Source organism: Lathyrus oleraceus, chromosome 7 (assembly GCF_024323335.1).
Source record: "Lathyrus oleraceus cultivar Zhongwan6 chromosome 7, CAAS_Psat_ZW6_1.0, whole genome shotgun sequence".
Lineage (NCBI taxonomy): Eukaryota > Viridiplantae > Streptophyta > Magnoliopsida > Fabales > Fabaceae > Lathyrus > Lathyrus oleraceus.
In genome coordinates, this window is record NC_066585.1 from 125,460,895 (window position 1) to 125,520,275 (window position 59,381).

At 35.4% G+C, this 59,381-nt stretch overlaps 4 protein-coding genes across 6 annotated transcripts; 2 read left to right on the forward strand and 2 right to left on the reverse strand.

Annotated features, from left to right (window-relative positions):
• The first annotated feature begins 5,837 nt into the window (after window positions 1-5,837).
• Window positions 5,838-9,107, forward strand: LOC127106914 (IQ domain-containing protein IQM2). The gene is made up of 8 exons (XM_051044203.1): window positions 5,838-5,951; window positions 6,345-6,835; window positions 6,936-7,116; window positions 7,215-7,303; window positions 7,391-7,478; window positions 7,571-7,810; window positions 7,899-8,000; window positions 8,090-9,107. The coding sequence occupies exons 2-8, from the start codon at window positions 6,363-6,365 to the stop codon at window positions 8,873-8,875; spliced, it is 1,959 nt and encodes a 652-aa protein (XP_050900160.1). The 5' UTR covers window positions 5,838-5,951; window positions 6,345-6,362; the 3' UTR covers window positions 8,876-9,107.
• A 9,177-nt stretch (window positions 9,108-18,284) lies between these two features.
• Window positions 18,285-20,614, forward strand: LOC127105310 (uncharacterized). 2 transcript variants are annotated; one of them, XM_051042480.1, is made up of 2 exons: window positions 18,285-18,431; window positions 18,782-20,614. In XM_051042480.1, the coding sequence occupies exon 2, from the start codon at window positions 18,814-18,816 to the stop codon at window positions 20,407-20,409; it is 1,596 nt and encodes a 531-aa protein (XP_050898437.1). In that variant the 5' UTR covers window positions 18,285-18,431; window positions 18,782-18,813; the 3' UTR covers window positions 20,410-20,614. The 2 variants fall into 2 exon arrangements, with proteins under 2 accessions (XP_050898437.1, XP_050898438.1); XM_051042481.1 differs by having other exon boundaries at window positions 18,793-20,614.
• A 3,659-nt stretch (window positions 20,615-24,273) lies between these two features.
• LOC127101642 (probable hexosyltransferase MUCI70) lies at window positions 24,274-29,154 on the reverse strand. Of its 2 annotated transcripts, none has more exons than XM_051039111.1 (8): window positions 28,720-29,154; window positions 28,388-28,503; window positions 28,111-28,290; window positions 27,382-27,450; window positions 27,092-27,291; window positions 26,546-26,961; window positions 24,949-25,133; window positions 24,274-24,748 (listed from the first exon to the last, which is right to left on the reverse strand). In XM_051039111.1, the coding sequence occupies exons 2-8, from the start codon at window positions 28,467-28,469 to the stop codon at window positions 24,378-24,380; spliced, it is 1,503 nt and encodes a 500-aa protein (XP_050895068.1). In that variant the 5' UTR covers window positions 28,470-28,503; window positions 28,720-29,154; the 3' UTR covers window positions 24,274-24,377. The 2 variants fall into 2 exon arrangements, with proteins under 2 accessions (XP_050895068.1, XP_050895067.1); XM_051039110.1 differs by having other exon boundaries at window positions 28,111-28,308.
• A 14,937-nt stretch (window positions 29,155-44,091) lies between these two features.
• Window positions 44,092-45,934, reverse strand: LOC127102390 (uncharacterized). The gene is made up of 5 exons (XM_051039761.1): window positions 45,250-45,934; window positions 45,002-45,170; window positions 44,798-44,867; window positions 44,630-44,720; window positions 44,092-44,309 (listed from the first exon to the last, which is right to left on the reverse strand). Exons 1-5 carry the CDS (start codon window positions 45,932-45,934, stop codon window positions 44,092-44,094), a joined length of 1,233 nt encoding a protein of 410 aa, XP_050895718.1.
• Between the last annotated feature and the right edge of the window lie 13,447 nt (window positions 45,935-59,381).

Genomic DNA, 59,381 nt, shown 5'->3' on the forward strand with positions numbered 1-59,381 from the left:
CACAAAAGATTGTATGAATTGCTTCAGATGGAAGAAAATAAAAGCATAAGTGACTTTTTTACAAGGGTGACTAGGTTAGTGAACCAAACCAATACGTGTGATGAAATTATGTCAACCAAGTCAATAATTTCAAATATTTTGAGATCTTTATATCCAAGATTTAACCACATTGTGGTGACCATAGAAGAATCCAAAGATTTGTCAAGTTTGAAAAAGATGAATTTTAAGGGACTGTTGAATCTCATGAACAAAGAATGGTGGAAAGGTCTGCAAGCAAGAAAAAAGTAGATGTGGCATTGCAGACACAATCATTCAAAGACGAGAAAGAAAAAGGAAAGTGGAATGGAAACAAAGGTAGAGATGGCTACAATAACTCAAATGGTATAAATTATCAAGAAGAAGACAGTTCATCGAATAAAAAACAATGTTCAAATTAAGGTGGTCGTAAAGGTGGTGGTACCAATAGAGGTAGAGAAGGAAGAAAGAAGTTTGACAAGAGTAACATCCAATGTTACAATTGTAAAAAATATGGCAACTTTGTTGAGAATGCTTTGCAAAGAAGAAGAATTAAGAAGATGATACAAAGCTTGCAAAGAAACTTTATGAGGACGTGTATCTGATGATAACAACAAAAGAATAAGAGAATTATAGAGGTCAATGGTATTTGGACTCAGGATGTTCATCACACATGAGTAGTAGAAAAGACTAGTTTGTAAACATCAGTCAATCCATAAAGAATAAAGTGAAATTTACAAATGATATCACTTTGGAAGCTAAAGGCATTGGTGATGTCTTGATCGTGAGGAAATATGGCAAGAAATTATTGATCTTAAATGCGTTATACATTCCAGGCATGAAGAGAAACCTATTTAGCATTGGCCAACTGATTGAAAAGGATTATAAAGTGTTGATAAATGACAAGATGATGAGAATGCACGACTCAAGTGGAAGATTAATCTTGAAGGCACCTATGTCTCAAAATAGGACCTTTAAGATTGATTAATGTGTTGAAGCATAAGTGCCTAGCAACTGCAACTAGTAGAGATGAGTGGTTATGGCATTACAGGCTTGGCCATCTCAAAGTTAGAGACATCATCATCTAAAGAAGAAAAAACATGGTTTTAGGTTTATCTGAAATTCAGATTCCTAGTTAAGTGTGTCAAGAGTGTGTGCAAGTCAAGCATCATAATAATAGTTTCAGCAAAGATGTTGGAAGAAAGTCTAGATCCTGTCTTGAAGTCATATACTTTGATTAATGTGACCCTATCCAAGTGGACTTAATTGGAGGTAACAAGTACTTTGTTACATTCATAGATGATTTTAGTAGAAAATTATGGGCGTAGTTGATTAGGAAGAAAAGTGATATGATTGATGTGTTTTCCAAATTCAAATCTAGGGTGGAAAGGCAAAGTGGCACAAGATCAAGGGATTAATAGTTGATGATGGATGAGAGTATGTGTCAAGTGATTTTGATACACCGTGTGAAAAAGAAGTAATTGTCCATGAGTTTGTTCCATCATATACACCTAAACTAAATGAGATTGTAGAAAGAAAGAACGAGACCATCTTGAACATGGTGAGAAGTTTGTTGAAAGGCAAGCATTTACCTAATGAACTATGGGGTGAGGCTATGTCCACTGCAATATACATTGTGAAAATATTCCCAACTAAGAGGTTAGGGGGAATCACCTATAGAATATTGGCTTAGTGTCAAGCCAAGCATGAGTCACTTGAAGGTATTTGGGTTTATTGCACATAGATGTGTGCCTGACCAATTAAGGAAGAAGCTTGATGACAAATCAAGCCAAATGATTATGATTGGTTATCACTCAATTGTTGGTTACATGTTGTTTTATCCCATAAATAGGAAAGTATTAATCAGTGAAGATGTGGTCATAGATGAGCTGAAGGAATGGGATTGGAGAAATAGTGCTAATAAGGATTCAGTGAGGGTCATGTATGAAGAACCACGTAAAGAAGCTGAAGTATAGACTCAAGCAGGTACCAACAAGCCTAAAAGAACTAGAAACACGACAACCAGACTTCAAGATTGTGTAATTACACTAGATGGTATTATCAGTGACGAAGGTGAGTTGGTACATTATGCATTTCATGCAGACATTGAGTCAATGAATATGACCGAGGCATTAAAGAATCCTAAATGGGTAAGTGCTATGATAGAGGAGTTAGATTCTATATAACTCAAAAAGACCCGGTCACTTGTTGATCTACCATATGGAAATAAGAAAATTAATGTGGAGTGAGTATATAAAGTGAAGCTAAGTCCTAAGGGTGAAATGATCAGGCACAATGCAAGACTTGTGGCCAAATGGTTTCATCAAAGGGAAGGTATTGATTTTGATGAAATATTTTGCATTAGTTGCTAGGATTAAAATAATTAGATTGGTGTTGCTTTAGCCAATATCAACAACTATTCCATGTTTTAGATGAATGTAAAGTCTTCATTTTTGAATGGCCCTTTAGATGAAGAATTGTGTGACACAACCAATTGGCTTTGAGAAAGAATGCAAAGAGAACTAAGTGTATGAACTGCATGAGGCATTTTATGGACTTAAACAAGATCTAAGAGCTTAAAATAAGAAGATAGATGGTTTCGTAAGAGAGATAGAATTCATGAAGTGTGTAAATGGGAATGGTGTGTATGTTATAAGGAGCCACAATAATTATCTGATAATTTTATGCCTCTATGTAGCTGACTTCTTGATCATACATAGCTGCAATAAAGAAATTAAAGACTTCATATTGGATCTGATGAAGGAATTTGAGATGACTATTTTTGGTAACATCTCATATTTTCTTGGAATTAAGTTTTACAAATGTAGTAGAGTGTTGTTGATGCATCAAAGAAGATATGCTAGTGAGATACTCAAGAGATTTGAGTCTGAGCATTAAAACTCTACATCAACACCAGCTAAACTAATATTGTAATTGACAAAACACTTAGATGAGAGTGACATTGACCCAACTCAATATAGAAGGATAATTGAATCCTTAAGGTACATTTGTCACACAAGGCCCTATCTTGCATATAATGTAAGTATGGTGAGTAGTTTCGTGCAAAATCCAAAACTGTCACACCTAGCAGCCATAAAGAGGATACTAAAGTATCTAAGAGGCAAATTAGATTATGGAATTTTTCTTCCATTAACAGATGAAAGAATGGAGTTCAAGCTTGTTGAATACACTTATTCTAGTTGGTGTGGTGATGTCGATGATAGAAAATCAACAACAAGTTATGTATATATGTTAGGTTATGGACCAGTAGCTTGGAGCTCAAGGAAGCAACATGTAGTGGCTTTATATTCATGTGAAGCAGAGTAAATTGCAACCTTATTATCTGTTTGTAGAGCCATATGGTTGGTGAACTTGATTAATAAAATTGAAGGGAAATCTTATGAAGCCATGACCATGAAGATTGAAAACATATCTTCCATAATTTTGGATGAGAATCTTATTGCATATGGACAGAGTAAACACATAGAGATAATGCCCCACTACCCTAGGGAGAAAGTAAACAATTGAAGGATATGCTTGGAGCATTGTAGAATTGGAGACCAAGTAGCAGACATCATGACTAAGGAAGTGCAAGTGGAACTGTTCAAGAAGCTTAAGAACATGATGAATGTATAAAGCTTAAGCATAATGTATTAGATGGTGTGTTAAATATAATTCACTGTGTTGGTGTTAGTCAAGTAATAGTTTGGTAGTGATAAAATTATATTTTAACATAATTGGTTTGGTTAGTTAGAGTATGAAAGTTAGTTAGAGTTTGTTAAGTCGATTAGTGTGAAAGCAACCTTACTTATATATCCTAGCATTGTAAGAAAATTAGAATAGTACAATATATCTCTTCTCTTTCTTCCTATTTTCATCTTTCAATTCTTAATATGGAAAGTGTTTGTGAGTGGATGAACAAAAGTTTGAGCAATCCAAGTGTGTGCTTCATTCAAGTGAAGAGTGGTTGTGTTCTTGCTTGAGAGTTTTATTCTAACATATATAACATTGTTATGCAACTTTTGAATTTTTTTTATAAAGGACTTATTGTCTCTGGTGTTATAAAGTAAAAAATATCAAACAAATATGATATAAAAACACGTTGATTATTCAAACATACTTTCTCATATTTACCATTATACTTTTATGGCTTCGATGTGAACAAATATTCTAGTGTGTAAGTGGGTGGGAAAAAACACGTATGTGTGAACTTGACAAATGTTTCTACGCTTGTGAGATTGAGGATGATTGTTTTACTGTAAAATATTTTGTCTTCATTCCCACAAGCGAGGAAATACCGACCAAGTTCACACATAAATGTTTTCCTCCTACCTACTCGCACACAATATTCGTTAGTGTCGATATTTCATCTTATGGGTCATTCAAGTAGTTTACACGCGTCTTTTTCTTCATATATACTCTCATTCGCTTAAATATAAAAAAGAAAGTTATTTCTAATAAATGCATGTCGGTATTGTAAGCTTGAAAGTTCCTTATAATGAACTGGGTGCTCCTTATAGGTACCTAAACACGCTTTAGACAAACAAGACAAACCTCGTTAATAGAAAATAATGGGATCATAACACAAAAATAATGTGCAATATTCTACTTGTGGCATATATGTTGGCCTAACCCATCAATGGGAATATCTAAAAAAAAATTAAACATATGTTACTCGTAAATAATCAAAAACTATTTTTTATCTTGTAATCATATCAAATTAACTTTCATATCCTAAACAATTTAACTTAAAAAAGGAGTCTGACAAAACATGTTGAATTTTAAAAGAGATTGTGTCACTACTGGTAAAATTATATTTAGATCAAAAATTAGAATCGTATGACTAAAATCTTTTAAAACTTTGTTAAAACCAGAGTACATATCACATATCTAAGTGTTTCTTTATATATGATTTTCTAACTTTTAAAATTTTAAAATTGGACCCTAAAAAAAATTAAGTGATTAGACTATCTCAAACTAAATCACCTAGGTTAAGGCTGGTGTTACGAATTTTGGACCAGATGTCACAAATTCAACCAAATGTAATTTAGTTTATTGATTTTCTTGGGGGGAAATTAAAAAGCTTGCTGGTTAAGCTACGTTATGATCACTTTGATTAAGGTAGCTAAAAGAACTGACCTATTATGCAATGTGAAATGCTTCATTTTGATAAAGTCAACAGCATTCTCACTTTGAATGGATTGAAGTTTACTTCAAGACTTTGTAATGAAAATGACCCTAACAATTACTATATACGTGTGTGAAAAGAAAATTAAATAGACAGTCAAAATCATCATATGAAATGTTTTCTTATTTAATATATACTCATAAATGGGTAAAATAAAAGTAGTATAATTAGAGTAATGTATATATACTAACTAACGAATCAATATGTACTAACCAACCATTCAAGCAACAAACAAGTTTTGGTGAACCATTATTTAATTTGGCCGGTTTGCTACTACAAATATAGATAAAAAGTTATGTGACAAAAAAAATTATGAATCAAATTTCACTTTTGGAAATGTACAGTACGATGTTGACTTTGTACAACACTGAAATCGTACCTCACCTTAGAGTTAAAATTCTTGAATCAAAATTATTTTACAAAAAAGAAAATAAATTCACGAAGTAAAAGTTTTAAAACAAATTATTAAAAAAGCGTTTAATTGTCGACTCCACGTGGTCGGAAAAAAAACTCTCTTTCTCTCTCTTCATCACACACACACTGTCCTTTTCACTTTCTCTCTCTTCATCCTGTTTTTGTATTTTCCCATATCACCATCTCTATATATATATTAACTCCATTATTCCCAACTAAACAATCTCATTACCATTCTTTACACATACAAAACTTTGCTACTTACTTCCATTTTCCATCATCATCATCACCATTATCATCTCCTTCACCACATCAATACTTCTTCATTCTAAAGGTATTCATCTTTTCTTATTTTCTTTCACTATCTTACTCTCTCATATCTATATATATATGAATCTGTTTCATGGTTTTTTCTTTCTATAAACCTATCAATGGAATCTTTTCTGGATCCTTACTGTTTTTAACTTCTTCATCACTTTCAGCACAATGCCTTCTCTTCTCAACTCTCACCGACACAATATTGTTTTCTAATTTCCAAAATATTTTATTTTAGCCAACTTATTTTTCCTGGATTTGTCTCATTCTCAATAATGTCCCACAAATAACTCATATTCAAAAATCAAACACTTGTATGCTGTTCGTTGTTTGACACGTAGTTCGAAGATTATGTTGTTTTAGACCTTTATTATTGCTGATGTATTATGTAAAATGCATTTGCAATTTTCAGGATTCGTTTTGTTGTGATATGGGAATATCCTTTTCATGTCCATTTAAGTACAATGATGTGGAAGATGACATTGATTCCATGCTTGTAAAATCCATTCACTTCGGCAATGATGAAATCAAGACTCCACTAAGATCGATAAGTTTCAAAACTGAAGATTTGGAACCTACCATTCTTAAGTCTCTAGGTTCTGGAAAGATGACAATTGAAACATCTGTAAGCTTCAAGAGAAATGATTTTGATAGCATTTTGTCGACCAACACTCTTTCGTTTGATACTGAGAGTAACAGCAACATGTTGAATGCTAAAAAGAGTAGCGAAATCGATGATTTGTCGATTAAGTTAGAACGTCAAGAAGTGGAAACAATTCAGTCTGCACTTTTGAATCCGAGCAGTCCTAAACATATTGCTGCACTTAAACTGCAGAAAGTTTACAAGAGCTTTCGCACCAGACGAAAGCTTGCAGATTGTGCGATTCTTGTTGAACAAAGCTGGTATTTAATATTTATATTATCGAAAACTTTGTTAGTGGTCTTTTTCCTTTACAAAAACTTTGTCCATTTTTCTGACTTGATGTTTTGATTTTGTTAATAGGTGGAAGCTTTTAGATTTCGCTGAACTCAAACGGAGCTCGATATCGTTCTTCGACATTGAGAAACATGAAACCGCGATTTCGCGTTGGTCTAGAGCTAGAACTAGAGCTGCCAAGGTTGGAAAAGGTTTGTCCAAAGATGAGAAAGCACAAAAACTTGCTCTGCAGCATTGGCTCGAAGCGGTTAGTCCAACACGATTTCACTCATTGATATGTTGTTCATTCGTCTGTTTATTATACTATTACTGACTGATATGTTTTTACTTTTTTCCGTGTAATAGATCGACCCGCGACATCGCTATGGACATAATCTACACTTTTATTATGATAAATGGCTTCAATGTCAAAGCAGAGAACCCTTCTTCTACTGGTAATTAATGTTCTTTGTAAAATAAATTATATAGATGTTAAATCACCAAAGTTTGAGATTAACTAAGATTCTTCTTTGAAATTGCAGGCTAGATATAGGAGAAGGAAGGGAAGTAAATCTCGAGAAGTGTCCTCGATTTAAACTTCAACTGCAGTGCATTAAGTATCTCGGTCCGGTAAGATTTCTCACTTTGATATGAACATGGAAAGTTCTAATTAGTTTTTGATATGAACTTCGAATGATTTTTTGAATTTTTCCTTCTTCCAGATGGAAAGGTTTGCTTATGAAGTTGTCGTCAAGGACGGAAAGTTCTACTACAAGCAATCAGGAGAGCTTCTTCACACTGCTGCAGAAGATTCACATGCAAAATGGATTTTTGTGTTAAGCACTTCTAAGTCACTTTATGTTGGCAAAAAGAATAAAGGTTCATTTCAGCATTCTAGTTTCTTGGCTGGAGGGGCTACATCTTCTGCTGGAAGATTGGTGATTGAAAATGGTGTATTGAAGGTATAAATCTGACAAAAAAGCACTTATTTTGATGGATCCATTTCATGTGTGCTTATTTATGAATGAACCTATTGTTTGTTTTCGACAGGCTGTTTGGCCTCATAGCGGTCATTACCGACCAACAGAAGAAAATTTTAAGGAGTTTATTTCGTTCCTTCAAGAGAACAATGTGAATCTTTCCGATGTCAAGGTATGAAATTTTTTTGAAAGTTTAGATCTGTTATTACGAGATGCGAAAGATTTCATTTTTGAGGAAATTTGTTTTTGCTTTATATGCAGATGGCTCCGGTTGACGAGGCTGACGAATTCGCTTCTTCTAGAAGCAGCTGTCATCTTAGAAACCACTCATCTGAAGAGGACTACACTGAGAAGATAAACAGCGTGGAGATCGAAGGAACCGTTGTCCGAGACTTGGTTTTGAAGAAGGATGATTTGATAGAAACCGGGAGCGAGCCTGCGGTGATTTCTTCGAGCGCAAGGCATTTCCAAATACTAGGAAGTAAACTGACCAGTCTTGAAATACCGAAAAGGAGTGGAGTGTTTGAAGGACAAGAAAACGAGAAAGAAACCTTGGTTCAAACTTATTCGAGCTTCGAAATGGAAGAATCTCTTACAAGTGGTCAAGAAACCGAAGAATCGCTTCTATCAGACCATTCGGATTCAACGAAAAACTTCGACGACGAGAATGACATAGAAATAATTCCAGAAGAGTCCATACTTAAGAGAATCAACTCCCATAAAGAAACAAAATCATATCAGCTAGGCAGGCAGTTATCTTGCAAATGGACAACCGGAGCTGGACCGCGGATCGGCTGCGTACGGGACTACCCTTCCGAGCTCCAGTTTCGAGCATTGGAACAAGTTAATCTGTCTCCAAGAAGCGGAACACGCACTAAATCGTCGTTCGCGCTTAGGAGCGCCACTAGTTTGAACTCAAATATTTCATGTCTTGGGGACACAACAACTGAGCCACTACTTGATGAAAATCGAAGTGTTTCGAAATCGGAATTCTCACCATTGACAAGAGGAACATCAGTGATACCAGTGCTTTCATATGACTTATGAGTGAATATGATTCATTACCTCCATTAATTTATTCTTTCTGTGTGAATAGGTAACAACTATTAATTTTTTGTTGTTATTCTTTTCATTATTGTTTCATAGGCATTCTTTTTGTTTGACTCATGTAAAATCTAGGATGAATATTGTAAAATTATTTTGAACAAGTTTACTGAACTCAAAAGATACCGCAGATTCATTGATTCAATTATACATAACTTTTATATATTGAAGGTTTATTTATACTTCAAAGCTATCCTAATGCAAGTTATTTTTTTCATGCTTCAACTGAAATTTAAGTCTAATCTACATTTCTTGAAATGTATTTGTTTTTGCCTTTGATAGAAACAAACAGATTTATGTTTAGATACACCCAACAAGAAGCATTTTGCCAAGGACAAAATTGTAATAACTCTCACGGTTAAAAAGTTAAGGTCTTTTGGATTAGTAAATTTGGGGTTGCAAATAGCATTTAACATAAAACAGAGATTGTCTAGAGCAGTGGACTTAAAACCCAGAAGCAGTATTCGGGCCAAAAAGCCCACTAGATGAGAAAACAAACATGGATTAGCGAGAGTCGGAACTAAATAAAAAACGTTAAACATTTATGGGCATTACTTTATCCACCATCTGGGGTGAGGGTGAACAAAATGGAAACTCAAATTTACCCTTCAATAGTCTGGAGATGCATCTCTGAACACACTTTAAATACACACAACGCTTCATAAGTTAGTCATTCACCTCATATTTGTCAAAAACATGGTACAGAGATAAATCTACGGAATCACCCATAAAAATTTACGAAGATGCATCTCTGGATTAATCCCTGAAAGTACTTTATACTTCACAAGTGAATCATCCACCTCAAATATGTCAAAAAATGGACCGAAATTCACCTCAAATATATCAAAAAATGGACCGGAGATGCATCTTCGTAATTGTTTAGGGGTGATTACGTATATGCATCTCCGGAATAACCCCTGAAAGCATCTGAGAGTTTTTTCCTAGATAACAAGTGTCCCAAATTAATATTTTTTATGCCATCTACAATAAGGATATATTAACATCATGCTAAGTATACTAATATAATTCAAACATGTCATATATAAATTCAAATACAAACATTAATCAAGTAGTCGAAAATGTTACCATGATACATAATTTGTTCAAAAAATACAACTGTTACCAAAATAAAAATAAAAATAAAGTACTGTGTATTTCTAAATCCCTTTGTTTCTCCTCTGCCGCCTCCTGTACCAGAAGGCATTTGTGCCTCGAGTAAGATGGTTTATAAGGCGGTCATACCAAGACTGCCAACACACTGTCTCATCTCTCGCAGTCATCGCAATACGCTGACAGACTGACCACAGGTCCTCTATGTTGTCATCCCTAGCCCGTTCATCTTCCAATATCTCATGATGAGCAGGTCTAGGTGATGTTCCCGCTGAATCTGGTGTCATATAAGGATGTGACACTCGATAGAACCATTAGATGTAACAATGTGCATAAGCGCATTATTCACCAATTGACACACTATGTGTCTCATCTAGCACCATATGACTATAGAAATCATCGAGTATGGCATCAAGATCTCTGCCACGGACTGTCGGAGGAGCAGATATAGAGGGAGGTCTTGGAATAATTTGAAGAAACCCGAATTGCCACATGACCTGCTCAGGCATATGTGGATACATCAGGCACGACCGACATGCCAACCATCCAGGGTAGAAGGCTATGTCATCCAAGGGACATGTCTGGCGGTGATCATCGTACGGGCAGAAGCATATGTCATATGCTAAAATATGGTCAATAAACACCTTAAATGACTTTATGGCCTGATTCCCTTTGTATGGGCAAAGGCACAAGCATGTGGCCGATTCTCAGTGTAGTCCATCTCATATTCCCATCTAGACATGCAAGGAAAGTGAGAGATGATACACGTCTAAAAATGGTTCCGATAAAATATTAATAACAAAGATAAAACAAGCGTTGTGAAAATATTAGTAACATTAAAGGTTGCAAATAAATTACTGTAAACGGAGTGCAACTTCCAGTCATCTATCTTATCTTCCAAAGACAAGTTTCACCTAGTTTAGAGTACAAATAAATCAAACAAGTGTCCCTCCAATTATACTCGTGGATACACTCTAAATCGATAAAGTATGTTAAGTGGACTACATCGGCGTAGGTTGCACTTTTATCCACAAATATTGTTGTGTCAACCACGTACAAGAAGTATGACATAAATGCATATTGTATGTTGAATAAAACCTACTCGTCATCACTTTCGGCCTCCACTATCACAACCAGGTGGTATTTGTACATGTTTGCCTGGTATGAAAATTTAGCATGAGCGTCTCTCGTGGCATCACGCTCCTATCTGGCCTCACTTGGGTCAGCTCCCAAATAGTTTACCATGAATCCAAGTGCCTCAAATTTATTGATTCGAGAATGTTTTAGTAATCTTCCCATAAACATAAGACATAGAAGGCATGAGACATCATCAAGGGTGATGGACATATCACCAAGAGGGATTTGGAAAGATGACGTCTACTTGTGTCATCTCTCCACAAAAGTCGCCTAACATGCCATGGTCAATAATCATGTATCCAATGGCGCATAAATTTTTTAGCTCAGAGTAACAAACTACATCTTGAAACCATGTGTTTGCATTATGCTTCATGTTCAAAATCTTCCTTGCATGGTTTATAGATTTTATCGTTTCACGCTCAAGTAAAAATAAATATATCAACATCAGTCGCAACTCAATTAGTATGAAACAAATGTGACGTAAAAGTAAATAAATATATATCTCCACTCTACACATGCCTAGCAGCATGTTCTTCATAGAGAGAAAGTAAGAAGGTGTCATAGAGGCCTCCTGGAAAACTATCAGCAGTAATAGATTCCTCTTGTTAGGCTTCGGGGGCTTTATAAGCTGGAGGGACAGTAGGAGACGCGTGCCCTCGGGAAGTCAAAGTCTAGGACATGTGACCATGTGAAGTCGACGCCTCCGCCTCAAACGAAACATCACTAACTCGTGGCTTTGAGTACACTTCCATATCCCTACGAACATACACGTGTTGGGTGATGCATAGAATCAAAGTTAAGTATTTTCTTATCATATCTATAGGGACTAGTGTGATATCACTATCGTTCAACAGTTAGTATAATTCAAAGTGAAATGATTGTAAAGATTTGTTTGAGGAATTTAAATAAATACAAAAGCGATTAATGATAATCAAAGTATCAGAGATATAAGCTTGTTGTGATTAAATTTAGTTAACCTAATGCGTATGTATCTTTCTGATCAGTTATATAGAGCCTGGCTATTAAACAATATTATCACGCATCTCTCACCAACATTGTTTATGTTTAAACCGTGTTAGGAATTCAACCATATTGTTTAATTGACGCTCTCTCAGTCTATTAATCAACATGCTAGCATTAAGGATCAATATTGTAATGATTGTCAGATCTAAATCTATCTCTAGAGTTTGCTTCTAACAGATGATTATCCTAAGTCGAGATTCAAACGGTATTTCTTAATAACAGTTGAAATCCTTAAGGTTAAACAATTGAAACAAAGATAATATCAATATTGATGAATAGCTGATTCATATATAACAATGATCAAAATAGATACATATAGTTATGGTTAATTACATCTAATCCCAACAAAATAGAGGTTTATCTACTCATTGTCATGGTTGAAGGAGAATTGCCATCCAAGGCGCAACGGAATTTAAAAGTTTCTCCATTTAGTGATCCTTACGAATGGGCATGATCAGTGATAGAATCGTTACCTCTTGTGGCGATTCAAACCTTTGGTGCAGATCTCTCGTAATGATCAAAACCTTGGATACAAATCCACGGAGCGATCACGAACGTTGAACGATGATAATGTCTCTACTCAGTCCACACGAACAGGTTCCTTCAATCTCAATGCTAGCTGGTACGAATGAAGGCTTTGAGTGAGAGAGAGAGGGAAACGAAATTCCAAGTCTTCACTTGAGTTTTAGTCTGAGTGACAATGCTTCTACCCAAGGGTTCTATTTATAGAACCACATGTGTGGGCTTCAAGCTAAAAAGCCCACTTAAGTGTATTTTGGCACATATCTTATAATATGCCCAAAATCACTTAAGTATTTGATACCTTACCATATTTCGTATTCCACTTAAGTACACTGTACCTTACGATGTTCCTTAGTTGCTCTATCTCTCATCAATCAGTCCTTGTGTGTGACCCTGTAGGTTTTCACGATGTTGGCAATTATATTAAATCATGCATTTAACATAATAAACAGTGAGCGGTATCTAGCAACACATCACTGCTACGCAAGACACGAAAATGTCATGTGATCTGACAAAACCTCCTGTGATAATAATTATGTGTATAATTACCCCTTTGCCCTTATGTCTATATTGAACACAAGGTATAGACCGTGTCATCCTTGTCCAATTCAATATTGGGCCCATAGACATTTATCCTGTTACGCAGGATGGGCAAACTCCATCTAGCTCACTCATGTCCCTCAGCATGCTTCGTGGAGTACCCATCAACTGTCTTTATGGTTATCCAGTTACGGACAATGTTGGATCAGCAATAAAGCACTCGATTCTACATCTAGGATCCATAGTGGTTTCAGGTCGAAGAGTGGTATACACCATTATCACCATGAGAATAACTTATGACACTTTGCATAACTTTCTATATAGTATTCTCATAGCGGGTCAATCCGGTATAAATATTACTCTTAATATTCATACATATGTTTAAGACTTGATAACTCTTTATCCATGATCCATGAGATGTGATCATCAGTCTACAAACATAATAGTCTTAATGCTTTAATGTTATCCCACTTCACAATAAAGCTCGACTACAGATACTTTAAGAATAGTGTCATTATGTTTAATGTGATCTCATGATTAAGTCATACTTGATACATTAAACAGACTAACTATTTTAGGGACTTTATTAATCAAACATAATAAAGAAAAAGCCTTTTATTAATTAATAAATAATTCGATACAAGTACCAAAAGTATTGGCCTCTAGGGCTTATACCAACAATGGTATCCTTGTATAAATGAGAAGAATAAAGATGAATGAGCATCAATGTTGATTTCTTGACAATTGTTGCGTATCCACCTTCGATTCTTCAAGTTATGGCTCTCCCTTGTTTCCATGAAGGATAAGTCGAGGGAGCGTTCTTCGAACGCATAAGGCATCGCAATAGGGTAACACGGGAAGAAGTCTTTTACCTCTCCAGGTTATGACTTAGCCGTCATAAATGATCATAAGAACGCCAAAATTTTATCAGAAAGGGAGAAAGAGATAAGTACCTATTTAGCCCATATGTCAATTTTTCTTTGGCCATTGGTGGTTCAGGTACAAAATTTCTTCCATCGTTACCTTCTGATGTCGGAATCATGAATGCAAATGGATTTTTGTCGGTGTTTGGTTTGGAAAATGTTCTGAGTTTTTTTAGAAGTTTGATGTAGGAGAGGATTTTCTTTCTGTACGAAATAGTGAACCAAAAGTGAAGAAGATTGAAAGGAAGTGTGAAATGGGTATTTATAGAAGCGTTTACCCTCCAAATATGTGACACATGGCATATGCGTGTTTGGGGTAAACATTTTATTTCTTAGGAAGTGGGAGACTTGAGAGTGGTTGAAAAGTTGGTGAAAACGTGAAAGCCCATGATCTTTTCGGAAATAGGAGTAATGATGGAATTCTGAGAAGATCTTTTCGAAAAAGACAATTTGCATTTAATTTGTAATGATGACGCTGATATCAGTGGAAAGGTTTGAACAATTTCGAAAAATCATTTCAAAAATTCCACTTTTCTCCTCTTTTTTAAAAGGAAAGTCGAAAAATGACATCTTTGGGGGCAATTTGTTTCCTCGAATTTTTGACACAAGCCTTTTTCAAGATTTAATAGTTTTGAAGATGGTTTAATGACTTATCTTTAAGATTGGGTCGAAATGTTCATTCTATCATCACGTTAGAACAAGCATTTTTCGACGAGGCATCTGCATTAAATGATATTTATGACTTTGGTCGAAATTTCAGACAGCTAGTTAAAGATCAAGGATTTTTTTAGTTTGGGGATTTGGTGAAATTTAGAGTACCCAAAATGTTTACTCCATGTGGTCGAATGAGGTGTAGGTGGATAAGATCAGACGATTATTTAAGAACACGTGGAAGCCTGTCGAAGATGAAGGTTGCATGCAAATGAAGACGTGGCATAATTTGCTTAGTCGACCTTTACAAACGGTTAAGTTAGGACTAGTATATAAGTAGCGATCACTTACAGTTTTAAGGGTCCGCAATTGTACACAAGTTTTGAAAACTCAAAGTATTTGTGTTTGGTGAGAAAAGAATTGTGAGAATGTATGTATATGTGTTCCATTTTATGAATTAAAGTCTTTCTTTTCAAGTCATTTATTACTTTCCAAAGTTGTTTTTACATTTCCTCTCAATTTTGACTTTTATGTTAAATTCATTTCAAACTTATGGTTTTCACACAATATGTCCTAGGGTCTTTTTGAGTTTAATCTCTTAAGTGAAATCAAACTTGTTTATGTTTACTAAATTTCACGGTAAACACATGCACAATGTCACGAGTGTGGAATTGAATGTTAAATGGCATGGTGTAAGGAGCAGGTTCTTTCGACCTGAGCATGGTATAAGACAGAGAGATCCCATCTCTTCTTATCTTTTCGTGTTATGTATGGAAAAGATTCCCACCTTATCATGCATGTAGTTAAGGAAGGAAAATGAAGAAAGAATTGTCTGGGAAGAAAAGGAATCACGATATCTTATTTGATGTTTGCAGATGATATGTTATTATTTGGGGAGGCCACGGAAAAACAGATAAACAGTGTCATGAACATTCTTTGAACTTTTTGCACCATGTCGGGACAGGAAGTCAATAGTGAGAAAACAAGTATTATATTCTCTAATAATGTTCCCAGAGTTATGAGAATCAAGCTTGCTCATACATCAAATTTTAAAGTAACTAAGCAACTTGGCAAGTATTTAGGAGTTTTTATCAGTGGGAAAACACTCAAAAGACGAGATTATCAGCATGTCATGGATCATATTGCCTCAAAACTTTCTATGTGGAAAGTCAACCATCTTTCCTTTGCAAGCGGAGTCACTTTGTCTAAAAGCATCATGGAAGTCATCCTTATTTTTACCATGATGTCCAATATGCTTCCTAAAGCATGCATAAAATAGATCCATGAGCTCCAATGAAGTTCCATATGGCGAGATACAAAAAACAAAAGGAAATATCATGCAGTCATTTGGGATATGGTAACTAGATCTAAGAAGGAATATGGACTGGGTCTGCGAAGACTCGACAACATGAACAAAGCATGCATAATGAAGTTGGGGTGGAAACTACACAACAATCCTAATGAGTTGTGGTACAAAATGTTGAAAGGAAAATACAATTACACAAATCCTCTAGATCATACAAACTATAAAGGAATTGATTCTAGCTTATGGAAAGGAATAAAGAAGATGGAACCTTATTTGTATGAGGTAGTCGTAGTATTGTGGATGGAAGAAGTATTGATTAGTGGAAAGATAGTTGGCTGGAATCGGGATTCCGTATTGTGGATCTAGTTATTCAAATTCTTGCTCAAGTAGTTGAGGTCAAATTATGTGATTTGGTAGATGGAAATGGTGACTGGAAGTGGCAAGTTTTTCAAGGTTGGGTGCCTCATGAGACTCAACATAGAATTACTGCTTGTAATCTCTCGGATTCAGAGTACGAAAACGACAAGTTTATCACCTACGATACATGTACATGTGAGTTCTCTATCAAGGATATATTTAACATTCTTTGCAACATGGAAAATGGAAGAGGTGAGATTGCATGAAAGAACGGAACTAATTCGTTACTTTGTTTAGATGTTTATACAAGATAGACTTCTACAAATTTTAACAAAAGTAGAATGGGAATAAGTCAAACCATGTCCAAGTTATGTGGGAGGTGTGTGGAAACTACTATGCATGCTTTTCGAGATTTCCCAAATGTCATGCAAGTTTAGGCAAATAAGGTTCCAAATAACTTTTGAATAATTTCCTACAGGTAAAGTTAACAGATTGGGTAAACTTGAATCTTGGATTCAAAGGTGATGAGGCTAGGGATTTGAGGGAATATTGGGTTGTGGTGTGTCATAGTTTATGTACATGGACGAATAAAGAAGAACATGACGAAGATTTTAGTCGTCCTTTCAACACGGATCAACATGTGTTGAACTTAGTGAAGAACTATGAGAGTGCTAAGTTTCAAAATGGTGTTGTTTCTAAGGTGAATAAAGCGGTGGAGTTGATTAGCTAAAAACCTCCTCAAAACAACTGGGTTAAGCTAAACACTGATGAAGGTTGCAAAGATATAAATAGTGTGGGGTTGTGGTGGTGTTATACGAGATTCTATAGGAGACTGGATTGGTGGTTTTACCAAAAAACTTGGGAGATGTAATGGGTTTATTGCTGAACTTTAGGAAGTTTTTGAAGGGCTTAAGTGCACTCAAATATTAGGGTTAAAAAGAATATTGATACTCAAATATGTGGCGGTTCTGAAAGCTCTAAGAAAATGAACTTCCAAAATAGTATTGATACTCATGTTTTACTAAGACAAATTCATAGGTTGATCGCGCTACACGAGGAGGTGCAAGTAATCCATTCTTATAGAGAAATAAACAAATACGCTGATGTTGTACCTAATCATATTAGATCCTCGTTAGTCGATGACTCATTCCGTTTATCTTATTTGAGTGGGTGGTTGTGTAATTTTTTTAACCCTCTTTTATATATACAAAAAGGGAGACAAACACTCGAAAAATTAGGTACGTAAAAACTTAAATTTTAATTATTATTGTAAATATTTATTTTAATTATATTAATTTATACTATAATCATTATATATTTTAAATTTTTAAATACATATTAAATGTTTTTTCATATAAACAATTATCATTAAAACTAAAAAATAAAATACCGTTAATATTTTGAGAAAAAGGGTGATACACTGACCGTATAATTTTATTTTACACTGTCAATCAATGACGACCATGCATCATATAAAGTCAGACTAAAAATTTTAAAATATTTATATGACATAGTAAAATATACATTTATTTGGATGATAATATAAAAAAAATTTATGCATATCTTTACTATGTGCACTAATCTTTATAAAAATTAACAAGCGACTATAAAGGTTAATTTTTACACATGTCATCAAATACCGTAAAGATTTATTACTTTATTCAAAAATACAAAGATTTACTTCAATGTTTTAAAAAGTTCAAATATTTTTTGTTTTTTTTTTAAAACATTCACTTAAGTAAAGAAAACAAAAAGATTTATTTAACTAATCGTATCTTTTTATTGATCCAGTAACAAACTTCTGGACTATATAAATAATGGGTTTTTCTTAATATTTCACATTAAAAACTCAAGCCCTTAATATTTACTGAATCGAATCAAACTCGTTGATTTCGAATCACTGCAATCTTCAAGCTTCAATTTCAATCAGGTTAACCCTAATTCCTATTCCCTCTCTCAATTTATTTTTCTGTTCACGATCAACCTCGTACTTTAGTTAATTATGGACGATACTGCTTTACATTTACGTTGTCGTTAGATGCTTTCCGCAATTCCTCCGAACAATTGCTCACAAGTTTGTCGTTTTTTTTTTTTTTGTAAATTTTTCTTCAAAACTAGGTTTGTAATTTTAAAACATTGAAAACTTTATTTGTTGTTGTTGTTGTTGTGCATGTATGTTTTTTTTTTCTGTTTGGTTCTTGATGTGTGCACTGTATAGTTAAAGACTGTATTTTTAAGAATGTTATGTTGTTGTTTCATCATCTAATTTTTTGGGTATAGATTTTTTTTAGGCAGGAACATCAAGTCAAAAAATGCCAAAAGTTAGAAGAGAGAAGTCTCCGGCTATGAATTGCAGTGGATCATATCCCTATCCTTCCGAAAATCTTGAGCTGCCTAAACCTGGGTTTGGATCGGCTGAGGATTGGAAAGAATGGGATGATACTAGATGTTCTATTTGCATGGAAACTCCTCATAACACTGTTATTTTGAAGTGTTCTTCTTATGAGAATGGTTGTCGTCCTTACATGTGCAATACCAGTTACAGACACTCCAACTGTCTCGACCAATTCTGCAAGTCATTTGATTCTCATCTAACGTCGGCAAAACTAGAAGAAATTCCGCTCATAAGAACAGTGCCCCATGATAAGAAAGTTCGGTCAGAGGTTGTGAACCCCTCTCAATATGAGAACCAGTTGCAACCAAAGCTTATCTGCCCTCTTTGCCGGGGAGGTGTATATGGATATATGGTATCGGAGCCTGCTCGAAGGTATATGAATTGTAAACAAAGGACTTGTTCGTCTGAGACGTGTGAATTCCAGGGAACATATCCAGAACTCAGGAAGCATGCTAGGCTGGAGCATCCTTCTGTTCGGCCATCAGAGGTGGATTTCTCACGAAGGTGTGACTGGTCAAGGATGGAACAGCAAAGAGACTTTGAAGATCTTTTTAGCTCAATCAATGCAAGTTCTGGTGCTGAGTACAGTGGAGAAGAAGACGCCATGCATTGGGCTGGGGGTTTAGCTGACATGATGTACATGTTAGTGTCTGAAATGTATTCCCCTGATACAGATGGTTTTGTGACTAGTTTTTTTTCTGATCCAACACCTAGAGTCCCATCACATGACAGAAGATCTGAAACAATTCACGTGGTACCAAATGATACACAGACAAATCAATCTGCTACACCGAGATCCATTTCATCTACGTTGCCTGATATGTCATACTCTGATTCTGATAGATTTATGTTTCGTGTTTTGTCTTATCCAATGCCTAGTATGCCATCGCACGACATAAGATCTGAAACAATGCGCTGGGTATCAAATGATATACAGACAAATCTATCAGCTAGAACGAGATCCATTTTTCCTTCAATACATTCTGAAGTTGATAGATTTGTGACTAGTTTTTTGTCTTATCCATCACCTACAATGCCATCACACGACAGAAGATCTGAAAGGATGCAAAGGATGCACGGGGTATCAAATAATACACGGACAAATCAATCAGCTAGACAAAGATCCACTTTACCTTTGACACATCAAGGGGAGAGAATTGGAAGAGGTGAATTGAGATCCACTTTACCTTCAACACATCAACGGGAGAGAATTGATAGAGGTGGATGGAGATCCGTTTCGTCATCATCCCGTGATCTGGAGGCAAATCGGACTGCTAGATGGAGAGAAAATATTCCATCCTCAAGAATGGCTCAGGCTCACAGTGAAATTGTTGAAAATTATTATAGAGAGTTGAGCCCTAGAAGGAGGCCTCAAGTTTCACAAGTTTCTCATACTAATCCCCGGCACAACTATTCTTCTTCTAGAAGAATTCCTGGTCAACAAGTTTCTCATACTAATCCCCGACACAACTATTCTTCTTCTAGCACTAATCCCCGGCGCAATCAGGGATAGTGATCAACATTCAATAGAGATTTCTGATGGATGAAATAGTCTTTTGTTTATTTGTTATGTTAGCTAGAAAGTTTATTTTGTTTTCTATATTTTCTGAAGATACTTTAATAATTATCATGTAAGATAATTTATTTGGATGATTTGGTTCAGTAAAGTTGTATTGCAACTGAGATTACTTATTAATACAGTTTGTTTATATTGAGAATAGTGCAGCTTGGTTGTTAGCCGATGCTTTCTTTGTTATGTTTATGTTATGTTGTTTAAAATTGTTTTGAAATGCTTCATGATTTGTTTGATGTGCATATGTTAATTTGATACTTACTTGAGGTGAATGCACTCACTAAGCCACTGTTAAGGTTCCTTCTGAATATGCCTTGTTTTAAAATTGCTACATATACAACATGATATGATATTTTGTATCATTGTAAACTGTGGGTCTGTAACAACATTCCAACACTTAGTATGAGCCATTACAATGATGCCAAATGTAATATTTCCAACCTATCACCAGTTATGACTTTACTCTATGATAGTGTTTTCCTTGGAATATATGAAAAGAAAAAAGTCATACTTGTTGGATTGAAACCCAAATTTGAGGAGTTGGCTTTAGAGTTTTCAAACTAAGCCCTAAGGCCTGTTTGAGAACATATAGAGCATTGTGAAGCTTGTGAACCATAGATTCATTTGAATTTTCAATGTCAAATGGTTGAGTCGTGTTAAAAGTTTCATCAAGGTTCCATTTAGGAATATATTATTGATATCAAGTTATTGGAATGGCCAATGTTTACAAAAATTCAAGGTCACAATGGTTCTGACTATGACAAATTTGATAACTTGACTAAATATTTCAATGTAATCAACTACAATATATTTATATTTAGTCACTAATTTAGTCTTGTACTTGTGTTTTGGGCCGTGAAGGTTTTCCTTGACCTTAAAAACCCATTTGCAACCGATGGAAATCCTGATAGATGAAGGGGATACAAGGGACAAGTGTAGTTGTATAATTCTTTAAGAGAACATCATACTCAAATTACATAGAAGTTATCCAAGTAAGGTGATAAAGGTTTTATTTAGGGGTTTTATTTTTGGGTGAGTGATAATTGTTTTTTATCTAGTTTGAAAGAGATAAGCTTAGGTATGTTTACATGTGAGAGAGAGAGAGAGTTGTGAAAAGGTTTAACTGGTGAATTTTGTGTTCATAAATGTGAATTTATAGAGATATCAAATGTCTAATTTAGGTTAATATAGAGGTGATATGTTATTGACCTATGGATGAGGTCCGTTGAGAATAGTAAGTGTGAGTAGTGTGAGGAAATCCTACATTGGTTAAAAATGTTGAAACTTGAATATTTATAAGTGGGAGAATTCACACACCTATCATCTTAATGTGTTGGGTCAGTATGTGGTATGTCTCTCACAAATGTATGTTGCTCTTAAAGAAAAGTTTCAACGTGAAAAATGCCCCCTCGTATTTGACCCCTCGATTTATCATGAGCATTTGATTCGAGTGAAGGGACCAATTCATTTGTATTGAAAGTATCCCCACATGATCGTGGATAGAGTGTCCTATTTAAAAATGTCAATGGCGGCACAAGAGTCAATGGAGAGTATTCTGGATAGACTCACACATGAAGTGAAATGTTGAGAATAACAAATGTGAGTAGTGTGGGGAAATCTCACATTGGTTAGAAATGTGAAGACTTGAGTGTTTATAAGTGAGAGAACTCACACACCTATCATCTTAAGGTTTTGGGTGAGTATATGATATGTCTCCCATAAAAGTGTAACATTTAAAAAAAAACTTCAAAATAAAAAAAATAATTCCTCGTGTTTGACCTCCCGATTTAAGGACCAAAGATAAAGTAAAATAAAACATAAGCAACCAAAGATTTTAAGGAACTAAATAGGAGGTGATTGTTGAAAGAGTTTAGTATAAAGGAATATAAAGAGTCTATTGATGAGGTACAGACTAGTGAGGAAGACATAATTCTAACATGATAGGGGTAAGACTTCTTTAGAAAGTCATGCTAGACCTAGTTCTACCATTTGTATGTCTTTCTTCCAACTACTCCATTTAAGTGAAGTGATGAGTATATGGGCATATAAGGTAATACATAATACCATGTTAATTTATGAATTGATTAAATGGCATGGAATTTCCATTACTAGAATAGTTTGAATAACCTTTAGTTTGTTGGGGAGTTCAGTTCAACCATTGTTTTTTGTTTTGAATTGTTTGAATGTGGCGAGAGCATCAAATTTTATATTTAATACATGTGAGTTTGTTGAATGCGAGAGCATCAAAGGTAGGATAAACTATTCAATTTGCAATAACTATTTCAATGAAATTTTAGATAATTGTTAAAATTATTTCAGTTCAATTCAAAACATGTTTGTATTTATAAACTAATTTGCAATCATAAATCAATTTTATATTTTGAATTTTTTAAGAATCAATTTTTTTAATTAAAAAAACAAAAATCAAAAATAAATTTTATTTTTAGAATCAATTTTAGTTTTATTTTCAGAACCAATTTTCTTATTTTTTATATTTAGAATATAAAATAAATTATTTTAGAATAAATAATATTTCGTAAAAAAAAATTTTAAAATAATTATAGTTTTTATTTGTCGGTATATATATTTTTTTCATAAAAAAATATTTTCGGAGTAAAAATATTTTTATTTTCAGAAAAAAATATTATATTCTAAAAATATTATTTTAGGAATAAAAGTTTTTTTTAAATAAGAAAAAAATTCATTTTTGAAAAAAATGCTTTATTTTTCGGAATAATTGTTTTTTTTTTTAATATTTTTTTTTAATTTCTGAAAAAATGTTTTACTTTTATCTTTCGGGAAAAAAAATTCTTCAAAAGTATAATATTTTTTATTTTAAATTATAAAAAAAAATAGTTTTTTATTTTAAAAATTACATTTAGTAATGATTTTTCAAAACAATTAGTTAAACAGTTTAAATTAGTTTTTAATTTAAGTTTGATTAATTAAATTGTTTATAATATAGGTTCAGCTTATTATCTATTTAAATGGTTTGAGTTTTTTAACCATTCAGTACAATTCAGTTTAAGATATGATCTCATTAATCATATTTTTGCACATTCCTAATTGTACTCTATAGATCACTATAAACAAATTCAAATGGTTTAGTGTAAATAATGTTTGAGATGATAATCTATGAGATTTACAGTGGAAAACTCATTTATACTTTTATTATTGAAAAGTAATTTGAGTACAAAATATTGAACATCCACAGTTGGATATCCAAGTCTAGAATGCCAAGTAGAAAAATAAATACTAGTACAATTTACAACATGACTAATAAAAGTGGACATTATGAGTAAATAAGGCTGCAAATCTAGTTTGACAAAGTAGACTAGGAAATTTGTAGAGAAGCCATCCTTTAAGAAGAATCTCATTGGAAATTTGGAATTTTTAGCAAAACATAGATTATTTTGCAATTGAAAATAGACTTGATTTTCTTTTGCAAATTGACTAACACTTAGAATATTCTTGGTGATGGTTGGAACATGTAATAGATTATTTAAGACTAATTGAGTTTTGATGTTTAAAGGAAAATTAAATTTTGTGAAACTAGTTGAAAGGACAGACAAGCATTGAGTGGATTCATACTCTTAGGAATAGGAAAATCCTTCAAGTATTACATCCAAGTATTCACAAGATGAGATTTGACTCTAAGGGTTAATAAGATAGTGATGAAGCTTGTGAACTTTGATAGCTGGTGGTGGCGTAGCTGCGAGCGCTGCATCAGAATTTTGAGACCATACCAGTGGATTGTTTCCAGTTATGTCTTAACTGAGGAAGGATGAAAAAACAGATAGTATGTTTCTAGACTCTCAAAATAAGCTTTACTTTCATTAATCATGATCAAAATTCTTGAAATAAAAAATACATATAACAAATATGTTACTACAAAATAAACAAAAATGTCATCCAGCTTTTGATGTTCTTGTTACTTGTGGCAGAACAACTGAACTAAGATCCCCAGGATAAGGTGTAAACAACCCTAATCCTCCCCTACTTTCTTTTAAATTGCTATTCTTTTTAAGTTGATCCAACTCCTTAACCCATTCTATGGGTGAAGAGTGCTCTCTTGTGTGAGGATGCAACACAAATATCGAGTTGTATTCACAGTTTGGAAACATGAAGAAATCAAACGCGTCCCCTAATCTGTACGCAACATAGCCAAAACTCAGTTGATCTCTCGGCGTGAAGAGGTGGACCTCGTTAAACCACAAGCAGCTAAACAAGTTATTCACTGCAGTATGTTCTCGAATTATAATTGCTCCCTCTGGTACATCTGAAACATCAGAAACAACTGTTAAGTACATGTGCTTACTTTTCGTGATAGTTTTTTGACAGATTTCTGTGGCTCCAGCAAAAATGTCTGAAAGATTTGTCATCTTAGAAGTCAGATATAGAATGACATGCCAAAATTGTCAAAACCAAAGAGACAATAAAATGAAAAATAAGAAAGTCTAATTTCATGTCCTGTCCTACCACTAATAGTCTTTTTATTTGAACTCCATGGTTGCATCCCCTCATAATAATATATTTTCATGTGGAGATCAATAAGGGGTCGAGCGTATCGCTTTCGCCTCTTGTTTGCATCAGCCTCCTCGTATATGCTACGATGATGCTTATGTTGAGCAATGGCAAATGTATGTTTCCCTTGCCATAGGTATCTGCAAAGTAAAGATTGCCGTACAAAGTGAGTCATCCATAAAACCTACAACAACAACCAAATTTTTTCCTACAAAGTGAGATCGGCTACATGGATCAAACTACACAATCATGTTCTATCAAAAACCATGTTTCTATCCAATTCATTTAGCTCGAGATCTTTCTTAATAGTTTCTCGCACAGTTTTACTAGGTCTCCCTCTACTTCTAGTGGTTTGACTACCCTCCATCTGGTCTACTTTTCTTCATAAAACCTATTATGCATTTCTGCTACATCCAACAAGAATATCTTCCGTTCATACAAAATCAACATGTTACTATTTACTCTCTACAAAGAATCTTAACATTGTTAAAATTACACTAGAATATATCTAGTCCACCTGTGGTGTTGCCTTCAAAATGGAAAATCCTATATGACACCATGAGAAACAAAAAATCTTGCAGACATGGTGGTGGGTAGATTTTACAGCTATAAAGGTGTAGTTTGTAAGCTGTGAAGAAGAAAAATCAATGTGCAAGATTAAGCCAGTAGCTTAAGTGCTGTTTCTCCTGTTGGCTAAAACATAAATGTTTTTTCAAAGTTATCCCACTTTATAATTTGGAAACAATGAACTAGTGTTTCCCAGAGGAAATAGATATGCCGATATACTACACTAGGGACCTATGTGTCAATCGCAGAGAATCACAGCTCCATGAATTTAAAAAAAACTAACAGTTTTCTGTTCTACTAGAAAGCAATATTTATCAGTTCCAAATAACAATTTTTTACTCCTTCTGATCCTATATATAAATGACATTTAGGTTATTGTTTGGGTCCTAGATATAAGAAACATAGTTCCCGTTTTAAGCTTATTAATTATTGAAATTCCATTTATACTCCGTATTTGTACTCCCCATTATCAAGAGTCGAGCAATATTTTTCCCGAAAGAAAATCTACAAACACAATATTTTTCTTAATAACATGCCTCCACGGGGGCATTAGATAGCTCAACCGGTTTGAGCAAAGGGTTGAAGCCTTGAAGGAATTAAAAACAGGGATTCAAACTCGGGTGAAGGAGAAAATACTAGCATAACAACTAATGTATGTTACCTATCCAAGAAAAATGCATCAACTTCATAATTGTAAATATCTAAGCCTATATAAGAGACAAATGATAGCGCAAAAGATGTCCAATAAAATCGAACCCTCAACTCAATGTGCCTAAGAATGTTTATTGTGCACTTTACTGGTAAGGACATGAAAATATTGACATCATCAATATCAAATGCTTTTTTTTCTCACTTAACAAGCTATCTCAAAAAACAAAACTTTCAAAAGGATAGTAATTTGACTGCTTATCTAGAGAAACAGATTTAAAATGTTCATACTATTCGTATTACCATAAATATAAACTAAGATAGCAGAAATCAGTACCTCTCAAGGATAAGCAATGGATCAACTATCAGCTCCATTTTACCATCAATCCATATACTGTACTGTGCTTGAGGAAACAATCTGTGCGTTATTATTTTAGGAACCTTCCCATTCCTTCTTGGTTCATCATAAGGTTGATTCTTAAGAAGAACAAGTCGCCAAATTCCCACCCATTTTCCACCAGCATCGTCTTCTTTCACAGTATTATTTTCCCTCATGAATTTCAGAGATACCTCATCCACAACCATAAGAAAGCAAAAAAGTTTCTCTGAGCGAAGGCTTATATTTGACGGCTGATGAGGTATATCATAGCCGTCAAAAACGCCAGATGCAACAACAAATTTGCATTTCTCAACATATTTAATGTCCACAGGATCCATTTCAGCACCGCCGCCTTTGATAAATCCACAGTGCACCTGAGGGGTGGAGAACATGTGAAACATAGGGCATTAAGGAATGCAACCACAGGAGAATCTTACAGAATTGTGAAGCAATTGCAATTAGATTAAACTTAATAACAATTATAAAACCATTACCATTGATTACCTTCATATTTGACTTCAATTTGAAACTTTCCTCCCTCTGTTTCCAACTAATATGGCCTCCAAATAAAGGAGACGGCTCGGAACTATTATTTGGAACCTCATCTTCGGTAACATACAATAAATTTTTGACAAGTTTGTCGGAAGTTCTTCCAGTAGGGATAACTATTTTATCAGGGTCATCGGAAACAGGTATCGGACATCCTAAAAGTTACAGGCAGCATCAACATCAAACATCAGTTTTTAATTGAAGTCTAAAAGTAATGGATGGAGAAAAAACTGCCAAAATCTTACTGTGAGGTCTTGTTACAAGTCCCATAGTGTCTAACATGGTGTAAACCTTGCTATTTTTGTTACACATGGCTGCAGGTCAAGCAAAAATAGCTATGTTTTTATAAATCAGAAATGATGACATGATAGTGTAGTCTTGATGAAGAAAAGAGAAAGACAATGAATGTTTTTGCTTAACAACCTTTCCTTAAAGTATGCATTTTAATAATCTAACAGAACCTCCCACAAACAAATCACTATCCTATATTCGTACTCATAGCAAATTTGCATCTAAATCCACCAATCAGATAGTATATATTTATACTTCAAACTTAAAGTTAGTCTCGAACAACTAAATTTAGATAAAATATAAGAAAAGTAGTACACAGACAAATCCCCTCTCAACCATCCAGGAGAGGAGGGAAAATTAACAAATTCAATTCAATTCAATTTTCAGTACCAAGACATGTTCTACTATTGTTTTATCAAACTTGAAATTAGAGGGTTCCATAATCTTTTACAGCTTAAAATGTTGTTTTTCAATCCCATGCATGTGTAAATCTACAAACATTGCGCAGCTACAGAGTTCTATCTAAACTATCTAATATAAAAGACTGATATAATTTATCCCCTTCTTATACCTAATTCCCAAACATCATGATTCATGAGACAACTAGATGAAGAGTCTATATCATGACAATTGATTCAAGAAGGGTTAACCACTAGTATGATGATGTTGAGAAAATCGGTAACCTGATAAAAAGGAGACAGAAGTTTGACAAGACCAGACATGAAACAACAATGCAATAAGAATTAACAGCATCCACAAGATCCCTCCTACAAGAACCAATCTAATAAACCCTTTCTTCCAAACAATCTTCATGGGGTAATCTTGGGGTACCCTCCCTGAAGAAAAGAGTCCCACTTCAAAATCTGCATCACCAACAAAGGCTATATCACGTCTTCTAGTAAACAAAGGATATCTTAACAAACTAAAGAATCAAAAGAATTGATACAAGTTGTTGTTTACCTTTGGCTTGAAGATTTTGATTACTTCTGTCTCCTCTTCGATTAAGGCGCAAAGATTTAGACTTTTGAAGACCACCCTCCATATTTGATTCTTTCTTCAACCTATCATCATCATCACTGCAATAGTACATGAAATGTAAGAAAAATGTAATTTTTTTGGCATAATTAAGAGCTATGTTAATTAAAAGAGAAAACAATAAAATAGACTAATCTACATAGCAACTAATAACCCCATTAATCCCTTGAAAGGGATTCAATTAAAAACCAAAACTTTAACAATGATTTCTTTAAAAAAAAAACACCCATTTGGTGAAACGAATTCAGTCGTCTCACCCTTAGTCTTCTCCACTTCTCCACCGGACAGTCTCGCCGCCGGAGCCTCCCCTTTCTCCGTCTCCTACGACGAATCACGTTCCCCGATTCAGATCCCGCGCGGGAGCGTGTCCAGATCTATGAAACCACAGCGTACGAACTACAGCGGCTTGGCTTCTGAAAGATACAGTTATGAAGTGAAAAGCGATGATAGAGTGGCGGTATGTTAAAGACGAGAATGCTCCGGCGAAGGGAGGGTTATCGGAGTTGAGGAGTCGTTCCGTTGGAATAGGCGTTTAACGATAAGAAGGAGAAAAGGTTGTGTCAATTGATAGTAGTAAAATGTGTCATTTTGCCATTCATTTTGTTATAATCTTTTTTTCAGAATGGAAGAAAATTTGAATCATTAATGTTAATGATGAAAAAGGGAAGGAGAGAGAGATAGACAATGAGAGAAAGGAGCTTACTCCTACTTTGTTTTACCTTTAAAATAAACTAATAAAAAACATTTACATTTTGGTACAAATTTTTTACTCAAATAATCTAATCTTTTAAAAATATTTCTAAAATAATCGAGATTAATTCCTAAACTATCTCATTTTTTTTAAAAAAAAAATTTAACACGTAGGTGTCAGATGAATTAGCGCATACCATTAATTTTAAAGATGAGACACTAATTGAATTGGTTACCGTACATGCTGTTGTCAATCCAATTGACGCTTATGGGTAGAAAATGGGAGGAGACGTGAATTGGTCTGTATTTTTTTTTTTTTGTATAAATAGAGGTGTTGTGTGATTTATTTTCCACATCCATTTTTATTATATTGCAAATATGGTTCGTCTTCGTCGTCGCTATGGAAAAGTGATTTATTCGAGCGACAAGCCTCCGATGAAGATTTTCTTCTAGAACATCTGTCATTTCGAGCAACTACAGAGGGAGTTAGTTCGTTTGTTAGACGGAAACATAATTGAAAGCGAAAAAATTAGAAGTATTGAGAACTCGATGTCGTACATGGATGGGTGCGAGTAAAAAATGATAAGGATGTTAGGGAAGTGATGTTTGGACCAAATGATATCAATTTGATTGTTGTAATCCGTTAGAAATGTTGTTTTTAAACATTGTGGTTAAGTATTTTTATTTGTTTTGATATTTGTTGTTTGTGTTGTTTATTCAGATCTGTTCAGTTTTAAGTGTGTTTAAGTTAGAGTGATGTTTGTTGTTAACCATGTTGTAACAAAAAGTTATTAATATATCAAAATCAAAGGTTACAAAAATTGAAAGGAGATACTAAATTATGATGCAGAGGTTTCTCCGAGATTGGAACATTTTTTCTTATTATGTCTGGGTTGACGACATATATTACATAATCTTATCATTTTATCCGTCGTATCCATTTTTGTTCTAATACGTGTGTTGTTTGGTTGTCCTTTTTTCTTTCTTCGTATCTCATCGTTGTGTCAAACTATGTCCCCTTGATATGAAGATTAATATTCCTTCATTGCTAGCACTAAGAAGCTTGTGAAGTCATGGCTCCTTGATGATTTTGATGATTACAACATCTCTCAACAGTGACAAGATCAAAAAGTTGTCAAAGACTTGAAGTGAATTGAAGTGGAGTAAAGTTTCAAGTGAAGTATATCAATTCAAAGGATCAAGTATCATCATTGGTATATCCTAAACTTTCACTAATATGATATACAAGTGTTCAAACCTTTACTCCATAATGTCTTGGTTCATGTAGAAAAACTAGAATGACTTGCATCATTTTTTCACATTCTGCAAAATTCTGTTTTTCAAATTTAAGCTTCAGTAACCGGTTACCCTTGGGTAAGTAACCGGTTACCACTGCTATTTTTCAAATATTTTTTACGTTGGAAGTTTCAGTAACCGGTTACCCTTGGGTAAGTAACCGGTTACCACTGATGATTTTTGACAAATTGATGCATTTCTTCATTCAAATGTTTTCTTTGCATTCCTTTGAATCATGACATCTTTTCATTCATCATACTCTTTCACAAAGGTGTTTGTAGCAATATATAAACATCATTACTCATTTTTTACAAACACCTCCTTTCTTGCAAAAACTTTCAAATAAATCACTCTTATAAAAAACTCAGATTTTTATCAAGTGTCCAAAAACTTTCTTAAAGTATTCTTTACATTAAACTTTCATATACATTGAAAAGAATACATATCATTCGGTTTGAACACTTATATATTATTCATTGAGTGAATATTTATCCAAGGAGAAGATCAATCAAGAGAAGATTGATAGTACTACACTTTATTCAAATCATCAAAGAAGATTTATTTCTGTTTGACTTGTGATCCAGGATTGTTGGACACAAGGGTTGGTGTTGCAAGAGGATTGTTCTTGCACACTTGATTATCTATAGGTTAGATAGTAAGCATCACCATTGGTGTGAGTAGGTTGTACAATAATTCTAACTATAGTGAAATCTCTTTCGAGTCGAAAGGGGAGTGGATGTACCTTCGGAGTGTGAAGGGAACCACTATAAATTCCGGTGTCTTTTTTACTTTCCGCAATTTATTTTTCCGCACTTAAACGAAAAATAACCAAGAACTGGAAACAAGATCGAAGAATTTTTAACCACCTAATTCACCCTCCCCCCCCCCCCCCTCTTAGGCGCATTTTCAACTTACAATTGGCATCAGAGCAAGTTATAGGTAACTTGTTCCTAGAGATCCAGCATGGCTTCCGCAAGCATAAACCCGGTTTTCAAAGATGGTGGAAGTAGCAACAAGCCCCCACTCTTCTCCGGAGAATATTTCGGTTTCTGGAAAATCAGAATGAAGGCACATCTTGAGGCCCAAGGGGAAGGTATATGGTAAGCAGTTGAAGAAGGTCCACACAAACCGGTGAATGTGGTGAATGGAGTTGGTACCCCAAAGTTGAAAAACACTTATGACGAAGATGATAGGAAAAAGATTCTGAATGAGAAGAAGGCAATCAACATACTTCAAAGCGCTCTTAGTATGGACGAGTTCTTTCGTATATCTCAATGTAAATCGGCAAAGGAGATTTGGGACACCTTGGTAGAAACACATGAAGGAATCACCGAAGTGAAGAGATCGAGGCTAAACACTCTAAGTCAAGAATATGAGATGTTCTGCATGCAGCCCGGTGAATTTATAGTTGCCTTACAAAAGAGATTCGTCCATCTAACAAATCACTTGATTGCTCTTGGTAAAACCTTCACCAATGATGATCTCAACCTGAAAGTCCTAAGATCATTGACAAGAGAATGGCAACCGAAAGTGACCGCTATTTCGGAAAAGAAGAGTCTCTCAACGATGACATCCGCGTCTTTATTTGGCAAACTTCAAGAACACGAATTGGAACTTGGAAGGCTCGAGAAGCACGAAAGTCAAGAAAAGAAGTCCAAGGGGATTGCCTTAAAGGTTGATTCAAAAAATGACAAAGATGATGAGACGTCCGAAGATGAGAACTGTATGCTTCTTGTGAAGAAGCTTGGTAAGTTTTTTATTAAAAATAAAAATTCCTCTTATCCTAAAAAGAATAAACATTTCAGGAAAAAGGAAGCATCCACATCAATGCAAGACGTCACTTGTTATGAATGTGGACAGCAAGGTCACATAAAGCCGGATTGCCCGAAACTTGCAAAGAAATGAGGATTCAAAGGCAAGAAGGAATTCAAAAACAAAAAGGCTTATGTTGCTTGGAACGATAATGAGATCAGTTCATCTTCGGAATCGGAAAGCGATGAATGTGCGAACATGGCTCTTATGGCTTCACATCAATCCGATGAAGAAATCGATGAGGTATGCTTGAAGACAACTTCGAATCAATGGTATCTTGATATCGGTTGTTCAAAGCATATGACGGGCGATGTCAACAAATTTTCACATCTATCTTTAAAGGCCAAAGGATATGTTTCATACGGTGATGACACTAAAGGAAAGATCCTTGGAGTAGGAACCATTGGAGCACCTCCTTTTACCATCATCAAAGATGTCCTTTATGTTGAAGGCCTAAAGCACAACCTTCTTAGCATAAGTCAATTGTGTGACAAAGGGTTCCGAATCAACTTCACAAAGGATGAATGTGTGATAGAACATGAAGTCACCCATGACATTTTGCTAAAAGGTAAAAGGGTTAATAATATTTTTATGACTTCATTTGATGATTCTTCCTTGAAGGTAAAATTCTTAATGACCAACAACAACGAGGCTTGGCTATGGCATAAAAGATTCGCTCACATACACATGGAGCACATGAACAAGTTGATAAAGCATGATCTAGTTGTTGGTCTTCCAAAGATTAAGTTCATCAAGGATAAGCTTTGTGACGCATGTCAAAAGGGAAAGCAAACCAAGACAACTTTCAAATCCAAGAATGTTGTATCTTCGTCTAAGCCACTTCAACTCTTGCACATGGATCTCTTCGGTCCATCAAGAACGAAAAGCTTCGGAGGTAATGTTTATGCTTTAGTGATTGTTGATGATTTATCTAGATATACGTGGACATTGTTTCTAGTGCAGAAAAGCGATGCTTTCAAGGCTTTCAAAAAGTATGCGAAACAAATTCAAAACGAGAAGTCCCTCACAATAACCTCCATAAGAAGTGACCACGGTGGAGAATTTCAAAACACATTCTTTGAAGAATTTTGCGAAGAGCATGGAATTTCCCACAACTTCTCCGCACCACGAACACCACAACAAAACGGTGTTGTAGAGAGAAAGAATAGATCTCTGGTGGAGCTCGCAAGAATAATGCTCAGTGACTCCAACCTCCCTAAATATTTTTGGGCGGACGCAGTTAGCACAACATGCTTTGTAAGCAACCGTGTCAACATTCGGCCGATTCTCAAAAAGACTCCGTATGAGCTATTCAAAGGAAGGAAGCCCAATATATCTTTCTTTCACATTTTTGGGTGCAAATGTTTTGTCCTCAACAATGGTAAGGAAAACCTTGGTAAGTTCGATGAGAAATCCGACGAAGGTATCTTCCTTGGCTACTCCCTATCTAGTAAGGCTTTTAGAATTTTCAATAAAAGAACTCTTTCTATTCAAGAATCAATGCATGTATCTTTCGATGAAACTAACCCCTCAAAAGAGGATAACATTATTGTTGATGATGATGATGATATAATAGATATGTCACAACAACAAAAGGAAGGTCCAAATGATCAACCTATACCACAAGGAAATGAATCACCAATCATTGAAGAACATCATGATCTACCGAAAGAATGGAGAACTCATAGAGATCACCCGATCGATAAAGTTATTGGTGATATTAGCCAAGGCGTTGCAACACGACTAAATCTCAAGGATGCTTGTCTCAACATGGCTTTTGTATCTCAAATAGAACCAACCAAAGTCGATGAAGCCTTAGGCGACGATCAATGGATAGTAGCAATGCAAGAAGAACTCAACCAATTCGAAAGGAATCAAGTTTGGAGTCTTGTACCAAGACCGAACAACAAGCACATCATAGGAACAAGATGGGTGTTCAAGAACAAACTTGATGAGAATGGGATCATAGTTCATAACAAAGCAAGATTGGTCGCACAAGGATACAACCAAGAGGAAGGAATTGATTTTGATGAGACGTTCGCTCCGGTAGCAAGGTTAGAAGCAATTCGATTATTACTTGCTTATGTTTGTTCTATGAATTTTCAATTGTTTCAGATGGATGTCAAAAGCGCTTTCCTAAATGGCTATATCAATGAAGAAGTCTACGTCAAACAACCTCCGGGTTTTGAAGACTTCAAGAATCCCTCACATGTTTACAAGTTGAAGAAAGCAATATACGGCTTAAAGCAAGCACCAAGAGCGTGGTATGACCGTCTCAGAAACTTTCTATGTGAAAAGGGATGTGTAAAAGGAAAGTTTAACAAGACTTTGTTCATAAAGAAGATCAAGGGTAACACCTTATTGGCTCAAGTCTATGTCGACGACATCATCTTCGGCTCAACAAACAAAGATCTTTGCGAAGAGTTTTCAATTATGATGCAAGGAGAATTCGAGATGTCCATGATGGGAAAATTGAACTATTTTCTTGGACTACAAATCAAGCAAACAAAGGATGGCATCTTCATCAACCAATCCAATTATTGCAAGGAATTATTAAAAAGATTCGATATGGATAGTTGCAAAGTGATGTCTACTCCTATGGGATCCGGAACGTACGTTGATCAAGATGAATCTAGAGTTTCAATAGATATCACAAAATATCGAGGTATGATTGGTTCATTACTATATTTGACGGCAAGCCGTCCTGACATTGTGTTTAGTGTATGCTTGTGTGCACGCTTTCAAGCAAATCCGAAGGAATCGCATCTCGCCGTCGTGAAGAGGATTATGAAATATCTCAAAGGAACAACGAACGTCGGACTATGGTATCCAAAAGGTAGTATATGCTCCTTGATTGGTTATTCTGACGCTGACTATGCAGGATGTAAGACCGATAGAAAAATCACAAGTGGTACTTGTCACATTCTCGGGAATGCACTAGTGTCGTGGGCATGCAAGAAGCAAGCATGTGTCGCACTTAGCACGGCCGAAGCAGAGTACATTGCAGCAGGCAGTTGTTGTGCATAAATTTTATGGCTTAAGCAACAACTTCGGGATTTTGGTGTAGATCTCGGTTGCATTCCTCTTCGATGCGATAACACAAGTGCCATCAACATCACAAAGAACCCGGTCATGCATTCAAGGACAAAGCACATAGATATCCGACATCATTTCCTTCGAGATCACGTGCTCAACGGAGATGTAGATGTTACGTTCGTGGATACACATAACCAACTTGCCGACATATTCACAAAACCATTGGCTAAAGAGCAATTTTTCAAGATTCGCCGATAACTTGGAATTTTGAGCGAAACGGGTCTCTAATTTTTTTCATCAAATATTCATGGTACATCATTAAGAATTAAAGGTATGTAATTTTTATATTTTTTCGACTTCGGGAAGTCACACTTTTTTGGTGATTTTTATTGAAAATGTGAGTTTTCTCGATTTTACGTAGAGTTAAATTATTTTTTAAATGTTGGTACTATGATCAATAGTTGCCTTAATATGTGTTTAAACATGTCAAAGTGAAAAAATTTACTTTTCCCTCACCATTTTTTCTATAAACACTTACTGTTTTTTTGCATGTTTGGCATAAGTAACCGGTTACCCTTGGGTAAGTAACCGGTTACCACTGTTCGAATTCTTTTTTATTTTTCGTGTTTTACTTGCGTAACCGGTTACCTGCGGGGTAGTAACCGGTTACCGCTGAATAGTCAAAAAAATGTTTTCACTTGTTGCTCCTTATGTTTGATTGACCAAACACTTCTCTATTTTCCTTGGAACTCAACAACTTCATCTTCCACCTTCCTCCTTCAATGTCACCATAAACCCTTCTTGGAAAATTAACACCCACTCACTCAAAATCTTAAATCAATCTCATATAAATCAAACCCACACTCTCTATATCAACATCCTACCATCTTCATCTCTTAATCCAAGCTTAATTTTCGAATTCCCCTTTCCAACCCTAACTTTCAAAACCAAAATCATGGCTCCTCCCAAGAAGAACACAGGAAAGAAACCCATGGGTGAAAGTTCTCAAGCCAATGAATTGAGGGAAGAAATTATGGATGATAGCAACATGCAACCTTCAAAGGCTAAGAAATCCAAATCTGATGTTGGTAGAAGGGAATTGATGAAGCCAAGATATGTGAAGTTCTCTGCTTTTCCAGCTAATAGTTTCAATTTTGAGGAGCTTCTGACAGCATCTGGTGTTAAAGACTTGGTCTCTGAGGTAGGCTTGATTTATCCTGAAATGGTTAAAACCTTTTATCGCAATATTAACTTTACTCAGGATGAATTTGGTGACTTATATATGGAATATGTTGTTAACAATACTGAGATATCTATTGGGTTAGAAGATATTGCTAAATATTTAGGAATTCCAAATGAGGGAGACGAATTCCGTATCGGATATCGTCCATCAAGTGATAAATGGAACCATTTTGATGCTTTGAACTATTTTGTTGAGATTTCTCGTGGAACTCATGATGATTTAATTGGTAGACAATCTCAATCATCCCGTGTTATCAAGTATGCTAAATCCTTGACTGTTAGTGACCGGATGTTGCACTATGTTTTAGCATACATTTTGGTGCCTCGACACTCAAATCATTCTCAAGTGACCGAGTTTGATATGTTTTTGCTTAAAGCCTTGAAAATGGGATGGAATATAAATTGGTCTTACTTGTTCTTTTATCATTTGAGACATCAACTTGGTCTCGCCGGAGGGCTGCCCTATGCTTTCTTTGTCTCCAAATTATTGGCTTATTGTAATGTGCCTCTTGCTAATGAAGAATGTATTGAGATGGATGAACAACTGTGTGAGATCAACAAGACCATAATCACTAAGAATATCGGAATTGTTCTTGCTCCGGATGGCATTTATAGATATAGAGATGAATTGGATGTTGCTGCCCTGGAAGGAGGATATTCCTTGGAATCTCTTCATCATGAGATGATGGCTATGAAATTGCAAATGAACTCCAATCATCATCAAGCAATGCGTGGGATTAACAAACTTCTCAAGCTTTACCGCTCTAAATCATCCTTTGAAGAAGAAGAAGATGTGGAGATGGAAGAGGGTTCCGGAAGTGATTAAGTGTTTTTGGTCTTGCTTATGTTTTTATGTCATATCTATGTTATAGTTTTTATGTGTTATACTTCTATTTATCTGGAACAATATCATGTTTTATGTGTTGGTTATCATTGGTGTGAATGAATGCCTTTTATGTTTGTGCATGTATGACTGTTTTTTTTTATCAAGTCTTTTCCCAACCTTTTTGCTAATGACAAAGGGGGAGAAGAATTGCTAGTTGTCTTTTGTTTCTCTAACATTTTGTAGGAAAGATACACTTTTCCAAAGCTTTGCTCATATTTCAAAAGAAATGGGGGGCACTTGCATAGGGGGAGATATCCTTGGTTTAGAGAAACAAGTATAGAATCAACTTTCAAGTAGTGAGTTGTCATCATCAAAAAGGGGGAGATTGTGAAGTCATGGATCCTTGATGATTTTGATGATTACAATATCTCTCAACAATTCTCATGTGACAAGATCAAAAATTTGTCAAAGACTTGAAGTGAATTGAAGTGGAGTAAAGTTTCAAGTGAAGTATATCAATTCAAAGGATCAAGTATCATCATTGGTATATCCTAAACTTTCACTAATATGATATACAAGTGTTCAAACCTTTACTCCATAATGTCTTGGTTCATGTAGAAAAACTAGAATGACTTGCATCATTTTTTCACATTCTGCAAAATTCTGTTTTTCAAATTTAAGCTTCAGTAACCGGTTACCCTTGGGTAAGTAACCGGTTACCACTGCTATTTTTCAAATATTTTTTACGTTGGAAGCTTCAGTAACCGGTTACCCTTGGGTAAGTAACCGGTTACCACTGATGATTTTTGACAAATTGATGCATTTCTTCATTCAAATATTTTATTTGCATTCTTTTGAATCATGGCATCTTTTCATTCATCATACTCTTTCACAAATGTGTTTGTAGCAATATATAAACATCATTACTCATTTTTTACAAACACCTCCTTTCTTGCAAAAACTTTCAAATAAATCACTCTTATAAAAAACTCAGATTTTTATCAAGTGTCCAAAAACTTTCTTAAAGTATTCTTTGCATTAAACCTTCATATACATTGAAAAGAATACATATCATTCGGTTTGAACACTTATATATTATTCATTGAGTGAATATTTATCCAAGGAGAAGATCAATCAAGAGAAGATTGATAGTACTACACTTTATTCAAATCATCAAAGAAGATTTATTTCTGTTTGACTTGTGATCCAGAATTGTTGGACACAAGGGTTGGTGTTGCAAGAGGATTGTTCTTGCACACTTGATTATCTATAGGTTAGATAGTAAGCATCACCATTGGTGTGAGTAGGCTGTACAATAATTCTAACTATAGTGAAATCTCTTTCGAGTCGAAAGGGGAGTGGATGTACCTTCGGAGTGTGAAGGGAACCACTATAAATTCCGGTGTCTTTTTTACTTTCCGCAATTTATTTTTCCGCACTTAAACGAAAAATAACCAAGAATCGGAAACAAGATCGAAGAATTTTTAACCACTTAATTCACCCCCCCCCCCTCTTAGGCGTATTTTCAACTTACAAAGCTTTCGTTATAATATTCATGACGGTGATGGCATTGTAAACATCAGATAGATGGTTGTAAGCATCCTTGCAAGTATGTGCGCATGCCGCAATGACATGGGAGCAAGGAATATGGAAGGCTTGGAACTTGCCACAGTCATACCAACTTTTGTTTAGTCTGACAACATAAGATAAATTTGGCCTCCCCTCATTGTGGTCCATTGTTTCCTATACACTGAAATTTTGCATATGACGGTCAAAGATTGTAACCGCGTGTGTGTCAAGTTTGATAGTTTCCTCTTTCATCACTTTCAAACAGCATTCACTGAATAATTGACCTGACATTAACATTGTATTTCATCTTTCGCCTATGGTTGCGAAGGTCGATGTCAACCTAAAATAGGTTATTCTGACCAATGTGGTTATTGGTAGATTTTTAATGCTTTTGAAGACGTCGTTCATGCATTCCACAAGGTTTGTTGTCATGTGGTCTCATCGACATCCTCTGTCAAATGCCTTTGTCCACTACTCTAATTGTATGTTATTCACCCACCTTCATGCATCTACATTTGACAATCTAATTTTGTCATGGTATACTTTGTTGGAGATTAATATATAATTCAATAGAGTTGCAACCAGAATATTCGTGACTAATAAACATATATTCAACATCTTCATCGGCTCGCACATTTAGCTGGTAAAGTTTATATTGATTGTTTTCGAAATAAATTGGATTTTGTTACATGATTTGTGCCACATGACAAGATCCTAGATAGGTTTCTATTCGTTTTTTCAAATGCAAGAAATTTGAATTTCTCTTGATTGTAAATCGTATAGTTTCGGTGTTTCAAAAACTAAACTCGTATACATCACACTCATATATCTCACTGTTGCAGTGAGCATTAATAATATATGCGGGTGCAGATGACATAGTATGATAATGAAGTTGTGTAGGTTTGACAATGAAGTTGTGTTGGTTTGAGTAAGAGTATGAATTTGTGTTGATATGAGTAAGAGTATTAATAGAAGAATGCGACATGACCATGCATGCAAGACCTAGCGTCAATCCATTTGGCGCCTGCTTTGAAATTGTGTATGTAGGCGTCATTCCATTTGGAACTTTAACCCCTGATAAACCTCGGAGAATGGCATCTACGAAAAGTTAACGACCAATGAAACTTTAACCCTTGGCAAAGCTTCGCCAGATCTGAGTGTTGAAAATGGAAGCATCGACAAGATCATGTCTTAACTGTCATTGTGATGCCAACCGAAGAAAAACCAACTCGTAATTATATGGTTTGATACATATCGGTTGGATTTGAGTTCCTCGTCGAGGATATGTACCTATACGAACCACGTCATGTAACTTACAAACAAGAAAGTTCAACATCTAACCCCCAACAACATTGTCAGACCAAATACTCACAACTCCCTACCCATCAAAATTTTCGGCCCACAAACAGACAAACCTATGACCTTAACATGTGAAACACCCAACCACAATACTAAGAGCATACTTCGTATCACCACTAACAAGAAGATCATCATCGAGACACCCAACATAGCTATGCGCCAAACACATCACCCTACCATAGCCGCCTTAGTCAAAACACTCACCGATCATTTAACACCAACCATCCCTCCTCCTATTATAGTCAAAAAGCCCAAACATCACAAAACCAAAATATGCAACAACCATATGGCTACCAAACACCACAACAATCATTTCAACCTTTCTTCGACGCATCATTCACACCAATGTCGCCCTTTAATCATCCTGGTCGTCCTCCAATAACTCAAACACAGTCCAACTACTCTAGCATGGGTCACAGACTCAGTTATGGCGGTAGCGATTCATTGCATACACAGGACTACGCGGATTTGTCTGAATATCTTAGGCAATCTCCTGCAGGTGATGGTGATGTTCCTAGGCCCTCAAATTCTAAAACACCTAGGGTGAATCATCAACGTGGGTTAGGGCCATGCGTTCAGGTAGCTAGGGGATGTGGTATCGGAGGTCGGTTAGGTCATCCTGATCAACGACATTGGTCTTTTTTGTATTCGTATGTAAACGCATATTAATATTAATAATGATTGATCCGATTTCGACTTTTATCTAAAATATACATTGTTTTTTTAAAAAAATACACAACACACATAGGCGTCAGACCAATTGGCGCATCCTCTTAAACCTAACACGCATACACCAATTGGATTGGCAGCACTATGTGCATAAGTCAATCCAATTGACGCCACATCTTTAACTTAGAGAGCAAGCGCCAATTCATCTGGCACCGGTTCTTCAAAGTGAGGTAATTTAAGAATTAATCTAAAAAGTTGGTTATTTTGAGATTTTTTTTTAAAAATGGGGTTATTTGAAAGTAAAACACTTTTGGTACACGTATTTATTTATATAATATATTTATTTTAAAATGAAGGTAAAATTTTTTTTAAGAACATAAGAAACGGATGAAAAAATTTAGTTTTAAAAAGAAATAAAGAAGTTATAGTTTTATTATAAAAAGAATTGAAATAAATTATAGAATATATTATAGAATGATTCGGTCAAAAGATAAATTATACATTAATTAGATTTCATTTATAAATTATTTAATTAATTAAATAATTTGGTATGGGTTCAAATATGAGTGGATGTCAGGATGGTCCATTTGAGAATAATGAGAACCCTAATTGGCCATCACACTATATATAGGTTATGGTATCCAATATACCGTACATAAGTAAATTATTTCTTCTCTCCATCTGAAGAGAATTCGAGGCATAAGGAGTACTCGTCGAGGAAGAATCACAAAAGCCGTCAATTTTTGGGTTTTAGGATTATCGTCTAAGGGGATTTTCTCAATGGATCCAGGTATTCTATAATCAATTTATCGATCCTTTAATTTTATACATGCTTGATCTGCTCGCCTAAATTATATATTATAATTTCTTGAGTATGTATGTTTTGATTAATCGTTATTAATCTTATTCCAACAAATGATATCCGAGCCTTTTGAAAATTGCCATAATCAATAGATCTAGGAACAAAATTATATGTAATTGACAATTCTATTATCGTATCGGTGCCTTTAAATTTTTTGTACCTAGCTATATATATTAACAGATGTGTAAGCATGTTTATGTCTGAATTGAATCCAATTTTATTATATCAAATCAAAAGAGATAATCTGGAATTTCGGTGAGTCAATATATGCTTTTCATCATGTTATTATTATATTTGAGTTTCTCTCCATGCTTTATTTTGAAACACACATATTTTTCAGTTGGCAATTTCTATTGATTTGAAACCTGATGCTTAAAATCAGTAAAGGAGATTCAACGTGAATATCAATTTTGGTTAATTATATTAATTTTTTTATATCAATTTGATGCTTGATGCTTGAAAATTTATTTTGGTTATTTATATCAATTTTTTATTTATTATATTTACATAGATTAAACACAATCAAATGTTTTTTTTAACACCCTTCGAGTACAACCGATTTGTTATACCAGTATGTACATGATATAAATACAACTACTAAGCAATCAGGTAAACATACAATTTTGACATTACATTTGCTGGTAATGTTTATGTGAATTTTAAAGACCTTCTTGAAATTCTAGTATGCAGATATAAGATGTCTTACGAGATGTCGAGACACTGATATCTGATTAATAACAAGATAACTTACATATAGAGGAACATAAAGTAACATAACACACAAAGTTGTTAACTCAGTTCGATGTACAACGACACCTACATCTGGGGGCTACCAAGTCAAGGAGGAAATCCACTAAATAGTATTAGTTTGTAGACCTTCTGCAGACTATCTCTAAGTTACAATTTACACCCTAATCACTACCTGTGCTTAACTTCTACCTAAGACACTCCTAGGTGTGAGACCCTTATCACCTCACTTTCAATCACAACAGTGATACTTCAAACTGTTATAAGAAATTCAGAAGTCACATTTTACAAATACACAATCACTTAATGCTTAAAAGCTTATGAGTGCTCGTCAATCCTTACAACTAGTTAACACATTCCTACTCATATATCAAGATGATATTTGAGAGGCTCACAAACAACTCGTACACTCAAACCCTAATACCACACAACTATCTTCTTTTCTTTGTTTTTCAATTAGATTTTGAGACATTTTATATATAGTCATAGAATGAACTAGATTTGGGTCTTGTACACGAAGTGAACCAGCTGCACAACATTAGGTTATCAATCAAATATTTCCTAAAATGTCTCAACATTTAGAAAACTGAATTTGTTAACATCAATCAGAATCTCTGATTCCTCAATCACGAACATCACAAGGGATTTACTAAATATTCTTAGGATATTCTGAAATCAATTAAACAATCAAACGTTACCAAGAGTAAACTTATTTCAGACAAGATGTCAAATCCATATGTTAGGACATTTTGTTCAACATGTTGCAGATAAGTTAGTTTTACCAAAATTGTTGTCAATCTGAAATACAAGGAATTAACCATCGCCCCCTTTGGCAAATTTTGGCTAAAACAACCAAGTACACCTCACACACTTGCACCACAGTCCAGGATAACAACATAGGATTGGAAAAACAGATCAATATCAAACACACGTATTACAAGGGTACTCAAGCAATCACACCAGTCAGAGTCAATACTCCCCCTATTTCACATAACCAGGACTCCCCGTCAAGGGTTCCTCCATATCAAACACGACATGTTTTACATCACATATCAAAGGTATATGCAGCAGGACAAAACATCAAAACCATCACTCAAACCACTTCCTTAGTCAAGGTGATGTCAAAACATCAAGTTTGATAACACAGCATAGTAACCTAGAAAGTGCCATACCTGCATCTCCTTTCTCCTTAAGCACAACTAGGTAGTAATTGAGGTTAGTGGTTAATGGTTAACACACATAGACAATACTCCCCCTTTTTAGCCATAATCTGACAAATGTGAGCATCTAACCAAAAACAGATAAAACCATATTCAAAAAGTTAATGATCACACACAATGGGGCACCTAAGGGTGCAAAATATCCTGGTCACAGACCATAAAACAAAATAAAAAACAAAACAAAACAAGATTGCAATCATATATCTTCCTGACTATCTGAGTCAGTTATTACATATTTTTCTCCTTCATCTTCTTTCTCTTCATTAACATCATCCTCACCAGCATAGTCTTCACCATTAGTTCATTCATTACCATCACCACCTCGTACAACTTCCTTCTTCTCTTCTTCCATCATAGCCTTCATTAATGTCTCAAGTTTAATCTTTGTTATAGTGTTAGATATGATGGAACCCTCCAGCTCTTTACAAGTTTCCTTCAGCTGAGCAATGACACTCTTCTTGGAGGTGGCAGGGCCAGGTGCCTGAGAGGATGTCATAACAATGTCTGGGACATGTATTCCTGCAAAGAGTTTGTAGTGGAGTCATAAGGGAGAATCCTTTTTCTTCACACTATAAATAAGCAACAAAATACCAAGATGTTGATTTAGGATGATTCCACAGATGAGGGATGGAAAGTAGATGGGCATTTTTACAGCAGTAGAGAAGGCTTATTTCAACACTTGTTGAAAGATGTGTATTTTCCAAAGTTAAACGCTCTTTTTGTACCAACGACATAAATAAATTTCCCAAAATTAGTAGAGATTGTTGAGGTATGATCAGTGGATACCCATTTGGCAGTCCCAATTCTATTTAGGATGGCATATTTTACACTCAACTTACCAGAAGGCAACTTCCCTTTATTCGGCCAATGTCTAACCTGCTTGGCAGTGATTTCTTTGCTAACCTGATCATCAGTAACTTCCAGCTTAACCTGAGGTACATTTGTTTTTCCTATAAATTTATTGATCACATTTGGGAGAATATTACAACATTTCCTCTCACACATACCTTTCCATAGTCGGCACTCTTCGTATCATCACATCCATCAGTGATACTCACCACAAACTCCTTTACTAAGCTTTCATAGAAAGTCCAAAGTGTGTGATAGTCTTCATCAACCCAGCAACTTCTATCAGTTCCATGACCTCCTTACACTTAAAGGAATCCTTCCCCAATTCCCTTTCCATGGCTACCCTCATCTGAATGACATACTTCCACCTTTCTGCATTCTTCACATAATGTAACGATGCATTGTCTAGTGGAGCTTTGGGCATAGTATCACGAGGCTTCTTGTTAGCAGATCTTTTTATAGGGGTGATATCCCGGACATCCTTTTCAACATTCAAACTCGGATTCACTAGAAGAGACAACTTTCCTCTTTCTAGTAGGGGTAACAACTTTACTCCATGATCAAGTAGGACCAACATGAGATTTTCTTGTGGAGCTTCTAGAAGGAGTACCTTTCAAACCACTAGCCTTTCTCTTCTCTTCCATGGAGGGAGAATCTTCAAATGCAACTATATTTCCTTTAGGTCTCTGTAGTCTCTTAGTAGTACTAGGAGGAACAATATTTGTAAGGGGTTCTTCATCAGAAGATAGTCCTTCAACATTGGTAACAAAATCAACTTTATTTTTACTTATTCTCTCACGAGCAGCATGTTCAGGAACACTTTCCTCAGCTTTTTCACTAAATTCGTTGTCATAGCTTGGTTCTTTTGCCAAAGATGTTTGAACATTTGGAAAAACATCTGAGTTTACTTCCTTCAAAACAGATGCAACAAACTTCCTAAGTTCCTTATCAATTGCACTTCTTTCTACTTCCGTGGGATTTTCGGTGTCGTCAACATGCATACTAGGGTTTCTTAATTCAGACCCTTTAGACCTAGATTCTTCTTCAATAACATTTTTATCTTTACTGAGGATTATAGGTTCGGAGGACTTACCAGAAGTCTTAACATTTTTTGACACATAAGGTGTAGCTTTCTTCTGAGGAGGAGGATGAACCATGGATAGATGGGAAACATTCAAGACCAGTTCTTCCAAGTTGATCATTTGAAATAGTTTATTTGCACTAGACGTTGGGGAGGAAGATCCACTAGTTTCAGCTGGGACATACATGTGAGTGGGTGAAGATTGTTGAGTCATGTTAGTTGACACTTGAAGCAAATGGAATAGGGAAAGGTTTATATATATATATATATATATATATATATATATATATATATATATATATATATATATATATATATATATATAGAGAGAGAGAGAGAGAGAGAGAGAGAGAGAGCACAAATGTCTGGAAGAGAATGAGGCGTTTGAGTGGAAAGGGTAGTGTAGTTTTGTCCAAAAGGATACACAATGAGGTAGGGGTTTAGGTAAGCGTGTCCAATGTAATTATGAGAGATATGCTCTTGTCTGACACACTTAATTAGTTGTAATTGCTATAATGCTCATTAACACAAATCCCAAGTTTTCCTCTTAACTTTTCAAATTGACTTGCATCCAAGGTTTTGGTAAAAATATCTCCAAGTTGATTCTCCATGCTAACATGCTCAAGTGTTATGACTTTGTCTTCAACAAGTTCTCTAATAAAATTATGCCTGATGTCAATGTGTTTAGTTTTATTGTGCTGAATAGGATTTTTTGAGATATTAATAGCACTCAAGTTGTCACAGAATAATGTCATGACATCTTGTGTGGCATTGTATTCTATTAACATTTGTTTCATCCATATTAGTTGAAAGTAGTTGCTGCCTGTTGCTATGTACTCAACTTCAATAGTGGATAGGGATACACAATTTTGTTTCTTACTGAACCATGAAATCAAATTGTTTCCCAAGAAGGAACATCCTCCAGAGGTACTCTTCCTATCATTAACACTACCAACCCAATCAACATCACAATATCCTACTAACATAGAATTTGAATCATGTGGGTACAATATTCCATACTCACTTGTGCCATTCACATACTTTAGAATCCTTTTTACTTGATTGATGTGACTCACTTTGGGTTTTGCTTGATACCTAGCACACACACCAACAACAAAAGTTATATCTAGTCTGCTTGATGTAAGGTATAGAAGGATGTCAATCATGTTTCTATATAATCTCTGGTCAACACTTAAGCCTTTTTCATATTTGGATAACTTTAAGTGAGTAGGTGCAGGAGTTATTTTGTGACTAGCATTCTCTAATCCAAATTTCTTCACAATAGTCTTAGCATATTTACTTTGACACAAAAAGATTGAGTCTTCCATCTGTTTGACTTGGAGCCCAAGGAAGTATGTTAGTTCTTCTACCAAACACATTTCAAACTCAAATTGCATTTGCTTGACAAAATGTTGGACCATCTTATCTGATATCCCTCCAAACACAATGTCATCCACATAGATCTGAGCTATCATAATTTTTCCATCATTTTCTTTGACAAAGAGAGTTTTATCAATTCCTCCCTTTCTATATCCATGATTGGTGAGAAACTCAGTCAACCTTTCATACCAAACTCTTGGGTCTTGTTTTAAATCATACAATGCCTTCTTTAATTTGTACACATGATTTGGGAATGTAGGATCAATAAACCCTTTTGGATGTTCAGCATACACATCTTCATTTAAATAACCAGTTAAGAAGACACTTTTAACATCCATTTGGAACAATTTGAACTTTAAAAGACATGTCATTCCAAGTAATAATCTAATAGACTCCAAGCGAGCAACTGGAGCAAAGGTTTCATCAAAGTCTACTCCTTCTATTTGGGTGTATCCTCAAGCAACAAGTCTGGCTTTGTTTCTAGTAACAACCCCTTGCTCATCAGACTTGTTCTTATACAACCATCTAGTGCCAATAACATTTGTTCCTACGGGTCTTGGAACCAAATCCCACACCTCATTTCTTTTGAACTGACCAAGTTCATCTTGCATAACATTAATGCATAACTCATCAGTCAAGGTTTCCTTGATATTCTTGGGTTCAAATTTAGACACAAAATAGGAATTTGACACAACTTCCCTTGATCTGGTGATTACTCCTTCATTTAGATTTCCTATAATAAGCTCATTAGGATGATCTTTCTGAATTATGATGGAAGGCCCTTTGTTAGTTGAATCATTCTTTGTAGGTTAAGTATTAGCATTTGTATCTGCAACATCTTTTGGAACATCATTCATTGATGTTTCAACATGATCTGTGACATAAACTTCGTTAGTTAAGTCCTCCACTACAATGATTATGGATTCCATCATTACCTTGATTCTGGAGTTGAAGACTCTGTATGCTCTGCTGTTTGTAGAGTACCCTAGAAAAATCCCCTCGCCACTTTTAGGATCTATTTTTCTCCTCTGCTCACGATCTTCCATAATATAACATTTACTTCCAAATACATGGAAATATTTCACAACTGGCTTTCTTCCTTTCCATAGTTCATACAATGTGGCAGATGTGCCAGATCTGATAATCACTCTATTAAGAATATAACAGGCAGTGTTCATGCCTTCATCCCAAAAATGATATGGTAGTTTCTTAGCATGAAGCATGACCATGGCACATTCTTGAATGGTTCTATTTTTACGCTCAATCACACTATTCTGTTATGGGGTGATGGGTAAAGAGAACTCGTGAATAATTCCTTCAGAGGTGCATAATTCCTCAAACTTGTTATTCTCAAATTCCTTTCCATGGTCACTTCTGATCCTGACAATGCCACAATCCTTCTCTCTTTGAATTTTTTGACAGAGTTCTTTAAACACTTCTAACACTTCTAACTTTTCTTTTATGAAGTTCACCCATGTGAACCTAGAGAAGTCGTCCACAACAACATAGGCATACCTCTTTCCTCCTAGACTTTCAGCATGCATAGATCTCATTAAGTCCGTATGAAGTAGCTCCAGAATTTTTGAGGTGGTCAGATGTTGAAGCTTCTTGTGGGACATTTTTGTTTGCTTCCCAATTTGACATTCACCATAAATTCTTCCTTCATTAATTTTCAGTTTGGGAATTCCTCTGACTGCTTCTTTTGACATAACCTTCTTCATACCTTTCAGATGTAAGTGATCAGGCTTTTGATGCCATAACTTAGTCTCTTCCTCTTTTGGCATTAGGCAAGTGGAGAGACAATTTGTTTCTTTAGGAGTCCACATATAACAGTTATCTTTTTATTTGGCTCCCTTCATGATAGCTTCATCCTTCTCATTTTTTACCATACATTCAGATTTATTGAAGTTTAATTTGAGACCTTGGTCATAGAGTTGGCTAATACTTATAAGATTAGTAGTCAGTCATTTAACAAATAGAACATCATCTAGACTAAGCAATCATGTATAGTCCAGCTTTCAATTCCCCTTTATTTCTCCTTTTGATCCATCTCCAAATGTGACACAACTAGTGGAATATGACTTAATATTCACCAAAAATTTCTTGACACCAGTCATGTGCCTAGAGCAACCACTATAAAAATACCAGTCCTCTCTAGAAAATGCTCTGAGGGAGGTGTGAGCTATGAGTCCTGACATATAATTTTTTGGGAATCCATCTTTTCTTTGGCTTCACCATGGTTTGCTTTCTTCTAAGTTATGAAGCAGGTTTAGGATAGCCATACAATTTGTAATAATAAGGTTTTATATGACCAAACTTCCCACAACGATGACACTTCCATATTTGGGTCTTGCTTCCTGAGTAAACCTCTTGATACCCTTGTTGATGTTGGGACATTTGATTTGACATATGTCATTCATGTTATCTTTTAGGTGGAACAAAGTTCATTACATGCCCTTTTCTTGTGTTCATTACTCCTTGATTGTAGACCTTGAACATTTCCAACATTCTTACTAGTTTGAAGAATTTCATCCAGTACATCAGAATTATTGTTAAGCATTTTTACAAATTTAGTCATATTGTCAATTTTTGAATTGAGCAGTACAACTTCCTCCTTCATATCAGAAATGGTAGAAAGATGTTCCACTTTCTCTTCATGTAGTTGAGCAATAGTTTTCTTTTGATCTTCTCCCAATTTACACACTTCTTCACTTCTGAGGCACAATTCCTTGTAAGATTCAACAAGTTCTTAAAGTTAGTTCCTCACAATCAGAGTCTTCATCAGAGTCACAAATTCTAGTCAGGGCAGTAACCTGTTTGGTAGGTTCTATTTCAGGATTACTTTCAGAATCATCTTTTGACCAAGAGACACACAAACCCTTCTTTTATTTCTTAAGAAATATGGAGCACTCATCCCTTATATGACCAAACCCTTCACATCCATGGCATTGTATTCCTTTTCCTTGGTTAGTCTTTTCTTCAGTTTTGGGCCTTCTACTAAAATCCTGATTTTTTGTGATGTCTAATGACTTGTTCTTGACATTAGTTATTGTCTTCTAGTCCATCTTCTTCATCACTTTGTTGAATTGTCTCCCAAGTAAAACAATAGCATTAGATATCCCTTCATATGTATCCAGGTCACATTCATCTTTGAGGTCTTCAATATTAGACATAAAGGTTATACTTTTCTTCTTTTCTGACTTTTCACAGATCCCTAACTCAAAGGTTTGAAGAGATCCCATAAGTTCATCAACTTTCATGTTGTTGATATCTTGAGCCTTCAATGGTAGTAACCTTCATGTCAAATCTCTTTGGAAGAGACCTGAGGATTTTTCTGACCAACTTGGTGTCGCATCCTGCGAAAAATCAACCGGCGAGACTCAAATAAAAACACACACAGAGCCGCCACTGCGCGTTATTTATCCCAAGATAGGGAAAGGAAACGCTCAGAGAAACCTGGAAAGGAAATGGTCTTGCGACCAAAGAGAAAGGGTAAGGGAGTCGGTTACGCAAGGGGAAGGTATTAGCACCCCTCACGTCCTAGGTACTCCTAGGGATCCACGTTCTAAAATAAAGAATAGGTTGCTAAAACATCACACACACACACAAGGGAACGCAGGTGGGGTTAAGAGGAACGAGCTCGATAAGGCATCGCACCTTATGCCTACATATCTTGTCTGGAACAAGAATCAGAGCCACTGTAGTTCGGCTTACGCACGCCAAACAACAGACAAACAATCAAACAGATGGCAAACATGGAGCCCGACAACCACTGGATGGAATTACGTCGGCATCCGAACCAAAACACACTCAAATGGGCAAACATGGAGCCCGACAGCCAATCCTGGGCTTACGTCAGCATCCGAACCCAAACAATCAATCAGATAACATACACAAAAAAGAAAAAAAGTTTGCCCGGAGAGGTCTCGCACGACCCCCTGCCTACATACCTCGTCTGGAACGAGGATCAGGGCGATGTAGTTCCCCTGAAAGGGACTAAATTGCTAACCAGAAACCGGGGAAAGACACACAACTAGGGAGCTGAGACTCGAGCCTAATGTTGTCATGCATCGTTAACCCTAAGTTCGGTTTTCTATCCTACTTGCATAAGCAAACTAACCTAACCAGGAAAGAAGCTAGCACACAAGCATACAATCATATATCAACATTAAATGAGAACAGGTATCTCAAACAAACATGTCAATCAGATATCCACATAGCACCCACTATAACCAAACAAGGGGCTCAATCAATCAGGTTTGACTGCCTAAGCAATCGTCTGTACAGGCTGTGTTTGCTCTTAACCTTGCCATTACGAGGCTAAGGTGAAGCAGATGATGGGTGAAGTGAGGATCAGACCTCACAGCTCTTATCCCTAACCAGGGAGAGCTGACAAATGAGCATGGGTCCAGAATAGGGGAACCCTTCTATACTCGATGACTCTGACACGACAGATCTTGGGCTTTTGATCTCAATGCTACAACCATGTAATGGGAGCAAGGAGAAGACTCACTGAATAGTGGGGGACAGGTTGCTTGTCCCTACCTTCCACCAATTGCCTTCTTTGAAGGACTTTTCCTGCTTGGGCTTGAAAAATAAACATACACAAGCATTGCCTCTTAAGGAGGACTTCAGACAATTTGCCCGGCCCGGTAACAGCCGGGTCTCCAGACTACATGAAGTAAGAAGGTTATACCTCAAATGCAAGTTGCTTAAGCAAAGCAAAGCAATAGTTCACAAGGAACTGAGCAACTAAAGTACCTGGAAACAATCAAACTCAATCAGTAATCAATCAGACAAACTATACAGCAAACAATCAAACAGTTTAAACAATACAACACAAAGCAAGCTCAAGGCTTAAGCCCAAGCTCCAACACCTACAAAACAATGTTATGTTAGTGTACAAACATCCACAACATCAATTAAAATCAACTTGTATCATTCTCCATGTACATTATGCTTTTGATCCTGAAAAACCAAGCAAACATTAGCAACTAGACCACTAGGCCAAGCCTAGGGTCCAAAAGCAAGAAAAAAGTTAAAACAGCAAGGTATACACCATCCAACATCAAATTAACATCAAACAAGATCAAACATCATTGGTCTCATGTTTATATCATCCATCATGCTCAATTCATGCACAAAACAATCCATATGAGGTCAAATGAACCACCAAGCATACAAACAGAAGTATTGCATTCAAATCCATACCAAAATAAATCCAAAAATTCTCAAATTAATTACACCTAAACAGGGGATAATCAAGGTCTACCATGTCAAATTTGAGCTCAATTGGGAAAATGGAACCATGTCAATGAAAATCAACAAAACAGACACAATTACATGCTTCAATTCACACCATCAATGCATACATCTACTTCAAAAATTAATATCTCATTGAAAACTAAAAAGAAATGGATGAGACCAAAACAGGGAGGTCCTATCATGTGTCTATTTCATGCATATCAAATTTCATGGCCATACAATACAATATGAGGATTTCCCAATCAATCTACCAACATGTATCACATGAGCTTGCAATTTCAACAACCAGAAATGAAAAATCAAGATTAAATTGAAAATACAGTGAAAAATCCTACAAAAATTCATCAAGCATCCTAACATGTCAACAAGTCATCATGCAAAATTTCAGCCAATTCCAACATGCATTGGTCATCCAATTAAATTCAACAAGTTGACATCAAGAGGTGTGACACAAATTGTCACACCTAAGTTCCAGAATTTGCTGCTCTCTAACCAGGTATCAAAAATTCATGAAATTTACATATAAATAATCCTCAATGAGTCAAGAACCACCACAAAAATTTTCAGCCATTTATTTTATGATATGAGTATTTCATGATCATATTGCCAAAATGTATCAAAATGTGACATACATTAGAAAAGCCTATGCCAAATAAAATATTTGCCAAGCACAACTTTGACCAATAGGTCAAAAAAATTCTACACTCAACAAGGAAACCATAGAAAAAATTTCCAGATTTTTTTGATTTTTTTACTATTTTTAATGAATTTTTTAATGTCCTAACATATTTTTTAGAATTTTTTGTGAATTAATTTTAATTAATTAAAATGAAATTCAGTTTGGTAATCAGCTCATGGCGCCGGCGGGAAACAGATTATTTCAAATATTTGAATGGGAAACAAGATCAAACGCCTGCATATCATCGTCTTCTACCAAGAAATTTCCAGAAAATTAAAAAACACGAAGAACATTGAAACTCAAAAGAAATGGACAAATAGATAATCAATGGACTCGTCTTCTCAAGCACATTCCAAATATCCATTCAATTTTTCCTAAAAACTCCTAAATCGAACAGATCGAACAAGTTAGGGTTTATGTTCATACTTTCAAACTCAGATTTCGCGCGCTACAGGCAATCATTCACAAAACCAAACACATATCCATGATCTACATAGCAAGGCCTTTCATACGCATATAATCATTGAGCAATTAGTGCAATTCGATTTTCACTCAAACCTGGTGTGCAGTACGTGTTCTAGTTGTTCCCTGCGCCAATTAACTCCAAACAGCTGTTGTATAGTGATGAGGAAGGTGATAGGCGTGTGCAGCTTCAAGTGATGTTGCTTCTAAAGTCTTTAATTCGAAATTGCCATGGATGAGATGATGATGAACAGCCACGGTGCAGTGATCTTTGGATGATGAATCATGAAAACAGATGGAGTAGAGGTTTAGGTGAGTTCAGATCAAAAACAATTTCGAAAAAAGGTTGAGAAATGGTGAAGAATTCTTGATTTGAAGATGTTGAGTTCTTGATGATTTTTGAGAGAATTGGAGAGTTTCTAGATCCAACTTTGGGAAATGCAATTTTTTGTTATGATTAGGCAATGATTTAGATTATATATGTTGGCTTAATTGTAGCTTAATCCATCACTAATCATGTTAATTAGCAATTTGGCATAGTTCATGAAAGTGTAATTTTGCAAATGAAGGGTAAAATGGTCAATTCCTTTAGACAGCTCATGCCACCTCAGTGACAGCACATACACCTTCTAAATATCATATGTGAACTGTAGAAACTTGTTTCATGCTCATTGGTTGCTCCATTCTCAAATTCACCATGTGTATGCATTTGGTCCATTTTTGTCATTTCCATTTTTCAAGACAAAATCCAAATTAAAAGCCTTATGCATGAAATGAAAATTCAAACACATTCTAAATACCATTCCTGAGGTGTTGGAAAAAGTCCCATTCAAAAATTCCAATTATTTTGACATTTGGACAATTTTGCCCCTGGTCCAATTCAGCTGTCCAGTTGAAAAGTGACTTTTTGCCTTGGCCATTTTTGAACAAATCCAATGATGTACCCTCAAAGTACATGTCAAATGGAGTTTGTGCATATAAAGAACTTGCAATTTGGACAAAGTATGTGGTAGTTACGGCCTCCTGATTACGGGTCTTTTCTGAAATTCAATGAGCCATATCTTGCAAACCATACATTGGATTTTCAAGTTCTTGGACTTTTTGGAAAGGTGAGAACAAGATCTACATCTGTCATGTTGAACAATTTTTCATTTGAAGCTTCCTTGGACTTCTGTTTTTGAGGTCAAAAAACTTTCCATTTTCGGAAACTTCAGTTACAAGTCACTTGCTATTTTTGGCAGTTTTTGTCCTGACTTGATTTTCTTCATTCTTAAGCTTTGAGATGTCATTTAACACTTGTTCCAACCCGAATGAAGTGTCTTCAACTCATTTCCACCTCCCAATTAACCAGATCATGTACAGTTGACCACAGTTGACTTTTCATCTGATAGATGAATTTGGCAATGCACAGATCAAATTGAACCCCAATTCTCAACTGAAATGGCTCAAGGGTGACACCCTAGCCTCAATAATCACCATTTAACCATATAATGAACCTCATCTCCATCTCAAACACCATCTCCTGATTAAACCCTGATTGGCCCAATACAACTGATTAGGGTTGACCAGTGGTCAAAACCCTAACCTCAAGGAATCTTCTCCAATCTTCTGATGACATCCAACCATGATGATGATGATGTATCGATTCAATCAACATGAAGACCAATACCCTTGGGAGTCACAAAACCCTAATTCACAGCCCAATCCTCAGATGGCCCATGATCAATCAGTACAACCCTAGGCTTGCATTTTCTGACTTCCTCATCTTCTGATCAAGACTTGGGAAGATAGCTTGCACTATGTAACCACATGTTATGCAATATGAAATGCCTAATGTCCTAAAATGAAATGCAAATATGTTAATGCTAGTCCCAAGAGAGGAGGGCAAATTTTGAGGTGTTACACTTGGCTTCTGACATATTCTCCCCTAGAGCACTTGAGGCATTGGTTATCTCAATGATATTCATGTGAAAGTCATGAATGCTCTAATCCTTCTTCATTTTCAAGTTCTCAAACTTGGTGGTCAGAAGTTGAAGTCTTGATATCTTTACCTTAGAGGTTCCTTCATGAGCAGTCTTTAAGATCTCCCAATCATCTTTAGAAACAGTTCATTTGTTTATTAGTCTGAAGATGTTCTTGTCTAATCCATTTAATAGAGCATTCAATGCTTTGGAGTTTCCCTAAGCTAATTTGTCATCTTCATCATCCTAGTCTTCCTCAACCTTCAGCACATCAGTAATCTTGCCATCTTTGTCTCTAATAATTGGTGGATCCCATCCTTTGACCACAGATTTCCAAGCCTTGTTGTCCATGGATTTGATAAAAGCCATCATACGTGTTTTCCAATAGTCATAATTGGTTCCATCAAGAATGGGTGGTCTGTTCACAAATCCTCCTTCTTTGTCCATTGTACCAGAAAGTATATTCCCTAAATCTCACCCAGAAACAAAGCAGGATGCATACTCTGATATCAATTGAATTCTGGTATGCAGATATCAGATGTCCTCCGAGATGTTGAGACGCTGATATCTGATTAATAACAAGATAACTTACATATAAAGGAACATAAAATAACACAACACATAGAGTTGTTAACTTAGTTCGGTATACAACAACACCTACATCTAGGGGGCTACCAAGCCAGGGAGGATATCCACTAAATAGTATTAGTTTGTAGACCTTATGCAAACAATCTCCAATTTACAATTTACACCCTAATCACTACCCGTGCTTAACCTAAGACACTCCTAGGTGTGAGGCCCTTATCTCCTCCCTTCCAATCACAACATTGATACTTCAAACTATTACAAGAAATTCAGAAGTCACACTTCACAGACATACAATCACTCAATGCTTAAAAGCTTATGAGTGCTTGACAATCCTTACAAATAATTAACACAATCCTACTCATATATCAAGATGATATTTGATAGGCTCACAAACATCTCGTGCACTCAAACCCTAATACCATACAACTATATTCTTTTTTTCATTTTTCAATTAGGTTTTGAGACATTCTATATATAGCCATAGAATGAACTGGATTTGGGCCTTGTACACGAAGTGAACCAGCTGCACAACAACAGGTTATCAATCAAATGTTTCCTAAAATGTCTCAACATTTAGAAAATTGAATATGTTAACATTAATCAGAATCCATGATTCCTCAATCACGAACGTCACAAGGGATTTACTAAATATTCTTAGGATGTTCTAAAATCAGTTAAACAATCAAACATTATCAATAGTAAACTTGTTTCAGACAAGATGTCGAATCCACATGTTAGGAAATCTTGTTCAACATGTTGCAACTAAGTTAGTTTTACCAAAATTATTGCCAATTAGAAATACAAGGAATTAACACTTCAAAGTTAATTTATTAAATTAAGAATTATCTAGTAACTTTGATTGGATTAGTTGAAACAACAAGTTGCAAAAGTAATCCCTGTTATTTAAATTTGATTCAATTAGAATTACAAAAGATGTAGTGTGTAATTTTTTCATGTGAACTATTATGGTCGGTCAAAAGGAAGACACAGTTTGGTCGGAAAATTGCACACCTGTGATGGTAAATATATAGTAATTATCAAGTTTATCCATATGGCTAATGATTGATGTCAAAGGCATCCATTGTCTGACATGACATATTCCTAATGTTTGATCATTACGCGAGAGTATCGCTTATAGTTAATTCTTGCAATTAAAGATTGAGAATTGATGGTGTTTTTGGGTATCTTGTCGATGTCTTATTAAATTTGCATAGAAAGAATATTGTGCATGTCTATATGGTTATTTAGCATGCCTACTAATGTTATTGTATGTTTGTTATTCTTTTCAATGGATCAAGTTGTCGCTGCTACCGCTCCAAATTTTATTGGTCATATTAACTCTATCCATATGCTTAGTGGGATGAACTTTAAGTCTTGGAAAGAATTTGTGGAGATCGTTCTTGGATGCATGGGCTTAGACTTATCTTTGAGGGAGGAGCGTCCCACCGCCACTATTGATAATCCAAATGAAACTAAAATAGAAAAATGAGACTAATCTAACCAAATGTGCCTCATGATGATCAAAAGATCCATACCTGAAATGATCAGGGGCTTGATTGTTGAGAGTGAAAGCGCTAAGAAGTTCCTTGAAACCGTGGAACAATTATTTTCTAAAAATGACAAGGCTAAGACAAGTAGTACCTTATCCAAACTCGTTTCAATGGTCTATAAAGGCAAAGGGAACATAAGGGAGTATATCATGGAGATGTCCAATCTCGCATCAAAACTCAAAGCATTGAAGTTAGAACTTCCTGAAGATTTGATTGTGCACTTGGTTTTGATCTATCTCCCGACACACTTTGGGCAATTCAAAGTGTGTTACAATACTCAGAATGACAAATGGTCTCTCAATGAGTTCATATATCATTGTCTGCAGGAGGAAGAGAGGCTAAAGAGATATAAGACTGAAAGTGCTCACTTGGCTACCAGCTCTCAGAATAAAAGGAAGAAACCTGCGGGAAATTTTTCTCAAAATAAGAAGGCAAATGAACAAGCTAAGGAGACCACTTGCTTCTTTTGTAAAAAGGTTGGACACGTGAAGAATGAGTGTTCCAAGTATGTTGCATGGCGTGAACATAAGGGTAATTTTCTCACTTTTGTTTGTTCTGAAATTAATTTAGTTTATGTGTTGGTGTAAGCCCTAGAGGCCAATACATTTTGGTACTTGTATCGAATAATAAAAGGCATTTTCTTTATTATGGTTGATTAATAAAGTCCCTGGAATAGATAGTACGTTTAATGTATTAAGTGTGACTTAATCATGAGAACACATTAAACATAAGGACACTATTCCTAAAGTATCTGTAGTCGAGCTTTAGTGTGAAGTGGGATAACATTAAAGCATTAAGACTATTATGTTTGTAGACTGATGATCACATCTCATGGATCATGGATAAAGAGTTATCAAGTCTTAAACATAGGTATGAATATTAGGAGTAATATTTATACCGGATTGACCCGCTATGAGAATACTATATAGAAAGTTATGCAAGGTGTCATAAGTTATTCTCATGGTGATAATAGTGTATTCCACTCTTCGACCTGAAACCACTATGGATCCTAGATGTAGAGTCGAGGGCTTTATTGCTGATCCAACGTTGTCCGTAACTGGATAACCATAAAGACAGTTGATGGGTACTCCACAAAGCATGCTGAGGGACATGAGTGACCTAGACGGAATTTGCCCATCCTGCATAACAGGATAAATGTCTATGGGCCCAATATTGAACTGGACAAGGATGACACGGTCTATGCCTTGTGTTCAATATAGACATAAGGGCAAAAGGGTAATTATACACATAAGTATTATCATAGAAGGAATTGTCAGATCACATGACATTTTCGTGTCTTGGGTAGCAGTGATGTGTTGCTAGATACCGCTCACTGTTTATTATGTTAAATGCGTGATTTAATATAATTGCCAACGTCACGAAAACCTACAGGGTCACACACAAAGGACGGATTGATGAGAGATAGAGTAACTAAGGAATACCGTAAGGTACGGTGCCCTTAAGTGAATTATAGAACATCGTAAGGTACGGTGTACTTGAGTAGAATACGAAATATGGTAAGGTACCATGGGCTTAAGTGATTTTGGGCATATTATAAGATATGGGCCAAAATACACTTAAGTGGGCTTTTTAGCTTGAAGCCCATACAAGTGGTTCTATAAATAGAACCCTTGTGCAGAAGCATTCATTGCGGTTGCATTATTTTTGTTTTCTCACTCTCTCTCTCTCTCACTCAAAGCCTTCACTCGTACCAGCTAGCACTGAGATTGAAGGAATCCGTTCGTGTGGACTGAGTAGAGACGTTGTCATCGTTCA

Bases quoted from the DNA above. Each gene is read 5' to 3' on its own strand.
- LOC127102390 (XM_051039761.1), bottom strand. From the start codon at position 45,934: ATGACTCAACAATCTTCACCCACTCACATGTATGTCCCAGCTGAAACT. The intron at 44,868-45,001 runs GTATGTCATTCA...TTTCTATGAAAG, and splicing joins AAGAATGCAGAAAGGTGGAA to CTTAGTAAAGGAGTTTGTGG. The intron at 44,310-44,629 runs GTAAGTTGAGTG...AACTCTTTGCAG, and splicing joins TAAAGGGAAGTTGCCTTCTG to GAATACATGTCCCAGACATT.
- LOC127105310 (XM_051042480.1), top strand. From the start codon at position 18,814: ATGCCAAAAGTTAGAAGAGAGAAGTCTCCGGCTATGAATTGCAGTGGA.
- LOC127106914 (XM_051044203.1), top strand. From the start codon at position 6,363: ATGGGAATATCCTTTTCATGTCCATTTAAGTACAATGATGTGGAAGAT. The intron at 7,304-7,390 runs GTAATTAATGTT...TTGAAATTGCAG, and splicing joins AGAGAACCCTTCTTCTACTG to GCTAGATATAGGAGAAGGAA. The intron at 8,001-8,089 runs GTATGAAATTTT...CTTTATATGCAG, and splicing joins TGAATCTTTCCGATGTCAAG to ATGGCTCCGGTTGACGAGGC.
- LOC127101642 (XM_051039110.1), bottom strand. From the start codon at position 28,469: ATGGAGGGTGGTCTTCAAAAGTCTAAATCTTTGCGCCTTAATCGAAGA. The intron at 27,292-27,381 runs GTAAGATTTTGG...TGTAACTTTTAG, and splicing joins ACTTGTAACAAGACCTCACA to GATGTCCGATACCTGTTTCC. The intron at 26,962-27,091 runs GTAATCAATGGT...TCCACCCCTCAG, and splicing joins AATTGAAGTCAAATATGAAG to GTGCACTGTGGATTTATCAA.